The sequence below is a fragment of the Ctenopharyngodon idella genome, chromosome 3 (genome assembly GCF_019924925.1).
Source record: "Ctenopharyngodon idella isolate HZGC_01 chromosome 3, HZGC01, whole genome shotgun sequence".
Lineage (NCBI taxonomy): Eukaryota > Metazoa > Chordata > Actinopteri > Cypriniformes > Xenocyprididae > Ctenopharyngodon > Ctenopharyngodon idella.
Genome location: NC_067222.1, coordinates 53,632,906 through 53,704,994, shown reverse-complemented (window position 1 = coordinate 53,704,994; position 72,089 = coordinate 53,632,906). Strand labels below are relative to the sequence as shown.

The window sequence follows — 72,089 nt, the reverse complement described above, 5'->3', positions numbered from 1 at the left end:
TTAGGACAAAATTACGTCCTTTGTCATTATAATTCGTAGTTTATGCAAAATAATAATAAAAATAAAATAAATAAATAAGCAATAAATAAACAAAAAAACAACAACAATGGAGTAGCCTAATCTTAAAACTTGCATAAATCATACATTTCGCCTTCTTGAGCTATAAGGGTGACAGGAGGAGGTGAAACGGCTTCACCAAAACCAGAATGGCTGAACGAGATTACAGAGATGATTCGTGGGCTGGCGTTGCCTCCTCCCAGGCCGCAGACACAGGCCCGACTTTGCTGGGGGTGTGGTCAGCCGGGGCATTTGGTTAGGGAATGCCCTGTGCTAGCTAAGAATTCGGGAAACAGGAAGGGGGCGCAGTAGGCGGGACGCTGCAGACCCCCAAGCCCATGTCCCGCTCAGCGTCAGTGCAAGCAGATAGGCCTACCATAAACAACGGGACGAATGAACTTGGAGTGGTGGTAGTGGGAAGAACAGCCATACCAGATTTTTGTCATATTCCCAGTTGTATTGAGGGAGTTGAGTGCACCGCCGTAGTAGACACAGGGTCTACAGTGACTGTGGTTTGTCCTGAGGTGGTGCCAGAGGGAACACAGCTAGAGGACACGGCAGTTCAGCTCCGCACGGTGACCGGGGGGCTGGCACCAATGAAAGGTAAGGGGCTGTTGACACTAAATGTGGGGGGGCGTGAACGTGCAGCTTCCTGTGTGGATAGCTAATGTGCAGGACAGTTGTATCCTGGGTTTGGACTTTTTTTGGACTTCAAATTTAGAGACTTTGTCCTCAGGGTCAAGGACTTCAGTAAGAGGGGGGTAGTGTAACATGTTCTAAATGTTATTGTGTTGCAGATGACAAGGAGTTTAATGTTTATGTTGCATTCTATTCATTTTTGTGTTGGGAACTGTTATCATTAACTGCATTACCTGTTATTGGATGTTCGGGTTAAATATGCGAAGAGGCTCCACCACTGGTGTGTGTGTGAGGGAAAGCGGAGAGAAGGGGGCAGAAGAGTGCCTCGGTGTTTCAAGTGTGGTTCTCTGTTCAAGTCGGGGTGTGTACGGCGTGAGTTGTGGCCTACAACAGCCCAACTAAACACCCCTTTTCAATAGCACATCTCGTTATTGCCTGAGAACGCTACAGTATTTACACTAATGGAAAATTCTTGTCTGTGAAAGAGAACAAATAAAAGAAATTATCTTTCTCTATCAGTGCAAGTGAAAGTTGTGAAGTTAGCTTATATATTTGATAATATAGCAATAGAGACTCAAACATACAAGGTCACATGTAGTCATATTTAAATGTAGTATATTTACACCTTATTTATATTACATACGATATATATTAATATTCATTGAAACTAAACGCTTAATAACAACTGTTAAACTAAACATGCGTGTGTGTAATGGATTAATAAAAAATATAGATCATATAATTATACAAATCATATATAAAGGTTAGCAGTGGAGCGTAAGTTACCATGGCGATGAACACCGCTAAAAGTCAAGTTACTTTCATGGTACCTAAAACCCAGGATTGGCACAAACTAATCTGAAACTTACCTGGCTAGCCAGCTAATCCAGCTTCATGGTACAGGCCCCTGGTCTCTGCGCTGACCATGTATCTGAACAAGAGATGACCAGGCCTGGACTATTTATGTTGTTTTTTTTTTTTTTTAATGCAGCAGTTGTCTGTGACTGCCGACTTTACTTCTCTTTTGTGTTTGTTTGTTTATTTATTAAAGTGTGTTGAATGTTCGCCAGTTCCCGCCTCCTCTTTTCTCCTGGGTTTCCGCACCAATGTAACACGATTTGTTGATAAGGGAAGGAGGAGATGGGTACCGGTGAACATTCAACAAATTTAATCATATTCAATCATAATCAATATGACCCCAATCTACTTTTCCTCAGTTAAAAAAAAAATGGTTCCCTTCATCTCAGTGGAAAAACATTTTGTGACTTTTTCTACATTATCTGTATACACACACAAACACACACACACACACACACACACAAAACTGGGCTTGATTCGGTTGTTCACTTTCGAAGGGAACTTCAACTCTGCGTTGACCACTTTGGGGAACGTCAATCGTGAACGATGTCCGAAAGCTAAGTATCAAACCACTCCAATAGCATTACAAATGTTTCAAGAGAGTGTGTTCATCCGTGTCCCAGGGTTTTCAACACTTGATATACACATTTCTGGGTGTTTTCTGTCTGGAGAGGAGCGCGCATAGGCAGTGCTTGAGGGCGCTGTCTGTGTGTTTTTCTATTATTTACTGTGAGCATCTCCCTATCGGGACACTCCATTCTCGTTTGGCACTCTTCTCAAGGGAAGAGGTGTCCGCATCTGTGCCTGGAACGGCCAATCAGAGCACGGGTTACTACATACGTCAATAACTTTCAGTTCTGGTTGAGCTGATCGCACGAAGTACCCCACCTAGGTCTCATCAGAATACGGACTGAATTTAACTTTGCTTGGTTGAGGATGATATGTGTTCAAGTTGTGCATTAATGACAACATGTAAGTTCATTCAGGATTGTCCTTTGCTGAATGTGTTGTATGTGGAGTAATTCATAAGATATTGTGAGTTCGTTCGTGAAGATCAGTGACACTAAACCCAGCATCTTGCCGAAGCCCTTTATTTCACTTGTATAATTACTACACTTGGATTCAGTGTATTAATAGCATTACTGATTGATATTTCCAGTGTGTAGATTTCAATGTTTATATTTTCGCTCTGTTGTTATTCTTAGTTAATTAGTTTAATTAATTATCGGATTGTGTGATGATGCAGTAAATAATTCCATTTATGAGTGCCACGCGCCATCTAATGGTGAAAAGTGGTATTACTGCAGAGAATTTCATGTTTACAATGAATAGCTAATAGTATAAACTTCAATCTATTGTATAGATTGAAGTTGTTGATGTTACTAATTGTGTTTATTGTTAATTGTTTCAGACCACACCTATGCCTACTCCTGTACAGTAACCTCACATATCATTATTGTGAAGATAATGCCAAACAATGCCCTGTGGTCTGGCTGTGCTGTTCATTGTGCTGATCATTACTGAACTAATTAAAGACTGTTGATTCATATTCATGCCTCCTGTGTTCTGACCGACACACCAGGGCGAACACAGCTACCCCAAACCAGTGTAATACAGTCATAAGTAAACTCCATTACAAAATTTGGTCCTTCGAGCCGGAGTATTGTGTTTACACTGGACAAGAATGGATGAATACCAGTCTCAAGGCGCACATCCTAAACGTTTAGTCCGCCATCCAGCCTACTTAGAAGATTTCGAAGTCCAGTATCCAAGTCAACCTGGGGCTTCTATGACAGCACAGCAGCCACATGGGCGAGAAGACTACCGGCATAGTCACAGAAGGATGGCTCACCAGCAGGATTTTATTTCAGATGAGGGATCTGGTAGGAGAACACCTGATTCGTTAGAAGCAAGGAGCCCACAAACAGAGCCCTGGTATCTCATCAAATATCAGTGGAGTGAGAGAGATGAGTATTCTCCACATTCTTTACCTCGGGAATCCAGGGAAAGATTGCACGACCTTGAAAGAGAAAATAGACAGCTTCGGCAATCACAGCAATCAATGAAGGAGGAAATAAGACAGCTAGTAGAAATCCAGAACAGTATGCAAGAGATGCTGATGGGAAATCAGCCAAGTCAAGTTCATCCATTTCCTGTGCTACAGCCTTTAGCTCTATCACCTCCAATATCATTGCCTAGAACCATCTACAGAGAGCCAGAGGGACCTGTTCCTCAACCAGCCCCTCGAGTGCATCCAGTACCAGCTCCACGTGCACTTCCTACCCTACAACGTAGAGAACATGTTGATGCTACAGATATTGAAGCTCACGGTTCTGCGTTATCAGCCCAAAGTTACTACCCTGACAGCTTTGCTACTCATGTTCCTTCATCTACTCCTTTGAGGCCGGCTGTTTCCTCCCGTTACCAACCTCCTAGATCACCAGCCAACCCCAGAGAGTGGCAGACAAGCGTAAACAGACAGGAGACAACCTACAGGGGCCCTCAGCCAACCATACCTGACTTCATCCATCGAGATCCAAGTGAATTTACCCATCTAAAGCTAGCCTTGAGCAATTTGTTGCCAGAAGATGCAACTGAGCTGTTTAAATATCGGGTACTAATTGATCATCTGAAGTTAGTGGAAGCACGCCTGTTAGCAGACTCATTCCTGAACTCACCTACCCCCTATACAGACACTATGGAGGCGTTAACTGACAGATACGGGCGTCCTCATCAACTGGCACTGAACAAGATAGCAGCTGTTATGGACTCCCCAGATATCCAGCCTGGTGATACAAGAAGCTTTGAATCCTTTGCGCTCCAAGTCCAAGCACTGGTAGGTCTCCTTAAGACTCTGGGCACAGAGGGAGAAGTTGAACTACGCTGTGGTTCCCATGTAGCACGACTCCTCACTAAATTACCTCCTGACCTACGCGCAGCCTTTAGAAGGAGCATAAGCAATGAACCTGGTGCTGTGTACACACTAATTGATTTAGCGAAATGGCTGAAGTTTGAGTCGTGGTGCCAAGACCATGAGAGCTTTGGTTGCAACAAAACTCAGCGAGTCAGATACAAAATGGACTCCAGCAGAGACCCCAGATTTAAACACAGACTGGCCACAATCCTTCACAGTGCAGATCAGCTGACTTCAGCTCAGACGGTATGACAACCGGCAAAGAAATTTGAGAAGAGCAATGCTTTCTGTCCGTATTGCAATGACAGAGATCATTATCTGAGCCAGTGCTCCTCATTCCAAGCCCTTACTAAAGACCAAATCATAGATTGGATAAAGACAAACAACACATGCTGGAGGTGTGCACGCTCTCATAGATCTGCACAGTGTACCCTAAGGAAGCCCTGCCACATCTGCAACGGCAAGCACTTACAGATCCTTCATGATGTCAATACTAAGACAGCAAATGAGGGCACATGTCTGGTGAGTGCTACCACTAAACCAATCTATCTGGACAGACCTCCAAGTTCTAAACGAGTCCTTTTGAAGGTAGTTAGAGTCGTCTTGCATCATAATGGTCAGAGTTTGGACACGTATGCAGTGCTTGATGATGGCTCTGAACGCACAATCCTCCTGTCATCAGCAGCCCAACAGCTAGGATTCACTGGTAAGACAGAGGAATTGGCTTTGAGAACAATCAGACATGACCTTACTGCACTTAAAAGTACAGCAGTGTCTTTCAAAATCTCAACACCCTCCCAACCGCACAAGAGGTATCGCATCCAGAAGGCATTCACAGCTGAACCCCTAAGTCTGGCAGAGTACTCTTATCCTGTAACAACTTTGCAACAGAAATACAGCCATTTGAAGGGACTCCCTCTCCAGCCCATCCATAAGGCTTGTCCACTGCTGTTGATCGGAGCAGACCATCTCCATCTAATTACCCCTATAGAGCCAGTCCACCTTGGCCCACCAGGGGGCCCGGCAGCTGTTAAGACACGATTGGGATGGGCTCTGCAAGGCCCGGCTCGAGTGTTGGAGGTAATGCTTAACACTCAACAGTGTTTACACGCCACCTTTAGTCCCTCACAGTCTGAGCTGTTCCGAAACGTGGAAAGGCTCTGGCAGGCAGATGTCATTCCTATCAAGTCAGAGAGAGAGGTCACATGGTCAAAGCAAGACCAGGAAGCTATGCATCTTCTTCAAACTCAAACCACAAGAGTTATAGTTGACGGAGTGAATCGATATGCCACCCCCTTACTGTGCAAGAAGGACATGCCGCTTTTTCAGGCCTTCAAAGTTGCAGTGCTGCCTAATTTAAGAAACACTGAAAGGAGCCTTGAGAGAGATCCCAATAAAGCTGCTGCCTACAAAGAAGAAATAAATAAGCTTGAAATCACTGGATATGCTGTGAAACTTTCTCCTGGAGAAGTCAGCAAAGAGGGTGAGTCGTGGTTCCTACCCCTTCACCTTGTTCAGCATAATGGCAAGAACCGTGTAGTCTTTAACTGTTCTTTCCAGTTTCAAAGCCAAGTTCTGAATGACTACCTTCTGCCAGGTCCAGCCTTAGGTCCATCCTTACTAGGGGTCCATCTGCACTTCCGTGAGCATACGGTTGCAGTGAGTGGTGACATCAAGGGGATGTTTCACCAGGTCCGCCTTCTACCTAAGGATAAACAGCTCCTTCGCTTTGTGTGGCGTGACCTGGACAAGAACCGACCTCCAGACCTATTCAAGTGGTAGGTATTGCCCTTTGGTACAACATGTAGCCCATGTTGTGCCATTTATGCGGTGCAGCGGCATGTTTTGGACCACACAGAACCTGGTGATGAGATGAGATCCACAGTGGAGAGGAACTTCTATGTGGATAATTGCCTGCGGAGTCTTCCATCACCTCAAGAAGCTAAACAGTTAGTGGATAAGCTGTGTGAACTTCTTGCCACTGGAGGTTTCCAACTTCGTCAGTGGGCAAGTAATGTGCCCAGTGTAATTGAGCACCTGACATGTGAAGCCCGATCTGACAGCACTAAGCTGTGGTTGTCCCAAGACCGACATGACCCCCTGGAATCCACCCTAGGATTAAGATGGTACTGTCAGTCAGATACATTCGGTTACAAACCCCGTCAAGTAAAACCAGAACAATATACTGTGCGCTACATCTATAGAGTACTGGCAACCCAGTATGATCCCCTCGGCTTCATCCTTCCATTTACCACTTGAGCTAAACTGTTAGTTCAAAGACTGTGGGATAAACAGCGGGAATGGGATGACCCCAATTTGCCTGAGGATCTCCTGAAATCCTGGAAAAACTGGGAAGAAGAACTCCCTCACTTGGCCAATATCACCCTGCCTCGTTGTCTTGTGACATCAGATACAGACCAGTCCAATGTTACCAGACAGATCCATACCTTCTGTGACGCTTCTGAGCAGGCGTATGGGTCTGTAGCCTATCTACGCACAGAAGATCACCAAGGCCAAATACAGCTCACCTTTATTATAGCGAAATCCAGAGTTGCCCCTAAGCGACGACAGACCATTCCCAGACTGGAATTGTGTGCAGCATTGAATGGTTCTCAATTGGCCAAACTCCTTGAAACTGAGCTCACTTTAGAAATCAGTAAGGTGGTCATGTGGACAGACTCCAGAACTGTCCTCGCATGGATTAATTCTGAATCCTGTAGATTCAAAGTGTTCGTTGGGATGAGAATAGCGGAGATCCAAGAACTGACTGCTGGATGTACTTGGAGGTACGTAGACTCTCACAGCAACCCAGCTGATGACCTCACTCGAGGTAGAACACTTGAGTAGCTTCAGAATGCTTTTAGCCTCCTGAACTGTGCGTGTAAATCACGAATCGGCAAGTCCGGGACCAATTGCCCCATTGGCACCTTTGTTACCCCAGTAAAGAAAAACAGAACATATTCTCACTAGCTCCAGGGACTTCAAAGAGTCACCCTGGTGGGGCTAAGGGTCATGCGGTCACAGACACTGGCCACATCCCCAATACACACACACATACAGACACTCACAAACACGCATGGAGATTGTGAATGTACATTTATCCTCCAAATATGACTGTGCCAAAGTGTACCCGTTGCTGTATTTAAAGGTGCATGTATTTATCCCTAGTATATAAGCTTAGCTATGACTGTAGTTGTATTAGTTTTCTTCTAAACGATAAAACTCAAGTATAAACTGTATCTCCCCTTTTATGTCTTTGCTGTCTGACAAGTTTGGTCTCATTGTAAAGCTTTCGTTATGCTCTAATTGAAAATGTATGTCACATGACTGTAAAATGCATTCTTCTATTTTTAATGGTACTTTGAAGAAAATGTACTCAGATCTGACACTTCATAAACCATGCAAATTAGGTCATAAATGGAGACAAAGAAAAAGTTTGCCCGCCAAAATCGCACCCTCATCATTGGCTGATGTACCCAAGGAGGCGTTCTGGTCTGCTGTCCTTAAAACACAATGACACGCGTCTCTCGATTGTCCCTCGCCATTTCACGCACGTCTCTCCCGGACGTCTCGGCGATCGCGCTTCCATCACTGGCTCTCAAAGGGTTTAACTGTTCGTAAGTTGCCATTCCTTTGATCACCTCTGTTTTCTTGACTTTACTTTCGCTTTCTATATATGTGTATTATTTGTGTATGTTTAGTAGTATAGTCTCTGTATCCGTAGTTTCATATATTAAATACATTATATTCATGCTCGATTGTTTTTTTGCTCATTCAACAAACCCAGGTCACTTTAACGTTTCGATCCAGTATCCTTGCTTTACGCATTGATGCTAGAATAGGAAGTCTTTCTTGTGGCCAGAGAAAAACCTTCCTTTTTATAATCGGCTATGAGGAGCTAACGGTTTGCTGGACAAACTAATAGTTTCTCTAAATTATTATCAAACCAGAACTAATCATATATGTAACTGATTATAATTCGTTGTAATTAATTCACAATATATGTATAATTCCCTCTTGGGTCAGTATATGTATTATAATTAATCATAAAGCTTTATGATTTATTATATTCATATATTTCACCCATAAATTAATTAAATACCTGTACAAAATTGCTACACAGAAGTTACCGCTCCTAACATTCCTGAACCTGCTAACTATTCTTACTGGAGTGAGCTGATCGAAGCAACAGTCCAAATACACAAATGTGGCAAACAACCATCAGCAGCAGATTACCAGGCTGCAGAAATGCTCATCTTCCAAAACTCACAAATTGATAGCTTCCCTGAGGAGTACAAACTATTCAAAGCAAAAAGACCCATACCATCAAAAAGTCGGCTGTTAACCTTGTCACCAGAATATGATGAGTCCTCCCAGGTCATTCGAGTTGGTGGTCGCCTGCGTAGTGCAGAAGGAGTGGAAACATCAGCAATCCACCCCATAGTGCTGGATCCTCATCACACAGTTACTAAGCTATTAACAAAAGACTACGACAACAAGCTCTGCCGCCCAGGACCAGAAAGAATATTTGCAGAAATAAGGAGGAACTTCTGGGTATTAAGAGGACGGGAAGCTATTCGTAGGCAGCAACATTTGTGTAAAGAATGTAAGAAGCGGAAGGCCAAACCAGTCATCCCAAAAATGGCAGATCTGCCACCAGCCAGATTAAGACTTCAGAAGCCACCTTTTTATAGCACTGTCATGGACTGCTTCGGGCCATTTCAAATCAAAATTGGCAGACGATGTGAGAAGAGATGGGGGATAATTTTTAAGTGCCTTACTACACGATGTGTTCACCTTGACCTACTTACCTCCATGGATACTGATTCTTTCCTGATGGCCCTAAGGAGGTTCATAGCCCGTCGTGGTAAGCCTTGTGAGTTGTTCTCAGACAAGGGCACAAACTTTCATGGTGGAGAGAGGGAACTACAAGAGGCCTTTGCATCTCTCAGCCCTCAACTTCAACAACATCTGGCTAGGCAGAAAATATCCTTCCATTTCAACCCACCAAACGCTCCACACTTTGGTGGTGCCTGGGAGCGTGAGATTCGTTCTGTCAAAAACGCCCTTCGTATCACCATCGGCTCACAAACAGTAACTGAAGAGGTTCTCTTGACTGTACTCATCGAAGTGGAAGGGATCCTTAACAGTAAACCACTGGGGTATACTTCTTCTAACATAGTGGACTTTGACCCAGTTACGCCCAATTACCTACTCATGGGGTGTCCTGATAGTTCACTACCTCCTGTTGTATATCATGCTACAGAGCTCATGGAGCGGCGGAGATGGATGCAAAGCCAGGTGCTAACAGATCAATTCTGGTTAAGCTTTATTCATTGCTACTTGCCAACACTTCAAGTTCGTCACAAATGGCATACAGATGTGAGTGACATTTCCCCAGGAACTGTTGCCATGCTTGTTGATCCACAACTTCCACGTGCCATGTGGCTAGTGGGTAAAGTAGTTAAGACCTTTCCTGGAACAGACGGTCACATTCGAGCAGTAGAGATCCAGGTCAAGAATAAAACATATACCCGACCAGTTGCTAGACTAATCCCACTTCATTCCCTTGAACAAACCGAAGAATCAGATACTCCTAACTGACTGTTCCGTTAAAGGAGCAAATATGTTCAACATATTTGGGGGCGGCAATGTTGGAAAGGAACGGCCAATCAGAGCACGGGTTACTGCGTGTGTCAGTAACTTTCAGTTCTGGTTTAGCTGATCGCACGAAGTACCCCACCTAGGTCTCGTCAGATTATGGACTGAATTTAACTTTGCTTGGTTGAGGATGATATGTGTTCAAGTTGTGCGTTAATGACAACATGTAAGTTCATTCACGATTGTCCTTTGCTGAATGTGTTGTATGAGGAGTAATTCATAAGATATTGTGAGTTCGTTCGTGAAGATCAGTGACGCTAAACCCAGCATCTTGCCGAAGCCCTTTATTTCACTTGTATAATTACTACACTTGGATTCAGTGTATTAATAGCATTACTGATTGATATTTCCAGTGTGTAGATTTCAATGTTTATATTTTCGCTCTGTTGTTATTCTCAGTTAATTCGTTTAATTAATTATCGGATTGTGTGATGACGCAGTAAATAATTCCATTTATGAGCTCCATGCGCCATCTAACGGTGAAAAGTGGTATTACTGCAGAGAATTTCATGTTTACAATAAATAGCTAATAGTATAAATGCCAGTTATTATATAGATTGAAGTTGTTGATGTTACTAATTGTGTTTATTGTTAATTGTTTCAGACCACACCTATGCCTACTCCTGTACAGTAACCTCACATATCATTATTGTGAAGATAATGCCAAACAATGCCCTGTGGTCTGGCTTTGCTGTTCATTGTGCTGATCATTACTGAACTAATTAAAGACTGTTCATTCAAATTCATGCCTCCTGTGTTCTGACCGACACACCAGGGCGAACACAGCTACCCCAAACCAGTATAATACAGTCATAAGTAAATTCCATTACAATATATATATATATATATATATATATATATATATATATATATATATATATTTTATAAACATATATCACGCTCAGATGCTTCTTATCGGCAGACTGATGGCTGGGCCCATAATGATTATTTTTCTGTCAGCCCGCTTTTCCAGTTTGATAATGAGAGGATCTTTTAGGCTTAAAAGAACCCTAGATTCTATCCTTTCATGTAGAAAAAAAAGGTAAGGAAGGTAAGCTGGGTCTATATTTTATGTTTTAAAATAGGACCTTGTTTTTCCTGTATAGTTTTTCTGAGCATGTAGTTAGTCAGGAGGCTGGTCCATCTCGAGCTGAGGCTCAGAGACAAGGCCAGAGGTCCAGTATGGCCGCTCGGGCGCCTCCTCCTTTTCGGAGCAAGGTGCAGAGATGGCTGGACTCGAGAAGGAAGAAGCAGGTTTTGAAGGAGGTGATCGATCACATACGCCAGTAGCGTCTGTAATCGATTCCCTCTCGTGCGAGTGCGACTTTACATCTGCCCTCGCCCCTTCTTACTCTGCCTCCTGGGTTTTGGTTTCATTTTACATACTCAGGTGCTTCTTTAACAGTCAGGCTGACGGCTGGGCCTTGGATAATATTTTTCTAAGGGCCCGCCTTCTGGCTTGATAGTGTAAGAGGCTCTTTTAGGCTTTAAAGAACCTTAGATTCCATCCCTCCTTAAAGAAAATGGAAGGAGGAGTCTTTGGTCTTCGGGCCGCAGGAAAGTGAGCTGGGTCTATATTTATATTTCTAAATATGTTGACCTTGTGTTCCTGTATAGTTTTTCCTGAGTATGTAATCGGAAAAAATAAGAGGGTTTTTTGGGCAAACTTTTGGGCAAACTTATGCGGTGCATGCTAGGCCCCACTTTCTAGAATTTTAATCATGCTGTGATTTTGTTCCCCTGAGCCCCTTGAATTTCATTCAAGTTTGATCTACGGTGCTAGCTTTTTAGCTTCCATCCTCTAGGGCTCAGTACAGATCTATAAGTTCTGTTTGGTGAGAACATTTATCCTTTTTAACAGATGGCATGTATTTACAAAGCATTCGTTTGCTTTGGGTTCTAAGCTTTGCCCTACATATATGTGAGCTTTACTCTAGTGCTGCCACAGGTTAGCACCTGTTCTCATAATAGTAGGCTGTTGTTAGCCTCTATTTAAGGACGTGGTGTTTTTTGTACTCCCCGGCTAGGGTTTATGTGTTTCACTGAGTGCGTCACCTGTTGGATTGCACACTCAGGTTGAGTGTAGAGAGTCATACTTTTAGTTTGATCTCTGTTAACTCCCACTATGTGATCATTGCCATATCAGCTATATTACAACTGTAGAAGTTGTTGGCTCTTTGTTGTTTAGCCTCCTTCTAGTTGCAGCTCAGGTTGTAGGCCTTGTAGGCCTCCCTTAGACCATGTTAGCATTTCATTGTACCCTGTAATTATGTGAGTTATGGTACATTGCCTGCTGGAATGTGTAGACTTAGCTCAGGTTGTGTTAAGCTAGTTACCCACAACTGTTTGTTGGGTCTAGAGCTGGTCCCCTTTGAGCTTGGTTCCCTTTTAAGACCACTAGCTGGCGCTACGTGTTGCTAAAAGTAGTAGGCCCCGCCAGGCCTCCTTTTTCAGTTTACATCTTGGCACAGTTTGTGTTGGTCTTGTATGACTCGTATCGCCATTGGCCACGCCCACCTCTGTAAGAGTAGGCCCTAGGTCAGGCCTCTCGTAGAGTACTGTGGTGGAGTGTGTACTCCTCTTGTTTAAGAGTTAAGGTGGTTTTACCGGATACTTGTCCTGCTGGCTGGTTCGGTCATGAAACTACCACTGGCTGATGCCATGTGCTTGTGGAGTCGAAGGCCCCACCAGGGCCTCCTTTCAGTTTGCATGTTGGCACAGTTTTGTGTTGGTTTCTATGTGACTCATCACCATGGATGGGTAGCGATTGCCACTAGCTGACGCCACGTGTTTACAAGTCGTAGGCCTTATAGGCCTCCTGTGTATCATGCTGGAGTTCGGTTGTGTACTCCTCTCACTTTGAGTGTAAAAGGTGCTTTTACTGAGTACGGTTTCTGAGTGGCTTGCCTCTCAGGGTGAGCTCTTGTGTTAAACCGCTCTGTTGTTCGGTTTTTATGCATTTATTTCCTTGAGCATGGTCTCTCCTTTAGCTGTAGTTGAGCTAAGTAGTTACCTCGTTAGGAACTTGGTTCTATTTTGCTCCTAGAACTTTAGTGGCCTCTAGCTGGCGCCGCGTGTGACAGGTAGACCCTCTGGGCCTCCTTTGGGAACATGCTGGCATGTGTTATATATACAGTGGGTACGGAAAGTATTCAGACCCCCTTAAATTTTGCACTCTTTGTTATATTGCAGCCATTTGCTAAAATCATTTAAGTTCATTTTTTTCCTCATTAATGTACACACAGCACCCCATATTGACAGAAAAACACAGAATTGTTGACATTTTTGCAGATTTATTAAAAAAGAAAAACTGAAATATCACATGGTCCTAAGTATTCAGACCCTTTGCTCAGTATTTAGTAGAAGCACCCTTTTGATCTAATACAGCCATGAGTCTTTTTGGGAAAGATGCAACAAGTTTTTCACACCTGGATTTGGGGATCCTCTGCCATTCCTCCTTGCAGATCCTCTCCAGTTCTGTCAGGTTGGATGGTAAACATTGGTGGACAGCCATTTTTAGGTCTCTCCAGAGATGCTCAATTGGGTTTAAGTCAGGGCTCTGGCTGGGCCATTCAAGAACAGTCACGGAGTTGTTGTGAAGCCACTCCTTCGTTATTTTAGCTGTGTGCTTAGGGTCATTGTCTTGTTGGAAGGTAAACCTTCGGCCCAGTCTGAGGTCCTGAGCACTCTGGAGAAGGTTTTCGTCCAGGATATCCCTGTACTTGGCCGCATTCATCTTTCCCTCGATTGCAACCAGTCGTCCTGTCCCTGCAGCTGAAAAAGACCCCCACAGCATGATGCTGCCACCACCATGCTTCACTGTTTCGACTGTATTGGACAGGTGATGAGCAGTGCCTGGTTTTCTCCACACATACCGCTTAGAATTAAGGCCAAAAAGTTCTATCTTGGTCTCATCAGACCAGGGAATCTTATTTCTCACCATCTTAGCAAACTCCATGCGGGCTTTCATGTGTCTTGCACTGAGGAGAGGCTTCCGTCGGGCCACTTTGCCATAAAGCCCCAACTGGTGGAGGGCTGCAGTGATGGTTGACTTTCTACAACTTTCTCCCATCTCCCGACTGCATCTCTGGAGTTCAGCCACAGTGATCTTTGGGTTCTTCTTTACCTCTCTCACCAAGGCTCTTCTCCCCCGATAGCTCAGTTTGGCCGGACGGCCAGCTCTAGGAAGGGTTCTGGTCGTCCCAAACGTCTTCCATTTAAGGATTACAGAGGCCACTGTGCTCTTAGGAACCTTAAGTGCAGCAGAAATTTTTTTGTAACCTTGGCCAGATCTGTGCCTTGCCACAATTCTGTCTCTGAGCTCTTCAGGCAGTTCCTTTGACCTCATGATTCTCATTTGCTCTGACATGCACTGTGAGCTGTAAGGTCTTATATAGACAGGTGTGTGGCTTTCCTAATCAAGTCCAATCAGTATAATCAAACACAGCTGGACTCAAATGAAGGTGTAGAACCATCTCAAGGATGATCAGAAGAAATGGACAGCACCTAAGTTAAATATATGAGTGTCACAGCAAAGGGTCTGAATACTTAGGACCATGTGATATTTCAGTTTTTCTTTTTTAATAAATCTGCAAAAATGTCAACAATTCTGTGTTTTTCTGTCAATATGGGGTGCTGTGTGTACATTAATGAGGAAAAAAAAAGAACTTAAATGATTTTAGCAAATGGCTGCAATATAACAAAGAGTGCAAAATTTAAGGGGGTCTGAATACTTCCCGTACCCACTGTATATTTCTTTACTAAGAGTAAAGGGAAATAATATGCTGCTGGTTGGCCAGTGCCCCAGGTGTCTTATTAACCTCCTTTGCAGTTTGGTCATTTGTCCCGCCTGGAGCTTGATAACACTGCCACGAGCTGATGCCACATGTCTGGCTGAGGTTATAGAACCCGCGGGGCCTTCCTTAGCGCGTGATGGCGTATGTTGTACTCCTCTTGCTTTAAAGAGTAAAAGGTTCTTTTACCGAGTGCACTGCTCGTTGGATTGTGTTGGATGGACTGTTATGTGGGCACTCACAGTTACTAAAGTCATATGGTCGTTCTTGCTCCCAGCAAGTTAGATTTCAGGTGTGCGGCCTTGTAGGCTGCCCTTGGAATACCTCTATGTGATTGAGTATTCTGGTGCGATATATAGTTCTTTATGCAGAACTTTAGTCATGTTGTAGGCCCCTTTCCGGCCTCCATGACTATGTGCCTACAGTATGGTCTATCTGTTAGGTGAGCTTTTGGGTTGTTTGTGTAATTGTGCTTAGCTCCCTAAGCTGATCATTGGTTGTAGACTTCTATGAAGTCTCCCGTTGAGATCAGCCCCAGGCTGGTTTGTGCTCCCCTGTATCAGGGTTCCCTAGCGCATATAGTCAGGCGCTGAGTAGATCCTAGGATGAGCGGCTTATACTCCCCTCAATATGAGGGTTTATAGCACTCAGCTGGGTTTGAGTTGTTTACTGCTCTTTTCGCAGTCACTCTTACTTGCTCTCTTCTCTGAAGAATGCGTTATTGAGATTCTGTATACAGACAGGGTTGGCCAAGACTAAGTTTCTCCTTTGTCAGACCAGGTCGGCCACCCTGGTGGCATTGGGGGTGACTTTGTTCCCCTCTAGTGACTGGCCAGGGCTCCTTTCGGTTTCCTGGCCACATTCCCTTTAAGGGACCACTTTTCCGCGGAAATGTTGTTCCCAGAAGTTCTGAGCAGCCTTGGAAGGCTTTCTGCGGAAGGCCTCTTTTAGGCTCAGCTTGGGCTGTTGGCCGTAGGGAATGCTGTCACTGACAGCCTTGCGTGACCCGAGGGTGAGTTGCTTATGGCATTTCTTTCGAAACTGCCGGACGTTTGTCTAGCCATTTTTGGCATGCACTCTCCTCGAGCATGGCGGCGTGGGTATATCGTTCCCCAAAGCGGTAAACGCAGAGCTGAAGTTCCCTTCGAAAGGAAACGTCTCAGGTTACGTATGTAACCATAGTTCCCAGAGAACAGGGAACGATAATCTGCGTTGCCATGCCATGCCTCGGGCTGCCTGCTGAACAGTCCCTCAAGACGATAAGGTACTGACTGATTCTCTAGGCACTCCTTATATACTTCCGGGTCGCTCTATGATGACGTCATAGGCTGTCGCCGGCCAAATGCTATTGGAGTGGTTCTTCACACAGTGAAGTACCAGAGCACAAAAGCAATGTGGAATGAACATGACAACTCACACACACACACACAGAGGTGTGTGTCATGAGTTAGGTTTGTTTTTCTCTCTCTCTCTCAAATTCAAATTCGCTTTATTGGCATGACTTACACAATATTGCCAAAGCAGTGGCCATTACATAAGCAATAAACAAATAATGATTATATAATGCATTGTAGTGATTTTTACTCCATTCACCGGTGACGTAGTGATTTTTGATCACGTGTCACTTAAGGTGTGGTTATGAGTGTATGAGATGACCCCTCCCCCCTTTTGTAATACGGGGCACCAGTTAAGAATACTATCTTAACAATTTAAGAACACTCCAAAAGAGCTGTTCAATAATTCAGAATTAACATAAACTGGAGGGAGTCGGTCAACTGATTTATCTGAAGGATTTGCGAGAGTCTGACCAACTAGTAGAGCCTTTGATCATCAACACAAGGAAGACACAGTTATAATAAAATCAATGAAATTTATTAACAATAGACATGCAAGAGTAAATACCACAACGATTAATAATGAAATAATGAATATGCGCTTCTAAAAGATAGTAAAATAATAATCAAAGGAGAATACTGAATTAAATCAAAGAAACAAATAAATGAAGTGAACACAGAATGGATAAATGCAATGCTGTTGAACTGAATGTAGGATGGAAGAGAATCGTATGGGAATGCTTCTTATGGAAACCACCTAATGGCTCTGGTAAAATGGCGATAAATAATTGTTTATTTATCATTCAACAAATAATATCCCTATTATTTGTAACAAGCTGACCTCAAGTAACTGTTATCTAAACAGGTTAGAAAAACACATGCTGCATGTATAAACTAATGCCAAGGTCTCTAGAAAGAGGTTTGGTAAGTTTATATTTACGTTCCACACAGTCGGGTGATCAATCTGGTAGCAGAGACGTCTTCCACTGATGATGCAGGCTGCGTGCAGTGGGAGGGCACGGAGTTGCGATCCAGTAGTCGTGCCACACTGGGCTGGAGGATGCTGAACTTCGGTTGCGCCAAGAGGGTCCTTTAGGATGGACTGGGCAGCTGGGTCAGATGAATCTTCACAGGTTCCTTTGCAGGCTGGCTGCGTCGTTGAGGAGCCGTGTGGTACAGGCAATGTCTGCCAATGCAGAGGTCCTTTACGGACTGGGCTGCGCTGCTGTAGGAGCCGTAAGGGTCAGATGAAGTCCCTCAAAGCTGGGGCCCTTTTTGCAGCTAGAGTGCAGTTGGAAGCAGTGTAAAAGGTTTTGCTCGCGAAAACTTCACATTAACCATCTTGTAGTCTCTTTCCTCGTCAGGTCAGAAACTCAGGACGTGGGGTGTCTGTTAATGTCTCCTTCCCCGTCGAGCTGGAAATGCAGAACAAGGGTGTGTCTACCCGGGGGACATATTTATCCCTTTCTAATGAGGAGGAGATTGAAATGTGGCGCCTTGCCGATCCTGGAGTGTGATTGGCCACTGTTATCTGAAGCAACCCCGGTGTTGCCCACCCTAGTGTGGAACTCATTTGCATAGCATAAAGTACAGTGTCTTTACCATTTACCCATGCATTATTTCTTTACCAAACTTCTTTCAAATGATTAAAGGCATCGTAGGGAACAGATAGACACCAAACACAATATGAAATGGTTAAATCATCGTCCATGCATTTGTTTATCTGTTAACAGGACTGTCCCATGACCTGTTGTTTTAACAGTGAGTAACCATTAACATAAACTGTGCTTTGCATGAAGATGGAGTGGATGTGATGCAGTTTCGATCAAACTAAGGCCTCCAAACATAGGTATGAATGGATTTAGATAGATCTCTGTGGCCTCTCTTTATTTCAGTCACTGCTGCTCCATCCAGGGGGTCCTGAAGGAATTTATATGGCAGTCCTTGCTTAAATCTTAGGAATGAATCTTCTTACACACCAGCAGTTAGAGAGGGGCCCTGTCGTAAACTGGTCCCTGGAATGCTATCTTAACTGTTGTTCACAACAGCATAAATAAAATAATAAACACAATATATATATATATATATATATACACACACACACACATATATATATATTTTCTCCCAGAATATGATTTATTTTATCTGTATTTGAATATTCCATAAAATTTGGTTCTAGTAGTTGGAATTTAGTGAAATAGTCTGATCGAATGTTGAGATAGTGATCACAGTGCAGCAGAAAGTGTTCCTCTGTCTCCACCTCTCTCTGAGAGCACAGTGATCACAGTCTCTGCTCTCGCGGCTGCCATCTCTGCCTGTGCCGTCCTCTCCCTACAGCTAGGCTATGATCACTCAGCCTGTATCTGGTTAGGGTCTTTCTCACTTTCTCACTTTTTGTTCTTTAACACAGCTCAGGCAGCTGTGACCTGCTGCCTGCCTGTTCCTGTCGGGACTTGTTCCGAGCTGCTGTGTGTCTCAACGGGCTGTCCGCTCGCTACTACCTGTCTGCTGCGAGTTCAGGTTCACTGTCTGTGACAAGAGAAGTTTTTCCTGTGTTTCGCAAGCCTTTTCCTCAGTTCTCCAGATCTGCGTCCACCAACTACTTTCTGAGTTTGTTATCAAACAGAATAAACCTTATTTCCTGTACCTTGTGTTTGAGTTCTCTGTCTGAACCCTGACAGTGTGACTGCAATAGAGAGCATTTTTATAGAAATTGGCAGATAAGAACAATAATTCCAACATAAATCTGAAAATTTTGACACATAAATGAAGGCCTGGTACTAGAGCACAAAAGTGATGTGAAACAAACATCATCACTCACACAACTCCTGTTCCTCAAGTATATTATTTTATACATTTGGATTATTGAAGTCTTGTCTTTTAGTGGCAACTTATGCGCATTATTGCAAATGTATGTGGCATTATGCAATAACAAGAGGCACTTCAAAAGACCTCAAACAACAACAAAAATTTTTATAATGTTTTTATAATGTTTAAATATATATTCACAAAATAAAAAACTTTGTCAGACAAGAAGTGCCTGTCTGCTCGAAGTGTAACCAGGTGTGAAGTGTAACATTGTTAACTTAATCAACTTACTCCGTGTAATGGTGAAGGGATAGATCAAGCAGGCCAATTGATGGAAGGTTTGCGAAGAAATACACAGGATACAAATGAGTAATGCGTTATTAACACTCTAGTTACTACTATTAACTAACAAGAAACTCTGATTAATGAATTAGTAAGTAATAGTGCTCAGATGAAGGTAGTAGTTCACAATCAGTAACTACTGTTTTGTTTCATACCTCCCAGAGAACTACTAAGAACTACTATATACAGGTTTTTAGTTAATGTGAATAATGCATAATATATAATTAATTCTAAGGTAAAGGTCATGGTAACCCACTAGTAATGACTGAAGTATTACCAAATCCTTCAAAAGGAATTACTAATTATTTGAATCAGTATTCTAAAGTGAAAAACATGATAACTCTCTAGTAACTACTGAAGTCATTGTAAACTTTTGATGTTTTTGTAAAGTATTGGATAGTAATAACTCAAGAGTTACTACATCCTTCTAAAGGAACTACTACTTATTTGGATCAGTATTGTAAAGTGAAGATCATGGTAACCCACTAGTAATTACTTAAGTGTTACCAAATACATCAGAAGCAATTACTGTACAAAACTGTACAAAAACATCAAAAGTTTACAATGACTTCAGTAGTTACTAGAGCGTTATCATGTTTTTCACTTTAGAATACTGATCCAAATAATTAGTGAGTCCTTCTGAAGGATTTGGTAATACTCTAGTCATTACTAGTGGGTTACCATGACCTTTACCTTAGAATTAACTATACATTATGCATCATTCACGTTAATTGTGAACCTGTATATAGTAGTTCTGAGTAGTTCTCTAGGAGGTATGAAGAAACAGTAGTTACTGATTAACTAATAGTGAACTACTACCTTCAACTGAGCGCTATTACTCACTAATTCATTAACCAGAGTTTATTGTTAGTTAATAGTAGTTACTAGAGTGTTAAAAATGCATTATTCATTTGTTCCTGTGTAGTTAATCATAAATGAAGGATCAGTATTCTAAAGTGTTACCGTTTACTTTAATACACTTAAATTTAAGGTATTTGGTATTTTTGTCCAACCCTGGGTACAGGCCCCTGGTAATTTATTTGTTATGATCCAAATTCACTGGATGAAGATCCATCTGTGTTAAGACATGAACAGATTATGAGTCAGTGGAGTACGATGGTATTTAAAGGTGTTTACTTGAGTTAACAAACACATTTTCATGAGCTTGTTTCTCCTGTTCTGTCTGGAGATGTTTATCTGGAGACATTTGCTTCCTTGAGAATGAATCATTCTTATTGGTAGAAATGTAGCTCCAGCTTCATATCTGTGCTGCTGATAATTCCTCAACTTTTTTTGTCAAAGTTCAAAGTTATAACGTGGTTAACAGGAATGCAGACATTGTTTGCTTTCAGAGAAAATGAAAGCATTTTGATTGAAACCCATGACAAGAATAGTTCTGTTCTGAAAAGAAATGCTTTGTTGTTAACAATAATATAGCATGATTAACAGGGCTCCTACAAAAACGGAATAGAACAAAACACATGATTAGTGTGACATTGACTTTCAAGCTAAATATTATTTAAAGAATGCATTGTAAACTTAAATGACCTATGCCCTTCTATCAGTAAAGGATAGATACAAATTTCTTTTAAATTCTATTTTGCATGCATGTATACTTTTGTGATGACAATTAGTTGTGTAGTTTCCTTACATGAGACTGGTGTCATGATTGATCATGAGCGTCACCTGGGGCCCGTGATGGAACTACCATGATGGTAGTTGAACAACCTCAGGGTTATAAGATTAGTTTCGAGTTGACAAAACCAAACTCCACTCCAATCCGGCTTTGTTGGTACCATGATGCTGATCACCAACTTTCTGTGTCACCTCAGGCTTTGATCCTGAGTTTGTGGAGCGCGTGCACATGAATCCGTGACATCGGTGGCAAACAGCCAATCACATGCCTTGCAACAGAGATAAACTGATTCACTTCTCGCGAGAGAGCCAGCACAATTCAAAACTCTTTTGCTGAAAATTAAGAATTTAAACGTAGTGTGACATGTTCTAAATGTTATTGTGTTGCAGATGACAAGGAGTTTAATGTTTATGTTTTAGTCTATTCATTTTTGTGTTGGGAACTGTTATCATTAACTGCATTACCTGTTATTAAATGTTCGGGTAAAATATGCGAAGAGGCTCCACCACTGGTGTGTGTGTGAGGGAAAGCGGTGCCTCCCTGTTCCAAGTGCGGTTCTCTGTTCAAGTCGGGGTGTGTACGGCGTGGGTTGTGGCCTACAACAGCCCAACTAAACACCCCTTTTCAATAGCACACCTCGTTATTGCCTGAGAACGCTACAGTATTTACACTAATGGAAAATTCTTGTCTGTGAAAGAGGGCAAATAAAAGAAATTATCTTTCTCTCTCAGTGCAAGTGAAAGTTGTGAAGTTAGTTTATATAGTTGATAATATAGCAATAGAGACTCAAACATACAAGGTCACTTGTAGTCATATTTAAATGTAGTATATTTACACCTTATTTATATTACATACGATATATATTAATATTCATTGAAACTAAACGCTTAATAACAACTGTTAAACTAAACATGCGTGTGTGTAATGGATTAATGAAAAATATAGATCACATAATTATACAAATTATATATAAAGGTTAGCAGTGGAGCGTAAGTTACCATGGCGATGAACACCGCTAAAAGGCAAGTTACTTTCATGGTACCTAAAACCCAGGATTGGCGCAAACTAATCTGAAACTTACCTGGCTAGCCAGCTAATCCAGCTTCATGGTACAGGCCCCTAGTCTCTGCGCTGACCATGTATCTGAACAAGAGATGACCAGGCCTGGACTATTTATGTTGTTTTGTTTTTTTGAATGCAGCAGTTGTCTGTGATGGGCTGCTGACTTTACTTTTCACTGAGTGCATCACCTGTTGGATTGCACACTCAGGTTGAGTGTAGAGAGTCATACTTTTAGTTTGATCTCTGTTAGCTCCCACTATGTGATCATTGCCATATCAGCTATATTACAAATAACTGTAGAAGTTGTTGGCTCTTTGTTGTTTAGCCTCCTTCTAGTTGCAGCTTGTGTTTACGGGCACTGTTGGTGTATGGACATGAGTTTTGCTCATGTACGTTAGCACTGCCACAGGTTTATGCTCGTGTCTGTTTGAGGTTGTAGGCCTTGTAGGCCTCCCTTAGACCATGTTAGCATTTCATTGTACCCTGTAATTATGTGAGTTATGGTACATTGCCTGCTGGAATGTGTAGACTTAGCTCAGGTTGTGTTAAGCTAGTTACCCACAACTGTTTGTTGGGTCTAGAGCTGGTCCCCTTTGAGCTTGGTTCCCTTTTAAGACCACTAGCTGGCGCTACGTGTTGCTAAAAGTAGTAGGCCCCGCCAGGCCTCCTTTTTCAGTTTACATCTTGGCACAGTTTGTGTTGGTCTTGTATGACTCGTATCGCCATTGGCCACGCCCACCTCTGTAAGAGTAGGCCCTAGGTCAGGCCTCTCATAGAGTACTGTGGCGGAGTGTGTACTCCTCTTGTTTAAGAGTTAAGGTGGTTTTACCGGGTACTTGTCCTGCTGGCTGGTTCGGTCATGAAACTACCACTGGCTGATGCCATGTGCTTGTGGAGTCGAAGGCCCCACCAGGGCCTCCTTTCAGTTTGCATGTTGGCACAGTTTTGTGTTGGTTTCTATGTGACTCATCACCATGGATGGGTAGCGATTGCCACTAGCTGACGCCACGTGTTTACAAGTCGTAGGCCTTATAGGCCTCCTGTGTATCATGCTGGAGTTCGGTTGTGTACTCCTCTCACTTTGAGTGTAAAAGGTGCTTTTACTGAGTACGGTTTCTGAGTGGCTTGCCTCTCAGGCTGAACTCTTGTGTTAAACCGCTCTGTTGTTCGGTTTTTATGCATTTACTTCCTTGAGCATGGTCTCCTTTAGCTCTAGTTGAGCTAAGTAGTTACCTCGTTAGGAACTTGGTTCTATTTTGCTCCTAGAACTTTAGTGGCCACTAGCTGGCGCTGCGTGTGACAGGTAGACCCTCTGGGCCTCCTTTGGGAACATGCTGGCATGTGTTATATATATATTTCTTTACTAAGAGTAAAGGGAAATAATATGCTGCTGGTTGGCCAGTGCCCCAGGTGTCTTATTAACCTCCTTTGCAGTTTGGTCATTTGTCCCGCCTGGAGCTTGATAACACTGCCACGAGCTGATGCCACATGTCTGGCTGAGGTTATAGAACCCGCGGGGCCTTCCTTAGCGCGTGATGGCGTATGTTGTACTCCTCTTGCTTTAAAGAGTAAAAGGTTCTTTTACCGAGTGCACTGCTCGTTGGATTGTGTTGGATGGACTGTTATGTGGGCACTCACAGTTACTAAAGTCATATGGTCGTTCTTGCTCCCAGCAAGTTAGATTTCAGGTGTGCGGCCTTGTAGGCTGCCCTTGGAATACCTCTATGTGATTGAGTATTCTGGTGCGATATATAGTTCTTTATGCAGAACTTTAGTCATGTTGTAGGCCCCTTTCCGGCCTCCATGACTATGTGCCTACAGTATGGTCTATCTGTTAGGAGAGCTTTTGGGTTGTTTGTGTAATTGTGCTTAGCTCCCTAAGCTGATCATTGGTTGTAGACTTCTATGAAGTCTCCCATTGAGATCAGCCCCAGGCTGGTTTGTGCTCCCCTGTATCAGGGTTCCCTAGCGCATATAGTCAGGCGCTGAGTAGATCCTAGGATGAGCGGCTTATACTCCCCTCAATACGAGGGTTTATAGCACTCAGCTGGGTTTGAGTTGTTTACTGCTCTTTTCGCAGTCGCTCTTACTTGCTCTCTTCTCTGAAGAATGCGTTATTGAGATTCTGTATACAGACAGGGTTGGCCAAGACTAAGTTTCTCCTTTGTCAGACCAGGTCGGCCATCCTGGTGGCATTGGGGGTGACTTTGTTCCCCTCTAGTGACTGGCCAGGGCTCCTTTCGGTTTCCTGGCCACATTCCCTTTAAGGGACCACTTTTCCGCGGAAATGTTGTTCCCAGAAGTTCTGAGCAGCCTTGGAAGGCTTTCTGCGGAAGGCCTCTTTTAGGCTCAGCTTGGGCTGTTGGCCGTAGGGAATGCTGTCACTGACAGCCTTGCGTGACCCGAGGGTGAGTTGCTTATGGCATTTCTTTCGAAACTGCCGGACGTTTGTCTAGCCATTTTTGGCATGCACTCTCCTCGAGCATGGCGGCGTGGGTATATCGTTCCCCAAAGCGGTAAACGCAGAGCTGAAGTTCCCTTCGAAAGGAAACGTCTCAGGTTACGTATGTAACCATAGTTCCCCGAGAACAGGGAACGATAATCTGCGTTGCCATGCCATGCCTCGGGCTGCCTGCTGAACAGTCCCTCAAGACGATAAGGTACTGACTGATTCTCTAGGCACTCCTTATATACTTCCGGGTCGCTCTATGATGACGTCATAGGCTGTCGCCGGCCAAATGCTATTGGAGTGGTTCTTCACACAGTGAAGTACCAGAGCACAAAAGCAATGTGGAATGAACATGACAACTCACACACACACACACAGAGGTGTGTGTCATGAGTTAGGTTTGTTTTTCTCTCTCTCTCTCAAATTCAAATTCGCTTTATTGGCATGACTTACACAATATTGCCAAAGCAGTGGCCATTACATAAGCAATAAACAAATTACTCCATTCACCGGTGACGTAGTGATTTTTGATCACGTGTCACTTAAGGTGTGGTTATGAGTGTATGAGATGACCCCTCCCCCCTTTTGTAATACGGGGCACCAGTTAAGAATACTATCTTAACAATTTAAGAACACTCCAAAAGAGCTGTTCAATAATTCAGAATTAACATAAACTGGAGGGAGTCGGTCAACTGATTTATCTGAAGGATTTGCGAGAGTCTGACCAACTAGTAGAGCCTTTGATCATCAACACAAGGAAGACACAGTTATAATAAAATCAATGAAATTTATTAACAATAGACATGCAAGAGTAAATACCACAACGATTAATAATGAAATAATGAATATGCGCTTCTAAAAGATAGTAAAATAATAATCAAAGGAGAATACTGAATTAAATCAAAGAAACAAATAAATGAAGTGAACACAGAATGGATAAATGCAATGCTGTTGAACTGAATGTAGGATGGAAGAGAATCGTATGGGAATGCTTCTTATGGAAACCACCTAATGGCTCTGGTAAAATGGCGATAAATAATTGTTTATTTATCATTCAACAAATAATATCCCTATTATTTGTAACAAGCTGACCTCAAGTAACTGTTATCTAAACAGGTTAGAAAAACACATGCTGCATGTATAAACTAATGCCAAGGTCTCTAGAAAGAGGTTTGGTAAGTTTATATTTACGTTCCACACAGTCGGGTGATCAATCTGGTAGCAGAGACGTCTTCCACTGATGATGCAGGCTGCGTGCAGTGGGAGGGCACGGAGTTGCGATCCAGTAGTCGTGCCACACTGGGCTGGAGGATGCTGAACTTCGGTTGCGCCAAGAGGGTCCTTTAGGATGGACTGGGCAGCTGGGTCAGATGAATCTTCACAGGTTCCTTTGCAGGCTGGCTGCGTCGCTGAGGAGCCGTGTGGTACAGGCAATGTCTGCCAATGCAGAGGTCCTTTACGGACTGGGCTGCGCTGCTGTAGGAGCCGTAAGGGTCAGATGAAGTCCCTCAAAGCTGGGGCCCTTTTTGCAGCTAGAGTGCAGTTGGAAGCAGTGTAAAAGGTTTTGCTCGCGAAAACTTCACATTAACCATCTTGTAGTCTCTTTCCTCGTCAGGTCAGAAACTCAGGACGTGGGGTGTCTGTTAATGTCTCCTTCCCCGTCGAGCTGGAAACGCAGAACAAGGGTGTGTCTACCCGGGGGACATATTTATCCCTTTCTAATGAGGAGGAGATTGAAATGTGGCGCCTTGCCGATCCTGGAGTGTGATTGGCCACTGTTATCTGAAGCAACCCCGGTGTTGCCCACCCTAGTGTGGAACTCATTTGCATAGCATAAAGTACAGTGTCTTTACCATTTACCCATGCATTATTTCTTTACCAAACTTCTTTCAAATGATTAAAGGCATCGTAGGGAACAGATAGACACCAAACACAATATGAAATGGTTAAATCATCGTCCATGCATTTGTTTATCTGTTAACAGGATTGTCCCATGACCTGTTGTTTTAACAGTGAGTAACCATTAACATAAACTGTGCTTTGCATGAAGATGGAGTGGATGTGATGCAGTTTCGATCAATCTAAGGCCTCCAAACATAGGTATGAATGGATTTAGATAGATCTCTGTGGCCTCTCTTTATTTCAGTCACTGCTGCTCCATCCAGGGGGTCCTGAAGGAATTTATATGGCAGTCCTTGCCTAAATCTTAGGAATGAATCTTCTTACACACCAGCAGTTAGAGAGGGGCCCTGTCGTAAACTGGTCCCTGGAATGCCATCTTAACTGTTGTTCACAACAGCATAAATAAAATAATAAACACAATATATATATATATATATACTTTCTCCCAGAATATGATTTATTTTATCTGTATTTGAATATTCCATAAAATTTGGTTCTAGTAGTTGGAATTTAGTGAAATAGTCTGATCGAATGTTGAGATAGTGATCACAGTGCAGCAGAAAGTGTTCCTCTGTCTCCACCTCTCTCTGAGAGCACAGTGATCACAGTCTCTGCTCTCGCGGCTGCCATCTCTGCCTGTGCCGTCCTCTCCCTACAGCTAGGCTATGATCACTCAGCCTGTATCTGGTTAGGGTCTTTCTCACTTTATGTTCTTTAACACAGCTCAGGCAGCTGTGACCTGCTGCCTGCCTGTTCCTGTCGGGACTCGTTCCGAGCTGCTGTGTGTCTCAACTGGGGCTGTCCGCTCGCTACTACCTGTCTGCTGCGAGTTCAGGTTCACTGTCTGTGACAAGAGAAGTTTTTCCTGTGTTTCGCAAGCCTTTTCCTCAGTTCTCCAGATCTGCGTCCACCAACTACTTTCTGAGTTTGTTATCAAACAGAATAAACCTTATTTCCTGTACCTTGTGTTTGAGTTCTCTGTCTGAACCCTGACAGTGTGACTGCAATAGAGAGCATTTTTATAGAAATTGGCAGATAAGATCAATAATTCCAACATAAATCTGAAAATTTTGACACATAAATGAAGGCCTGGTACTAGAGCACAAAAGTGATGTGAAACAAACATCATCACTCACACAACTCCTGTTCCTCAAGTATATTATTTTATACATTTGGATTATTGAAGTCTTGTCTTTTAGTGGCAACTTATGCGCATTATTGCAAATGTATGTGGCATTATGCAATAACAAGAGGCACTTCAAAAGACCTCAAACAACAACAAAAAATTTTATAATGTTTTTATAATGTTTAAATATATATTCACAAAATAAAAACTTTGTCAGACAAGAAGAGCCTGTCTGCTCGAAGTGTAACCAGGTGTGAAGTGTAACATTGTTAACTTAATCAACTTACTCCGTGTAATGGTGAAGGGATAGATCAAGCAGGCCAATTGATGGAAGGTTTGCGAAGAAATTTCATGCAATACACAGGATACAAATGAGTAATGCGTTATTAACACTCTAGTTACTACTATTAACTAACAAGAAACTCTGATTAATGAATTAGTAAGTAATAGTGCTCAGATGAAGGTAGTAGTTTACTATTAGCTAATCAGTAACTACTGTTTTGTTTCATACCTCCCAGAGAACTACTAAGAACTACTATATACAGGTTCATAATTAACATGAATGATGCATAATGTATAATTAATTCTAAAGTAAAGGTCATGGTAACCCACTAGTAATGACTAGAGTATTACCAAATCCTTCAGAAGGAATTACTAATTATTTGGATCAGTATTCTAAAGTGAAAAACATGATAACTCTCTAGTAACTACTGAAGTCATTGTAAACTTTTGATGTTTTTGTAAAGTATTGGATAGTAATAACTCAAGAGTTACTACATCCTTCTAAAGGAACTACTACTTATTTGGATCAGTATTGTAAAGTGAAGATCATGGTAACCCACTAGTAATTACTTAAGTGTTACCAAATACATCAGAAGCAATTACTGTACAAAACTGTACAAAAACATCAAAAGTTTACAATGACTTCAGTAGTTACTAGAGCGTTATCATGTTTTTCACTTTAGAATACTGATCCAAATAATTAGTGATTCCTTCTGAAGGATTTGGTAATACTCTAGTCATTACTAGTGGGTTACCATGACCTTTACTTTAGAATTAACTATACATTATGCATCATTCACGTTAATTATGAACCTGTATATAGTAGTTCTGAGTAGTTCTCTAGGAGGTATGAAGAAACAGTAGTTACTGATTAGCTAATAGTGAACTACTACCTTCAACTGAGCGCTATTACTCACTAATTCATTAACCAGAGTTTATTGTTAGTTAATAGTAGTTACTAGAGTGTTAAAAATGCATTATTCATTTGTTCCTGTGTAGTTAATCATAAATGAAGGATCAGTATTCTAAAGTGTTACCGTTTATTTTAATACACTTAAATTTAAGGTATTTGGTATTTTTGTCCAACCCTGGGTACAGGCCCCTGGTAATTTATTTGTTATGATCCAAATTCACTGGATGAAGATCCATCTGTGTTAAGACATGAACAGATTATGAGTCAGTGGAGTACGATGGTATTTAAAGGTGTTTACTTGAGTTAACAAACACATTTTCATGAGCTTGTTTCTCCTGTTCTGTCTGGAGATGTTTATCTGGAGACATTTGCTTCCTTGAGAATGAATCATTCTTATTGGTGCTGCTGACATTGTTTGCTTTCAGAGAAAATGAAAGCATTTTGATTGAAACCCATGACAATAGTCATGAATGAATAGTTCTGTTCTGAAAAGAAATGCTTTGTTGTTAACAATAATATAGCATGATTAACAGGGCTCCTACAAAAACGGAATAGAACAAAACACATGATTAGTGTGACATTGACTTTCAAGCTAAATATTATTTAAAGAATGCATTGTAAACTTAAATGACCTATGCCCTTCTATCAGTAAAGGATAGATACAAATTTCTTTTAAATTCTATTTTGCATGCATGTATACTTTTGTGATGACAATTAGTTGTGTAGTTTCCTTACATGAGACTGGTGTCATGATTGATCATGAGCGTCACCTGGGGCCCGTGATGGAACTACCATGATGGTAGTTGAACAACCTCAGGGTTATAAGATTAGTTTCGAGTTGACAAAACCAAACTCCACTCCAATCCGGCTTTGTTGGTACCATGATGCTGATCACCAACTTTCTGTGTCACCTCAGGCTTTGATCCTGAGTTTGTGGAGCGCGTGCACATGAATCCGTGACATCGGTGGCAAACAGCCAATCACATGCCTTGCAACAGAGATAAACTGATTCACTTCTCGCGAGAGAGCCAGCACAATTCAAAACTCTTTTGCTGAAAATTAAGAATTTAAACGTAGTGTGACATGTTCTAAATGTTATTGTGTTGCAGATGACAAGGAGTTTAATGTTTATGTTTTAGTCTATTCATTTTTGTGTTGGGAACTGTTATCATTAACTGCATTACCTGTTATTAAATGTTCGGGTAAAATATGCGAAGAGGCTCCACCACTGGTGTGTGTGTGAGGGAAAGCGGTGCCTCCCTGTTCCAAGTGCGGTTCTCTGTTCAAGTCGGGGTGTGTACGGCGTGGGTTGTGGCCTACAACAGCCCAACTAAACACCCCTTTTCAATAGCACACCTCGTTATTGCCTGAGAACGCTACAGTATTTACACTAATGGAAAATTCTTGTCTGTGAAAGAGGGCAAATAAAAGAAATTATCTTTCTCTCTCAGTGCAAGTGAAAGTTGTGAAGTTAGTTTATATAGTTGATAATATAGCAATAGAGACTCAAACATACAAGGTCACTTGTAGTCATATTTAAATGTAGTATATTTACACCTTATTTATATTACATACGATATATATTAATATTCATTGAAACTAAATGCTTAATAAAAACTGTTAAACTAAACATGCGTGTGTGTAATGGATTAATGAAAAATATAGATCATATAATTATACAAATCATATATAAAGGTTAGCAGTGGAGCGTAAGTTACCATGGCGATGAACACAGCTAAAAGGCAAGTTACTTTCATGGTACCTAAAACCCAGGATTGGCGCAAACTAATCTGAAACTTACCTGGCTAGCCAGCTAATCCAGCTTCATGGTACGGGCCCCTGGTCTCTGCGCTGACCATGTATCTGAACAAGAGATGACCAGGCCTGGACTATTTATGTTGTTTTGTTTTTTTGAATGCAGCAGTTGTCTGTGATGGGCTGCTGACTTTACTTCTCTTTTGTGTTCGTTTGTTATTAAAGTGTGTTGAATGTTCGCCAGTTCCCGCCTCCTCTTTTCTCCTGGGTTTCCGCACCAATGTAACATGATTTGTTGATAAGGGAAGGAGGAGATGGGTACCGGTGAACATTCAACAAATTTAATCATATTCAATCATAATCAATATGACCCCAATCTACTTTTCCTCAGTTAAAAAAAAAGAAAAAAAAGGTTCCCTTCATCTCAGTGGAAAAACATTTTGTGACTTTTTCTACATTATCTGTATACACACACAAACACACACACACACATACTGGTTTTTGTGGTATAGAAGGACTTTGATGCTCAAACCAGTAGGATTGTGGTTTAGGGGGACACACCTTTCCCGATGCCCTACAGTGATGATAAAACTATCAAAAATTTTGTTTTGATCTGCAGATCACAAATCTGGCTTTAAAGTTTGTCTACACACAACAGAACGGAAAATATGACAACATGATATTTCAGTGGTATACAAGGACATTCCCGCCCATCCAAAAATGTTCCCGCCTATGACATAATTGTGATTTTTGGGTACGACCTGATTTATGAGGACACCTATTTTACAATACACAAAACATGTCATTTCTCTGGATTACAGGGACCAGTGTGTTTTACAGGTACATGACCATATACAACACACAAACCTGACGATATGGTGTATTAGCAAGACTGAGGTGATTAAAGAGTACCGGATCTTAAACACAACACACAACTGACATACTCCAACATTACAGGGACCAATGTGTTTAATGGTACATGACCACACACACAACACACAAACCTGACGACATGGTGTATTAGCAAGACTGAGGTGATTAAAGAGTACCGGATCCTCAATACAATACACAACTGATATACTCCAACATTACAGGGACCAATGTGTTTAATGGTACATGACCACACACAACACACAAACCTGACGACATGGTGTATTAGCAAGACTGAGGTGATTAAAGAGTACCGGATCCTCAATACAATACACAACTGATATACTCCAACATTACAGGGACCAATGTGTTTAATGGTACATGACCACACACAACACACAAACCTGACGACATGGTGTATTAGCAAGACTGAGGTGATTAAAGAGTACCGGATCTTAAACAACACACAACTGACATACTCCAACATTACAGGGACCAATGTGTTTAATGGTACATGACCACACACAACACACAAACCTGACGACATGGTGTATTAGCAAGACTGAGGTGATTAAAGAGTACCGGATCCTCAATACAATACACAACTGACATACTCCAACATTACAGGGACCAATGCGTTTAATGGTACATGACCACACACACAACACACAAACCTGACGATATGGCGTATTAGCAAGACTGAGGTGATTAAAGAGTACCTGATCTTAAACAATACACAACTGCATTAACAACATTACAAGGAAGAGGTTTAAGAAGAACTTTAATTAGAAATGATAATAACAGACATTTAGGTTTTTTTTTCTTTCTTCAGCTTTAACCATACAAGTATGGTTTTGAATATGTCATTAAACAGGCAGCGTGATGAACTCATTGAACAATCAATGAATGCTACAATGTATAGAGAAACTTTATAAGGGAATGTTTACCCCCACCCTCATGTTGTTTTAAACCTACCCGTTTCACTTTTTATTTTCAGTGGAACACATATGGAGATGTTAAGCAGAATATTAGGCCAGCCTCAGCTTTGACACTCTTCACATTCACTGTATAGAAAAAAAACAGTGCAATGAATGTCAATGGTGTCAAGGCTGAGGCTGGCCTAACATTCTGCTAAACATCTCCATATGTGTTCCACTGAAAATAGAAAGTCAAACAGTTAGGTTTAAAACAACATGAGGGTGAAGAAATGAAGACAGAATTGTCATTTTTTGACAAACTTTCCCTTTAAAGAACAGATAAACTTCTAGATTTTCTATAGAGAAGTCTTAGTATGAACTCTTACCGTACATCAATTTTTACTCTACAGAATGAAAATAACAAAACCAACAACCAAAGTAAAAATCTTAATAGTACGGTATCAAAAGTGACACATGATGTAACATCACTTATTTTGAGCTTTTCTTTTCACGCTAATTCCTCGATTTCTTACAAAATCTCTAATGTTTTGTGCACTGCGCTTTCCCAAAACCGGCTCCTCGGCGGTCTTACACTGCTTGCATTCAGTCAGTGTGGCCAGTTTTCCTTTGGTTATGTGTGCCTTAAAATGTTTCATTACAGCTGTAACTTCAGCATTTGACCAGTACACTTTTTGTCCTTTCCGTGGGTTTTCTGCCTCACTCTTATTCTCTGTACAGAAGAATACATACTTCAGTAAGCTCTAACTATATGAGACCTCATGTACTTACAATGATGGTCGTATTCTAATTTAAACCTCAGGTACCTTGAGAAACTTCAGTGACTTTCTCAATGGGCATCTTCTGAACATCTGCAAGAAATCAGTTATATATTGATCAGGAAACTCAGATGTAACTCAAACCTCCTTGCATAATCTAAAAATTAAGTCATGCATAAAAAATAAGGCATGCATCTAAAAATTAGAACTGTTTATACACCTGATATCTAAAAATAATATTTTAAACAGCATATTCAAAATATTATTCTGGAGATGAAATGTTATCAAACTGTTAAATATCTTCTTTTAAAACTTAGGTTCATCTGTCATTTATCAGTTTTTGGCCAACATGAAAGTGATCAACTTATTGGTATCGGCCAGAAATTGACGCATCCCTAATGGACAATTTTCACATTTCCAGGGTTCTCAGAAACATAAGTCATCATAGTTGAGTAAACTTTTATAGTGATATATGAGACCCAACAGCCAATATGCTAAAATTATTGACTACAGGGGGACTTTAAACATGAGAAATTTTAAATTTTAGTAAATTAGCAATTTTGATAACTGTGGGAATGAAAAGGGTCCTTTAGAACTAAATATGTATGCACAACATAAAATTGTATATATGCATTTTATTCATGGTAACAATCTAATACAATTATGGATTAAAATAATAAACATGTTCATAAAGATAAACTTAGTTAGTTGACATACCAGCATTACTGGAGACGCCAGCAGCTCCAGCAGGAGCATCATCCTCAGAATCGCTTTCATCAGGATCACTGGCATCAGAATCCGTCATACTGATCTCATCTTAAAAGTAAAAAAAAAATATTTATAACACAAGAACAACTTACTCCTGTTTAACCCATATTCAGAAGTCATTTATGAAACATTCCAAATTAGACTACACCCTACAGCATACTGCAGGATGAATGGCGCATCAAATAATTTCTCGTAACTCTTTATAATCAGTTTCCTTAAACCTCCCCATGAGTGTAAAAGATCCACTGTACTGCCTTCACTAGGATGAACATACCTTCGATCTCAATGTCATCAAGCGATTTGCCTTGAAGATTAGGAAGACATCCCTTTTCCATGGCTAAGAGTAATTTTGAAATTTTAGCCAGCTGAGTAGTGGCTTCTGGCAGCCTGTAATAGTCGCGATGGACGCGGATATCATGTCCTAAGAAATCAGCGACCTGATCTAATTCATTGTTTTTCAGGTTTAGGATTTGGGAGAGAGTAGCCACGTGTTTACGCAGATGAGTTGATCTTAGAAACTCTGGATTCTGAGCTCCACATTCACTTGCGTAGGCCCTGAGAGAGTCCTGGCCTCTGTAGTGACTTTGGCAGTTTGGTCTAGCGAACAGAAATTCATTTGTGTCCAGCACTCCACATTCACTTCTCTTGCTGACCAGCAGCAGCAGAGCATCAACCACATCCGGTGTGAGAAGAATGGCAACTTTTCTTCCCCTTTTCCCCCTGATCTCAACTCGGCTAAAATGGCGGCAGAGTTTCTGCTCAAACCTGCTCAGGCCCAAGGCAACATCATCATGAAGAGAAGTGCTGTCCCTTTCTTTGAAGGCTTTGAGCGGCATTTTCGAGACCTCTCCTGCGCGTCTACGATTGAACACAATGATTTTGGTGAGTGCCGCTTTGGCTAGTTCTGCATAGCTTTGAGGTGATTCAGTCTCTTTTAATTTCTGAAATGCATCATGTGCAGTCTTCTCAAGGAACCGATGCAGGCACTGTACATCTTGAGTAAAAGGCAGCGTTGAAGGCTTGTTGAATTTCGCCTCATTCAGTGTGACCAAAGCAGTGTGCGAGATCATCTCAGACCACTTTGAGGAATAGAGCTTTTTAAAGGTCTCTGTTGACGTGATGAGTTCTTTGTCCTCAGACATCAGTGCTCGGCAGTGAATGATTTCACAGATCTTATTCAGCGAATGCCCCAGTTTCAGTGCAAGGCTGGGGCATTGGTAGTAGTGACTCTCGTCATCATAGCCAGACACCCTCTGGACCGCTCGAATGAGTCTATGAAAATTGGCAGGTTTCACAGCTTCTTCAAGACTGTATATAGAAAACTCTCTACGCAACGTCAACAACAATCTTCCAATTTCACGCAGTTTTTGTCGAATGTACTCAAACTTGGTAGGGTCATGCCCATGTTTGTTAAAGAAAGACTGTGCAAGCTGAAGAATACTCAGGTCATTTTTGACAACAGCAGAGATGTCATCCTGCTTCATCACACTTAAGAGCTTCCAAACTCCTTGCATGATCTGCTGACTGAATGAAGACTCTGCCATAGTTGCAAGACCCAAAACCCTGGTTCTCCCTTGGTTTTCACTGTCAGACACTGGTTTTGAGGGACATTTTCTCAAATGACGCCATAGATCTGTCCGTACGAACATCCCTTTGCAGTACATGCAATGCACAAACTGTTTGGAATCACACTGTCTTTTTGGTGCCCGTTTTATTTTAAGAGCCCCCTCTCCACACTGTAAAACATCTGTGTTATGCTGATAGTTGCCCTTGTTCCTGAGTTTCTGCAGCATTGCTTTACGTTCTTTCGAGTGCACAGGGAGTGACAAAGCCTGCCCAACTTCAACTTCATCCATGTGGGTTTTCAAATGGCGCGCTAACTTGGACTGAGGTTTCCCGCAGATGTAACAGTAGTTCTTACTATTTAAAGAACAAGAAATTTTTGCTGATTGCACACACTGATCTGCTTCAGCCATGCTGCTTTCCCTCCCTTCCTCTCTCAATGCTGCCGCCCTATTTGCATTCAAAATCTTCTCACTACTCTCCTCTCCGTTGTGTGATCGGGGTGACTGCATAACCACATTTCTGGGAAGGTGGCATTCACCAGAACCGCCTGGTTCACTGTCTGTCTCGACATCAGTCAACTGCTCCTCATGACAAAGCAAGTCAGACTTTTCATACACACAAGCTGCTTCCCTGGCCTTTAAGGTTTGTTTTCCTTTGCCCTGAGATAAATTCAGGGGGGTTACGTCTGATCTCAGAGGTTCACTAAACTTAGAGGATGCAGCTCCCTGTATATCTAAGAGGTGTTTAGCCTGATCATATCTTGCTGGTCTTGTTGTCAGTTCATCTGAACTGTCTGACTGATTGTCTGACTCAGACTGTGGTATGTATTCCTCATTTGACAGCGAATCTTCCTCTGAACTTACTTCCTATTGTTGAGATATTTATGATTAATTTAATTAACAAGAAAAGTATGGTAATTCATAAAACTAAAGAAGAAAAAAAAAAACAGAATCAAACATTCTCTTACCCATGAGGACTGTTTTCTATGAGAGAAATCAGCCATTAACATGAGATTCTATGCCTAAAATTACACAAACAATATTACCCCCTGTTCTTATTAATGGTTTTACACATCTGGGGCAATATTCACAAAGATTTTATCTTACCACTACGACTTCTAAATAGCAGTAAATGTTAAGAGTTTTCTCATAAAAGCTGCTGAGACAAACTTTTACTAAGCAACAGACATAAGTCTTAAGCTAAGAGTAAGGGCGGGGTTGACCTCCTTGCTATGGATGTCAACATGCTTACTAACTATGCTCACAGTGATTGGGTGATGGGGGAGGAGCGATTTAATCACAGAAATATTGTAGAATGAGCCATCATGTTGCCATGTACAAATAAAGGCTAAGTGTCACTAATTAAACTGGTATATGTTCAGCTAATTGTCAGCCGCTTACACGTCTGCGTCTCAACATAATGCAGAATTCAAGCGACAAATTATGTTTTATAAACAAAATTTTGGAGGAGCTCATTCAAACGGTCTATCTAATCAGCTCGAGAGGAGGTATACACAGACGAAAGCCGCCTCACCTAGTTACCTCGACAGTTTTCTGCATCCCTCCGCCACCCCATTCCTCACTCTTGGCTGGGGATACGAGAGATCTCTGGGTTTAGGCTAAATAAATTCCAAGCTCGGAGTTCTCGATCCCATTGGACAGCATGCCAAATATGCAAGCTAATTTTTTTTTTTTTACTCTATTCAATCATTTGTGAACTTGTGAAAACAACTGCCACAGATAAATCGGACATTATTTAATTTATTACAGATTTATTTTTGCCATTTTATCATAGATTCAAATCTATAGATCAAAATATGTATTGTATTTATGAAGAAAAAGTTCAGCAGCCAAGGCTCTATCACTATCGCCTCAATAGTGTACAGTGTCTTTGGGTGGATTGCTGAGGCGGATTGGCAGCAACGGCCATTAGGATTGTTTGTGATTTGGTCTTAGTGACTTAGAAGTCCTCTGGATTACTCCTAACGTTTCACAGATTTAGGAGCTAGTTTTAGCGCTAAAATGATTTGTGAAGTTAGGAGCTACTTTTAGCCTTAAAGGGATAGTTCACCCCAAAATGAAAATTTGATGTTTATCTGCTTACCTCCAGGGCATCCAAGATGTAGCTGACTTTGTTTCTTCAGTAGAACACAAATGATGATTTTTAACTCCAACCGTTGTGGTCTGTCAGTCATATAATGCATGGCAATTCCATCTATAAGAGTAAAAAAAAAAAAAAAAAAAAAACATGCACAGACAAATCCAAATTAAACCCTGTGGCTTGTGACGACACATTGATGTCCTAAGACACGAAACGATCAGTTTGTGTGAGAAACCGAACAGTATTTATATCATTTTTTACCTCTAATACACCACTATGTCCAACTGCCTTGAGCATCCGGTGTGTGAGGTCTGAATGCACTGATGCCGGAAGTGATCGCTCACACTCATTGAAGTATACGCGCGAGAGATCACTTCCGTCATCAGAGCGCGTTTTCAGACCTCACACACCAGATGCTCAAGGCAGTTGGACATAGTGGTGTTTTAGAGGTCAAAAATGTTCGGTTTCTCACATAAAACGATCGTTTTGTGTCTTAGGACATCAATGTGTCGTCACGAGCTGCAGGGTTTAATTTGGATTTGTCTGTCCATGTTTTATTTACTCTTATAGACGAAGTTCCCATTGCCATGCATTATATGACTGACAGAACGTAACGGTTGGAGGTAAAAATCATCATTTGTGTTCTACTGAAGAAACAAAGTCACCTACATCTTGGATGCCCTGGGGGTAAGCAGATAAACATCAAATTTTCATTTTTGGGTGAACTATCCCTTTAAAATGTTGTGTGAATACGGCCCATGGCCATAAACAATAATCTGATTATGATGTACTTCAACAGTTATACAATTTATATTTGTGAATTAGCTGAATTCACAGCATAACTAAACAAATTGTGAAGATTTGTCATGCTGCAAAAACAGAACAGACATCATACTAACATTTACACCTCAGTCCAAACCACTTTAGTGCCGCAACAGGTCCCACACATTCAGCACATTTGTCCATGCTTGATATCGCTGAAGTAACCACATCGTGCTTGCAGACCTATGAAGAATAACAACAAAAACAGTGATTGTTTATCATTCAATATCATATGTTATTGTATTGTTTTATATATTTAAACATTTTTGGTCGTATCTTTTAAAAAAAAAAAAAAAAAAAAAAGCCCACTTACAATCATTAAAGAACATTTGTGTCACAGAGCTTAAAGGTTACCAGTTGATATATTGTAACACAAATCTTTATTTAAACCTTGTTTAATCTTACTAAAAACTAGGGTTGGGTATCAAAAAAACGGTTCCATATTTCCAAGAACCAGGGATTTGATAAAACACTTCGGTGCATTTCGGTTCCATTTAATGTTTCCGGCATTTGTAATTTAATGTGATTTCAAACCATTTAGGCGCAAGATGGGAAAGAACTTGCGCATTGTTTTCGTGCAGCGCACACACCTGACGAAACAGGATCACAAGTTGATTGCGTGAACAAAGTGTGCTTTTCAATTTAAAACTTGGAGAGCAACAGACTTTATATTTGCTTAATTAAATCACAGCCTTCTGCAATTTTGCAATTTGCTAAGCGCACTAACACATATTGTACTTTGAATTTTGTTCGTTTGACAGATGCTTTGCCAAAGCAATGGTACAGAACACAAGGTCAAAGACAATTTATGTTATCGTGAAAAGTGTAAAAATATTTTTGGTTCATTCGGTCACAAACTGAGGCAGGACAGATTAGACTGTCGGGCAGCCAGAGTAAATGTATCTTACTACACTAGCATTTTCTAAAATTATGCAATGCACTTTTTATTACCTTCTCCACATTCTTATCAACACAGACTTGATCCTCCAATGATAATAGGTCGTTCTCAGTGGCATCCTGAAAGCAAGAGGAAAACGTTAATTCAGTTAAAAAGGTGGAGAGACAGATTGGACTGTGTCGGGCAGCCAGAGTAAATGTAATTAATGGGAAATGCTGTAAATAGTTTAACTGAAACATGCAAATACCTCACAGATAACTTCAGTGGGGGCACAAAAGCTCTTCTCATTTACCAAGTGCTCTTTGATAGGTGACATCTGAAAACATGAAAAATCAAGGACGATGTGGAGAAGATTTCTTACAACACTAGCATTTACTAATATGATGCAATGCTCTTCTTACTACCTTCTGAACACAGACTTGATCCTCTATTGGTAATTGGTCCTTCTCAGTGTTATCCGGAAAGCAAGGGGGAAAAAAATATTTTAAGTGTATTCAGTTCAAATGGTGATGGGGCAGATTGGACTGTGTCAGGCAGCCAGAGTAAATATGATTTATTGGGAAACACTGTGTAAATAGTTTAAAACATGCAAATACCTCATTAACTCCTTCAGTGGGGGCACAAAAGCTCTTCTCCTCATTTACCAAGTGCTCTTTGACAGGTGACATCTGAAAACATCATGAAAAATGAAGGACGATGTGGATTTCTTAGTACACTAGCATTTTCAAAAATTATGCAATGCTCTTCTCACTACCTTCTCCACAACACCCTCAGCATATACTTGATCCTCCAATGATAATTGGTCCTTCCCAGTGGTATCCTAAAAGCAAGAAGAAAAAAATATTTTAAAGTTTATTCAGTTTATTCAAACGGTGGTGGGACAGATTGGACTGTGTCGGGCAGCCAGAGTAAATGTAATTAATGGGAAATGCTGTAAATAGTTTAACTGAAACATGCAAATACCTCACAGATAACTTCAGTGGGTGCACAAGAGCTCTTCTCCTCATTTACCAAGTGCTCTTTGACAGGTGACATCTGAAAACATCATGAAAAATCAAGTACGATGTGGAGAAGATTTCTTACTACACTAGCCTTTTCTAAAATTATGCAATCATCTTCTGATTACCTTCTCTGCAACCTTCTCAGCACATCCTTGATCCTCCATTGGTAATTGTTCCTTCTCAGGCATCACCTGCAATCATAGGAAAGAAAGAAAATATAAAACATTCTACTACAGACAAAGGATTCAGAGATTATCCAAATGAATCAGCACTGATACTTGACTCCATTAACACTGACTGATCACTGTCAACTGAAAACATGTAATTAAATCAATTTCACGTTATCAATGAAATACTTGAGCAAAAGAAGGATAAAAATACCAGAACAAATTCAGATATGATGGCACATTTTAAACCACAGTAAGCAAAGTAATTAATGGGTTACAGTAGTGACTTGCACATTTAAAACAGGGTGACACAAGTTTACAATCATGCATTAATTAAAACCCTTTAAATATATTTGGTCATAACATTTGAGTTCCAAAAAGAAGAAGCAATACCTTCTGTACACCACTGAATTCTGACTGGGACAGAGTATTCATTTCGATAGTGGAGGAATCAACCTCATTGAGAGTCTACAAAACACAAAATTAGACATAAAACACTGGTCTAAATAAGTTAACAGCCTAGATCTCATTAACATCCTTGCTATATTTGCTCATTTTGTTACAGCACAGCTCTCACTTACCTTGTCTAGTCCAACAGTAAGAGCAGCACAATCTTCACTGCTTGAGGACAACTGGGTCTTACGGGTTACCTGAAAATTAGAAATAAAGTTTACATACAGAATCACTTCACCTAAGAGTTATAAACCTTCATTATATATGAAATACATCATAGGAACAAAGTACAGTCAGCCAGTAATTAATTCAAAATAAACATGAACAGGATAATCAGGGTCCCTTAATAAAATATGTGCACATGAAATATTGATTTGAGATAATATACAAGATTACAAAGTAGTTCCATTTCAAATCAATATTTACATTTTTAAATGTTACTTAAGGTAATGGTCATGGCTTTTATGAATCACATTACATGCATGTTCATTACAGTATGTCAGGTTGTGTGTAGTTTACACCTGTTTTATGAGGACAACGTTTTATGAGGACATCATGAGAACATCATCTTAATGTTTGACTTGACTGAAGAATCTCAGTGTGTTGTTAGTTGGACAAAACCCTTGTTTACAAGGACGCTAGTAACTATGGAGACACTGGTAACTAGTTACATTTGGACGGCACCCTGATATCAAGAATTTGTATGTACGAGAGTGTTAGTGGTTACAAGACATTGCGCCTATGATAGTCGTACAATAAGTGACTCCCTTTTTGCTTGTGCAGTCATAATTCAGTGACATATCTGTGGCAAACAATCTGTTTCTAAGGCTATGTTCAGACTGCAGGTAATGTGGTTCAAACCCCAATTTTTTTTTTTTTTTTTGCTCACGTGTGACTCATATCTGTTTTTCTCATGACAGTGTGAACAGCACAAACAAAACAAAGAAATCTGATCTTTTCAATTCCGATTTGTGCCATTTCCATATGTGGTACTATAGCTAATACAGATTGGATGTTTTGCAATGTGACCGCAGTCTGAACAGTCGTATTGAAATTCATGCGACTTTTACATCACTCAACATTCATAATTCTACGCTGATGGAGTCAATTTAAAGATTTTACATATCCAATGTTATCACGCAAGTTGTGACAGGTAGTCAGTAGAAGGGCAGTGATTTGTCAGAAGCTGTCACTGTAATGCTTACAAGCAAAACATGAGGGCTTGTATCATAATAGTTTCACAACACTGCTCTCTCATTCGTGTCTTTATTTTTCATTTTGCCTGCGCATAATTTCGCTGGGTTCCACAGCAGATCACACTATAAATAAATGCATAATCACTTACTTTAATGTTCTCCATGTTTGCTTCCGTATGACAATTGTTTTTACCTACCTCTATTATGATTAAATATAATTGTGCTTGTTAGATTAAAAGTTAAGTTTTCGGTACTGGTATTGGCCACAAGGCGTTGTGAATTATTGGTTATCAGTATTGATTCTAATAAACAAGGGTTTTGTCCAACTAACAACACACTGAGATTCTTTGGTCAAGTCATACATGAAGAACACCTTCTTTGGATGTCCTGATAAAACAGTGTCCTCATAAAACAGGTGTAAACTACACACAACCTGACATAATGTAATGAACATGCATGTAATGTGATACATAAAAGCCATGAAAATTACCTTGGGTAACATTTAACCTTTAATATTTTAACCTTTAAAACAAATAAAAGTTGTTACTGTAAAGGTTTACATACCATGCATCGCCAAGGCCACTCAGAATCACCATAATCATAAGTGATCTCTTCACCAGGATTGATGCTTCTTGTGGCAAATAAGCATAGGTGAGGTTTTCCATCCACACGTATTGTCTTCATCTTGCTGTTTGGGTTAATATGGTCATCGTTTACAAGTCGCCCGAGGGAACCATCATCTCGGGCAGCATCAACACTAAACAAATGACAGTTAAACATTCAATAATGGATTCCTACTTATTCCTGTTTTACACCATGCCAGTCTCTATGGCTATACTAATGGTGAGAAACTGGTTCAGTTATTCAAAAATCAAACTAAAGATGTTTAAGATGCATTTAAAAAAAAACAACAACAATAATACAAAAATAAATAAATAAATAAACTTAAAACTAAATTTGGACTTAAAATAAAACTATTTCCTTAAAGGGTTACAAGTATTACAGTCCAGTAAAATATCCTGTTAGACGTTAAAAGAATATCAGTACTGAAAACCTAGGACCATCAAATATCATATTCATTGTGATGTAATGGCCATTACCAAGCTTTGATAATACATAACTGATAATTATACCAAAACATGCACTAAACTGTGCCGCAAATAATCATTGAATTGTCCAGTACACTTATACATTTTGAATCATGTAATGTAAATAAACACACATCAAAACCTTGTACATACCAGAGTTTTCCATTGTAGCGAAATTCAAACATGAAAACTTTGAGGGCATTGTGATATATTCTTTGCCTCCGCTCACATTCTTCTTTGCTTATGAGGTCTCCTCTGTATTCAAGCAGGAACTCTCCCTTATCAAACTCGATACAACTAAACACACCTCTCCCTAAACAACAACAGAGAAGTAAAATCATCACTGCAAATTACTTCTAAATAACTTTCTTTAAAAGTATACCAATGCACATAAATTGAAGTGAAAATAATGCCTCACTGTCTAGAGCTTCTCCACTGACTGGCAAACCATTCTCTTTAACCATCATGAGAATTCCAGACTGAGAATGGTTTGTAGTCTAGGCTCAAGTGGAAATATAACGAACTGTTCCTTACCATTCTTAAAACTGTTCAGCTCAAATGTGGAAATAAGGTTTAGGGGACCTTAAAGGGTTAGTTCACCCAAAAATGAAAGTTGTCCCATGATTTACTCAAACTCAAGCCATCCTAGGCGTATATGACTATCTTCTTTCAGACAAACACAATCAGAGATATATTTAAAAATGTCCTTAGTCCTCCAAGGTTTAAAAAAAAATGCAGCCTTTCACAAACATTACAAATTTATCAATTTATTATCAAATTTATTATCTGATTATCATTTATATCAATCCTAATATTACATATTGGTGCATCCCAGTGTCCCTGTAATCATTAGCGTCCTTGTAAACAAGGGTTTTGTCCAGCTAACAACACACTGAGATTCTTCAGTCAAGTCAAACATTAAGAACATGTTCTCATGATGTCCTCATAAAACGTTGTCCTCATAAAACAGGTGTAAACTACACACAACCTGACATGCTGTAATGAACACGCATGATGCGTGATGCATAAAAGCCATGAACAGTACCTTATAGGGCTGCACAATATAGCATCAGTATCATGATGTGAGTATCCGATGTCAAGTAAGTCATAAGGATTATAGTTGATTTGTGATCCGTACAGACCAGGCCCCATGGTTCGAAACACACATGATTCTTGGATTAATTACAACGTTTAACTATCATACAGTTAGAGTTTTTCATTTGCATGTGTCTTTAAGTCCTGCCAGTTTAAACAATCAAGCAATTTTAAACCATTCAAGCGCTAAATTCTGAACTTGTGCTCTTTTTTCTGTGTTCACACAGATGCACGCGAACACAATTCCATTCTCATTCCCATCTATTTGTGCTTGAACAGATGCATACACACAAAATTTTGGTCTCAGTGAGTATCCTCGTAAACACGGTCACATATGTCTTTAGTGAAGGTCAATAACACAGAGAGAAAATGTATGTGTAAATCTTATCTTAAATACAAAGAAATAATCATTTTTAGCTTTAACAATGATTATGTTTAATTTATAGGGGTTATGCGCAATCTAACTTCCGCATTCTGTAAAACAGATCAGATCGCTTCCGGTTTAGGTCTTTTGTATGTGCTTCATGAAAAAATTCCGTTTTATTCCAGATAACTTAAAAGGAGCGAGCAAAGATGAGCATAACTGATGTCCCCCACTTATGCAAATTGATATTTAAAAGCTTTTTTCATTTTTCTTCTTAACACTAACGTTTAGATATTTAATAGAATGAAACACCTATAACAATGTGAACTAGGTAGTTTCGCTGATTACCTTAAAAGTCCACAGATATGCCGTCAGTTCACACTGCTGTTAACACTTTCTCTGATACGCGGATGCAATGAGACCAGTTTTCCGGTTTGGTCATGTGATGTTCGACATATACCATATACTGTAAAGACTATGTAGTGTTATTTTACAGTTGATTATTCAATTTCTGTGCTTTCATACTGCTATATATATATATATATATATATATATATCTCAAATTAAAAATATTGTATTGTCATTTTTTCCCAAAATTGTGCAGCCCTATTACTTTGAGTAACATTTAACCTTTAATACTACCTTTAATAATAAAGTACCTGATACAGCTTTGATAAACAGTTTCACTTTAACATTAAAACACTGAACTCACCTTTAAAATCATTGATAAATCTGCCCTCGAGCCCATCTTTGTCTTTATTCTGAACTGAAAATTGTATGGCCTCCTCCAGTGGCTTGGGCTTTCTCCTTCGCCGTTTCACTTCAGCCATGATCTGATGTGTCTGCTCTGCTGTTACAGAAAAAAAATAACATTTCAATTTTCATATTATTTATTTATATATATATATATATTTATTTATATATATATATATGTATATATATATATTATACATACATACATAAGACTGACAGCTCAAAAGATTAGTATAGAACATGTTTTGTCACAGCCAGGAGTAATTAGAGCACATCTTTGATCTCTTTAGTTCCTAATGGCTTTAAACTAAGCAGAACTGTAGTAATATTTACAGTAGCAGGTCAAGACACTATACTATATGAAACCCCTCCCCCTCAGACTGTAGTCATGATGACAATGCGTTATAATGATGGCTAAACTATTTTATGCAATCTGCAAAGTAGCAGTTACAATCAAAAAACAGTTAAAACTGACAAGCATCGCTGATTCCCTCCTGACAGTCTGTAAACAGAATCACAATCACTGTAAATCCGCTAACGCCGTTAGCATCGCGCGCTAGCTGCTTTCTAACTGTAAAACGAGCTGCGAAAAGCTTACAAAACTACTATAAACAACCCAAACGGACCCACAAGCTATTAGAGAAGCGATTAAACAGCCGTTTAACTTACCATTCAAATAATAGTTGCTTTCATCAGGTCCACAGGTGGTTTCTCACGTGCAGGGTTTCTGTCTGGTCCAAACAGGAAATGAATGTGACGCTTGACTACACCTCTGATTACCATACGGATAAACGTATGCGTGAACATATAAATAAGATTTAAAAATATATAAATATTACAAATCTGTAATATAAGCTCGCGAGTTAATGTGTAGGCATATTTACATTAATCACAAATATGCTAACGAGCTGTCGGTATAAGTCATGAAAAAACAGCTTTAAAGTTATTTTCATACTAAATTATATGGCATTTAAGGAATATGTTTAATTGAGGATCACTATTCATTCATATTTCACTAACAATTGATAAATTACAAGCAATAATACTTAAATAATCAGTATTTTCTACTACTCGCTTGTTATACATACCTAAGATCCATCGGAATGAAGCTCCGCCCACCGGCGCCATCTTGTTTAACTCGCTTGTTGTTCATTGCGTATGCAGCGAAATTAGGCTCCGCCCATCGGCGCCATCTTGTTTTCGTGATTTCCCGCCTACCGGTACCGATCTGACCAATCACAGGCCTCAAAACTTACACTTGCGTGAAAAATGCAAATTTTCGATGACGCAGGTGCAGTACCAGGACCCGGCTACAGGGGCGCACTCTCTTACACAGAGGATACACAGTGTATGGTATAAAATCAGGTTTTTGTGGTATATAAGGACATGCCGCGAAAATTGGAGAGGGTGCTTCTGGGACTTAGAAAAAGGCATCTACACTGCCGGAATTACAAGGACATGGCCTCTGTCCTCATAAACCCAAATGTCCCCGTAATGCTGGTGCATATTCAGGTCAAAAGTCCTCGTAAACCACAAAAACCAACACACACACACACACACACACACACACAAAACTGGGCTTGATTCGGTTGTTCACTTTCGAAGGGAACTTCAACTCTCCGTTGACCGCTTTGGGGAACGTCACTCGTGAACCGATGTCCGAAAGCTAAGTATCAAACCACTCCAATAGCATTACAACCGTTTCAAGAGAGTGTGTTCATCCGTGTCCCAGGGTTTTGACACTTGATATACACATTTCTGGGTGTTTCCTGTCTGGAGAGGAGCGCGCATAGGCAGTGCTTGAGGGCGCTGTCTGTGTGTTTTTCTGTTATTTACTGTGAGCGTCTCCTTATCAGGACGCTCCGTTCTCGTTCGGCACTCTTCTCAAGGGAAGAGGTGTCCGCATCTGTGTCTGGTGATTCTGGCCCCATTTGTGCTGAGGCAAAACGGTGGCTGCAATCATGGGGCTTGCAGGTGAGCTCGTTGGGAAATTTGAGAGAGTTGTATTCTCTCTCAGCTCCCCCGGGCTGATGAGGATGAGTTGTTGGATGACGATGTCTCCCGTGTTTGACATCATCGCGTCTGGCAGTGAGCACTCCTCTGGCTGCTGTGTATGCGGAGCTGCTGGTGTTTTTGGGACACGCTTCTGGCAGGCTGCAGTTCCCATAACCTTTTCCATTCCTTCCTGATCTCCATGTCTGAGATCGGGAGGGCATGGAAAAACCCCTAGCCATTCCGATTTGTATCCGAGCACAGACAGACATTAAAGATCCAGCAGTATATTTAACCGTGGGCATGGGGTACTTTTTATCCACTGGGGTACTTTTAACCCACTAGTAATTACTTAAGTGTTACCAAATACATCAGAAGGAATTACTGTACAAAACTGTACAAAAACATCAAAAGTTTACAATGACTTCAGTAGTTACTAGAGAGTTATCATGTTTTTCACTTTAGAATACTGATCCAAATAATTAGTGATTCCTTCTGAAGGATTTGGTAATACTCTAGTCATTACTAGTGGGTTACCATGACCTTTACCTTAGAATTAACTATACATTATGCATCATTCACGTTAATTATGAACCTGTATATAGTAGTTCTTAGTAGTTAACCGTGGGCATGGGGTACTTTTTATCCATGTGTGTGTGGCGTGGAGCGGTACAGGTTAACACACACAAGCCCAAGTTCATCTACTTGTAGAAAATTCGACTACGCCACCTGGGAGGGTTTCACCCAGGGAATAGAAATAAACACCAAAGTTTGTTTTTAGGTCACACAGGTTCGATTCTCTTACAAAAAAATTTAGCCAGGAAATGTGGGCATCATATCAAAAGTACAAAATTTATTCACAACTTGAATTCAAGATAGAAAAATCACTTAAAATAGCTTCAATGATATGGTGCCATTCATGGCAGCTCTCTCTCCAGTGACAACTCAAAACAAATACACAAAACCAATTACATAAGACAAAAACTGCACACAAAAATCAAACTCAATTTATACCAACCCTGATAGCACACGTACATCTCGGAGACGTCTATTTGAGGTGTGTGTTTACGTCTGGAAGATGTATTTTTTAGAGTGTTTGCTCATCTGCAATACGTCTATTGGACGTTTCCTGTCAGATGTCAAATAGACGTTTAGAAGATGTCTTTAAGATGTTTATGATTTAGAATGTATGTAAAACTGACATCTAAAAGATGTCTATCAGATGTTTGTAAACAGCAGATGTTTTCCAGATGAAGTGATCTTTAACAGACATCTTGCAGATGTATGTGTGCTATCTGGGAAATTACAAAAACAAACTTAACAAAAAGAAAATATCCTCACTGTTAAAAGATCCAATGACAGACAAGGTTACAAACAACAAAAAGAAACAACCAAAGAAAAGATGTTAAACAAAACCAATTTAGACAACTTCCAAATAAACAACACAAAATATATACTTAATTACAGGGCTGAGCTTACCCACCAGAGTGATCACCAGCGCTTGTTATCCAAAAGCACACTTCCACACACACCCCACCGTGAACTCAGATCACACACTCGTACACTTCAGAAGTGTCACACGGCAAACGTTGAAGCAGCAGCACCACCACAAAAGATCTTTTTCCTGTGGGACCCCAGCTCCTGAAAGAAACCAAAAACAAAATAAATAAATCTCATAAACAGAAATAAATGAAAATCAAAGTAAGCCACACTTCCACCGTAAACCGATGGACAACAGTCACCACAACACAGCACAATTAACAATATACAAATATTCAAAAGAAAATATAAACACAACAACAGTGCTTTGTTAAAACCCTGAGGAAAACAGGACTCGTAAGGAGCGGCCACGTCGTCCTTAGGCCAGCTCCAATAACCGCACGATCCTCCACCCCAAAGTAAACCAGTAAATGTAAATTAGAACAATCACAGAAACCAGACGGCAGCAGCAAAAGTCCCCTTAAATAATGGTAATCCGATATTGTTCGTACAGCGCGCAGCGGAGAAAGAACCGAGCCGCAACAATAATCGCCCAGGACGATAGGGAGAATCCTATATCAAATATAAATAATACAAACACATACACAGGGTTACTACTAATTGCGCATCACACGCTGAAAATCTCCCCCAGCAAACCCAAACTTACCAAATGCGGATAGATGAATTTTTTTTTATCAGTTCACCGCTCAGGATACGCAGCCTTCAAATAACCCGCTGTTAAACTGAAGTACAGGGACTGCACATTACTCAAACCACCCGCCCCTCCGTAAAGCTAGACATTGTTTGCAATAAAACAACTTTCTCATACCTGAAAGGAGGGCAGTAATTAAATCCAATACAGCAGGGGTTCTCAACCTTTTGCAAGCTGGGCCCCCCCCAAAGCTGGTTCATTGCAGATAGATAGATAGCCCTAGGCTATTATTTTTAGGCCCACATTATTATTATTATTATTATTATTATTATTATTATTATTATCATCATCATCAGTAGCGGTAGGTAGGCCTATTATCATTACTAGGCTATTGTTATAATTGGCAGTAGCACCAGACTTCTAATGTGAGCTTGCAGGCATTACTATTATTATTATTATTATTATTATGAGTAGTAGTAGGCCTATCATCATTACTAGGCTATTGCTATATAATTATATGAGGTTACATGCTTTATTGTTGTTGTTATTATTATTATTATTATTATTATTATCATCAGTAGGCCTATTATCATTACTAGGCTATTGTTATAATTGGGAATTGGCACCAGACCTCTGATATTAATTTATGCTTTATTATTGTTATTATTACTAGGCCTAATAGTAGGCATCATCTGCATTTTTTACAGAAGCTTGCAGGTAGCCTATATTCTGACTAGTTTATTCGTTCATATATAAGGTCCTTGCACCAGTCAGGGTGCAAGGACCTTAAACTTTCGAGGCTTGCGCAGCTTCTCGAGGAGAAATCAAACAAATGAGCGCCGTTTTCTAAAGTCTATGAGCGCAGCACACACAAATAAACTAAACTGACATACTGCAGTTAAATTTCAAAATGTGGTGTTTTTATATTTATAACATTTGAATACAGTTCAGCAACATACATCACACGACCTGACGACCAAGAGAGCTGACAATTGACCATCACTTAATTTACCATCACCTCGCGATTGAAAATGTGACACTATGACAGTTCAACAAACAAGTTAATAATATTAAGTCACTTACATTTTAGACGAAATAATGACTGTTTTGGTCTATTTTAGCAGCGAAAATAGATCCGATGAATCCAAACAAAGATCACAACATAGCGCATCTCACAGCAACACTCAATCGTGTTTTGAAGGATTCAGTGTTTTGAACAAATCGTTTGAGTCAAAGATTCAATGACCCATTCACAAACATCTGTCTCATTCTTGATGAATTGGCCGTTTGAACGAATCGTGAATGAACGACTCAATGACTCGGTTAATAAAACCGCTTATCACCTGCATTTGCGCTCACTATCGACAAACCAATCAAATTTGTTCAAAACTCTTTTTTTTTTTTAAATCAGTCCAAACACATTTTAATTTTATTCAGGAGTTATGTATATACAAAACTATAACTTTTTATGACAGTAGTTTAGTGATAAAACATTTTTTTCAAATTTTTTTTTTTTCCAGGTTTTTTTTCCTCCCATCCTGTAGCTTACTCGCGCCCCCCCGGGAGAGTGCCCCACCGGTTGAGAACCACTGCAATACAGCATCCGATGGGAACACATACAAACCGATGAAAAAGACAGGCTGAGGTACAACAAACTAGCCATTAGTGCAACGAGCAGTAATAAAAAGACATTAGCACAAAACTACGTGCTAACCGCACATACCTGTAACCACTGTAGCAACAGAAAAAGGGGAGGATCCGGACGTGACACATCCCAGGCTGAAACTAACCAGCCTTGAAATAGTGCACACTCGCTGCTAATTGGTGATCACAAGTGTCAATCACCACCCTTACCTCATTCATATGGTCACATGTGCACCAAACCCATCTGGTGGGTTTGCTGCCAAAAAGCTCTTTTTTTAGTTTCATCTGACCATAGAAGCCGGTTCCTTTTGAAGTTCCAGTCTTGTCTGACAACTGAATATGCTGGAGGTTGTTTCTGGATGAGCGAGGAGGATTTTTCTTGAAACCCCCCCCCCCCCCAAACAACTTGTCGTGATGTAGATGCTGTTTGATAATTTTCTTTAGGCTTTCTGAGACTCAAGACTCAACTAATCTCTGCAATTCTCCAGCTGTGATCCTTGGAGAGTCTTTGTCCACTCAAACTCTCCTCCTCACCGTGAATTAGGACGATTTAGACACAGGTCCTCTTCCAGGCAGATTTGTAACATCTTTAGTTGATTGGAACTTCTTAATTATTGCCCTGATGGTGGAAATGGGGATTTTCAATGCTTTAGCTATTTTCTTACAGCCACTTTCTATTTTGTGAAGCTCAACAATCTTTTGCTGCACATCAGAACTGTATTCTTTGGTTTTACTCATTGTGGTGAATAATTAAGGGAATTTGGCCTTTGTGTTTCCTCATGTTTTTACTCCTGTGGAACAGGAAGTCATGGCTGGACAATTTCATGTTCATGATCACCCTGGTGTGCTAAAAAAATGTAAATATGAATGGGAATATACTTCAGAGATATTTTACTCATAAGAAATTCTAGGGGTGCCAATAATTGTGGTCAACATGTTTTGGAGAAAAACATTTATTTCATAAAGTGATTTTTCCCCCACTTCCAATTCTTTTCCTTCAATGAAAGGTTAGTGTTATGTTCCACATATGTTTTGTATTTTGTTTTTTGTTTGTTTCCTCCCTCTCTTTTGTTATCTGTCCATCGAGTTGTTTAGGTTGATCTTATTGGACCGGAAAACCAGCAATCATCGTGGTGATGTCATGACGTTCTGACGTCATGACCAGCGTTCTGCCAATCTGTGGGTTGCTGATCGTTTAAAGGGCTTTGGCGGCGTTCCACCTGCAGTGAGCGTTTGGGCTTCGGACCTCACTCACCTTTGTTGAGCCAGAAGCAGTCAGCCAACCTACGTGTCTTTGAACTGTTCACTTAGTCTGTGGTTTACTGAGATGGTATTCTGTGAGTTGTTTGATGCAATCGTGTAATAGTTAATCTGATGGAGTTAGAGCGTGATACAAGTTTCACATGTTCATTGTATGTGCGTATTCGTATGCTGGTGTGAAGTCATTATCTGTTAACCACTTGATTCGGTCTTTATTGGCAAATAATGATCCCTTTGTTATGTACAGCCCTACTCGGTGTTAATCTCAACCTCCCTGACAACTGTAGTGAGTGACGGCTCAAACTGGTAGTTAGTAATTTATGTTAGTTAGTGTGTGGGTGTTCGCCTCCATTGTATTTTTGGTTATTTATGTAGTAAGTTTAGTTAAGGCGTCGTACACGCCGAAGTTTTGTGTTTCTATATCTTATTTTTGGTAGTTAGTTTAGGGGCGTGGGCGCTAGTTAATGGGGTTTTGTTTTGATTATTTCTTCTGTTTGGCGACACCTTCCTTTTTTCTTACTTTTGATTTCATGTTTCTCTTGTATCGTCCAATTTCCCACCCGTGTCAATAAACATCGGGTTGTTTCTGCAACCATTGTTGTCTGGTCTGCTCTCCCTCACACTGCAACAGCTGCATCTCACCTAAATGTTGCATTCATTCCACTTAACATCTGTAAGCTCGTAACAGTTAGATTTTTGCTAATTTTATGAATTAAAGATCAAAAGGATAAACAATGCAGATTTATTTTTTACAGTCATCTTTGATCATATTTACCAAGGGTGCCAATAATTCTGACCACAACTGTATGTATGTGTATATATATTATTATATAATATATATTATATATTTCAGAGCAAGGTGCAGAGATGGCTGGACTCGAGGAGGAAGAAGCAGGTTTTGAAGGAGGTGATCGATCACATACGCCAGTAGCGTCCGTAATCGATTCCCTCTCGTGCGAGTGCAACTTTACATCTGCCCTCGCCCCTTCTTACTCTGCCTCCTGGGTTTTGGTTTCATTTTACATACTCAGGTGCTTCTTTAACAGTCAGGCTGACGACTGGGCCTTTGATAATATTTTTCTAAGAGCCCGCCTTCTGGCTTGATAGTGTAAGAGGCTCTTTTAGGCTTTAAAGAACCTTAGATTCCATCCCTCCTTAAAGAAAATGGAAGGAGGAGTCTTTGGTCTTCGGGCCGCAGGAAAGTGAGCTGGGTCTATATTTATATTTCTAAATATGTTGACCTTGTGTTCCTGTATAGTTTTTCCTGAGTATGTAATCAGAAAAAATAAGAGGGTTTTTTGGGCAAACTTTTGGGCAAACTTATGCAGTGCATGCTAGGCCCCACTTTCTAGAATTTTAATCATGCTGTGATTTTGTTCCCCTGAGCCCCTTGAATTTCATTCAAGTTTGAGCTACGGTGCTAGCTTTTTAGCTTCCATCCTCTAGGGCTCAGTACAGATCTATAAGTTCTGTTTGGTGAGAACATTTATCCTTTTTAACGGATGGCATGTATTTACAAAGCATTTGTTTGCTTTGGGTTCTAAGCTTTGCCCTACATGTATGTGAGCCCCGGCTAGGGTTTATGTGTTTCACTGAGTGCGTCACCTGTTGGATTGCACACTCAGGTTGAGTGTAGAGTCATACTTTTAGTTTGGTCTCTGTTAGCTCCCACTATGTGATCATTGCCATATCAGCTATATTACAAATAACTGTAGAAGTTGTTGGCTCTTTGTTGTTTAGCCTCCTTCTAGTTGCAGCTTGTGTTTACGGGCACTGTTGGTGTATGGACATGAGTTTTGCTCATGTACGTTAGCACTGCCACAGGTTTATGCTCGTGTCTGTTTGAGGTTGTAGGCCTTGTAGGCCTCCCTTAGACCATGTTAGCATTTCATTGTAGCCTGTAATTATGCGAGTTATGGTACATTGCCTGCTGGAATGTGTAGACTTAGCTCAGGTTGTGTTAAGCTAGTTACCCACAACTGTTTGTTGGGTCTAGAGCTGGTCCCCTTTGAGCTTGGTTCCCTTTTAAGACCACTAGCTGGCGCTACGTGTTGCTAAAAGTAGTAGGCCCCGCCAGGCCTCCTTTTTCAGTTTACATGTTGGCACAGTTTGTGTTGGTCTTGTATGACTCGTATCGCCATTGGCCACGCCCACCTCTGTAAGAGTAGGCCCTAGGTCAGGCCTCTCATAGAGTACTGTGGCGGAGTGTGTACTCCTCTTGTTTAAGAGTTAAGGTGGTTTTACCGGGTACTTGTCCTGCTGGCTGGTTCGGTCATGAAACTACCACTGGCTGATGCCATGTGCTTGTGGAGTCGAAGGCCCCACCAGGGCCTCCTTTCAGTTTGCATGTTGGCACAGTTTTGTGTTGGTTTCTATGTGACTCATCACCATGGATGGGTAGCGATTGCCACTAGCTGACGCCACGTGTTTACAAGTCGTAGGCCTTATAGGCCTCCTGTGTATCATGCTGGAGTTTGGTTGTGTACTCCTCTCACTTTGAGTGTAAAAGGTGCTTTTACTGAGTACGGTTTCTGAGTGGCTTGCCTCTCAGGCTGAACTCTTGTGTTAAACCGCTCGGTTGTTCGGTTTTTTTGCATTTACTTCCTTGAGCATGGTCTCTCCTTTAGCTCTAGTTGAGCTAAGTAGTTGCCTCGTTAGGAACTTGGTTCTATTTTGCTCCTAGAACTTTAGTGGCCTCTAGCTGGCGCCGCGTGTGACAGGTAGACCCTCTGGGCCTCCTTTGGGAACATGCTGGCATGTGTTATATATATATTTCTTTACTAAGAGTAAAGGGAAATAATATGCTGCTGGTTGGCCAGTGCCCCAGGTGTCTTATTAACCTCCTTTGCAGTTTGGTCCTTTGTCCCGCCTGGAGCTTGATAACACTGCTAAATCAACTAAATCAAATTAGTTGTTTGCACTAATCAGACGAAATATTGGAAGCACTGATCATGTTAAGCTGTGATAACTCGAAATGTTACGCTTTTGTAAGGGAGGGAGGGGCCTATTGAAACAGGTGACTGACAGTGAGCAGAGCGCGCTGTAAATTTGCTGTTTCTGTCAGGTCACAGTTTATAACATTAGCCAGTTTGTTTCTGTATGTTCACAGTTTAGCTATAACGTTTGCTTTTCGTTGTTTTTTTTTTCCCAGTCTGTTCATATCAGCATGTGTGAATGGGGTACCTTCAACCACAGTATAATTTAGTTTTTAAATGTACTGCTCTGTATTTTTTTCTATTTTTGCAGGTGTTCATGGAGTTCAACAGGATTGTGGGAAAGAACCTAAAGCAGGAATTCTATGAAAGCATTAATCGACACAGTCTTCATCTAATTGATATCTTTCGATCTAAGAGAGGGAATATTGGACAGCTGTTGACACCGCTTTCACAACAAACCAGGGTTAGTCCATATCCATTATACACTTGCATTGTTGCAATGTTCTTTTTTTTATTTTTATACAGTAATGAAAACATGTCACAATAAGTGATGCTATATTGGTTGTCCAATACAATCAAAATTGTGCTTTGCTGGTTCAGCTTTCTTGTAGATCATTTCTTGTTATTCTAGCTATGTAACTTGGTTTTTCATTTTACTACCCAATAGATTCAAGAGCCAACTGATAATACGTCACTGCTCAGAGGGCTCCCGATTGTCCTTGGTGACAACCCCACAAACTTCTTCAAAGCATGCTTTGTAAGTAACTCATTTTCACAAAGGACATTGACAACATAATTCTTTTATTAATTGATAGTCATTGTGTTTGATAAAATGTGTGCATAGAGCTTTAAAGGTTAGTTCACCCAAAAATAAAATTTCTGTCATTAATTATTTACCCTCATGTCGTCCCAAACCCATAAGACCTTTGTTCCTCTTCAGAACACAAATTAAGATATTTTTGATGAAATCTGAGGGTTTCTGAACCACACGTTGGCAGCAACATCACTGCACCTTTTGAGGTCCAGAATGGTAGTAAAGACATCATGGAAATATTCCACATGACAGTGGTTCAACCTTAATGTTACGAAGAGACGAGAATACTTTTTATGCGCAAAAACAAAACAAAAATAATGAGTTTATTCAACAATTTTTTCTCTACCCTGTCAGTTTCCTATGCTGTTGATGTAGTAAACGCATTGCAGCACTTCCATGTTTACGTCAGAATGCCGGCTTGGTATTGACAAACGCTGTACACGTGATCAGCTTGATGCATGCATGTGATTCTAACACAGGAGCCGGCCAATACTGAGTCGGCGTTCTGACGTAGAACCTGGAAGCGCTGTGTTCACTATGTCAACTGCGCAGGAGACTGACATAGAAGAGAAGAGATTGTTGAATAAAGTCGCTATTTTTGTTTTGTTTGTGCACACAAAAAGTATTCTCGTCGCGTCATAACATTAAGGTTGAACCACTGGAGTCACGTGGACTATTTTAGTGCCTATTTTAGTGTCTTTCTGGACCTCAAAAGTTGCAATGACGTTGCTGCCAATGTGTGGATCAGAAACACTCGTATTTCATCAAAAATATCTTAATTTGTGTTCCGAAGATGAACAAAGGTCTTACAGGTTTGGAATGACATGAGGGTGAGTAATTAATGACAGGAATTAAATTTTTGGGTGAACTAACCCTTTAAATCACTGAAACTTAGTAGCAAATGGTCTTTCTAACCTCTTTCTATATTCATATTCTGCTACTATTTATCTATAGTCACATTCTGCAACCACTTCACACATTCCCTCATGTGTCTGTCTCATTACAAGACTATACTGTTTAACATTATTGATGGTTATGTATTAAAAAATGTCATGAATGTGCCCTGTTGTTAGGACTCCGACGGTGATCCCTCATTTTGCCACCTTGACTTTGGGATCTCCCTTGTTGAGCATGAAGGTGCTGTGCTCCCATCTTCTCTTCATCTCAATCCAGCTTCAATTAAGATCATCATTGAGGGAGAAGTTGTGATGGAAGGTATTAAAGACTTGCTAAAAGCTGTGTGCATTCTCTTTGGACTTGCATATGCACTGTATCTCAACTACCCCAAATCAATGAAGAACACATTCCAGTTCACCCAACAAGTACTTCTCATGTTGGGCCACAGTGAACTAAAACCGAGCTTACAAAAACAACTTACAATTTGATTTTCACAAAGGAATTGTGAGAAGTTACCATGACTAAACACTTTGTTCTCAAGAAGTGCGATGTGAATCTTTGAACAGATTCTTGTTCAGATTGTCCAGTCGCTGCAATAATTGCTCTAAAGTTTACAAGTGTTCTGTGTTAAAAATGTACTGTATGTTTAAAACGGCATGTTGTTGCTCTATTGATACGAGTTAAGTGGTCAACTCAAAAGCTGTCAACAGTTTGAGGGTGTGTGTGTGTGTGTGTGTGCGGGAGTGCGCGTGTGTGGTCTTTTTCTTTAATCTTTCATTTTCATTCAGTTTAATGCTTGTCTGCGTATTGTTGAATACTGTGTTCATTTTCCTCCTCTAAACAATTTACAATTGTTAAGCAAAAAGATTTGCTTATGCAAAATTTTTTTACTTGTCTTTTTGGTTGACAAGTTGAGTACATTGAAGTGTTTCCTTTTTTTCTTTTTTGTCAACAATAAAAAAAATTTTTTTTTAAATGTTCTTATTGTTTAATTTCTTCAAATTAATACAAAAAAATTAAATTTAAGTAGTATCATTTTTTAAATTATAAGACATTACTTAAATATAACATTTATTTCTACTTAAAATCATTTGTTTAACTTAATAGTTATTTTATAAAACGTATGCTCAAAAACATTAATAATGTGAACTAATGAATTACAGTAAAAACTACTAGTATAAACTTGATTTGCCTACTGCACAACTTAAGATTTTATGTTCATACAACTTAACCTGTTTAGTTTCATCTTGTGTAAAAACTAAAATGGATTAGTGCAACGGGTTTCCACGCAAATTTCTAGTAAAGTCAACTAATTCGGGTTAAGAGTGTAATTTTCATTTTTGGGTGAACTAACCCTTTAAAGTGTTACCAAAAGAAAGATTACCTTAAAGGAGAAATTACTTAAATGTTGCTGTGGCATCAATGAATGTATGTATAGTTGCTCCATAGTCCTCCCTAGCATCTCTGGATCAATGACATACAGTATTAGTAAATTACAACCATTTTTGATATATAGTGTATTGTGTAAATCTGTTTATCTATTTATGCTTACCAAAAAATCCAGTTCTTGGCAAGTTGTCAAGACCTTTCCATGCCCGTGATGGCTCGGGTGCTGAAAATAGTATGCAGAATCATATTGTTAATAATACTACTATCTGCTGTTATAGACAAATGACAACCAAGTTATAGTTCACAGTAAAAAAATAATAATAATAATAAAATAAAAATCTTTTTAGATAAATTCTTACTTGTTCTTGGTGAGGAGAGCAGGGCCTGTTGTATGGTGTTGATATTGCCTAAAAAAAAAAAAAGAGAGATTTTTGTATCTAACATCACTTTCACACAGTACTTGCATTATCTACTGCATCCATGCATCAGGAATTACAGCTACACTGATCTGAGGTCAATTCCACAAATGTAAACATTCTGAAAGTGTTACCTTTTTATTGTTACTTAATCTTTAATTGTATTAAATTTAAGAGATTCATTAATAGTCCCATTCAATTGTTTACAAGAAAATATTTAAAATAGTGTAAGCTTACCTTCATTGCTAGTTTTTATAGGAACACCCACCTGGAGGGTAAAACGAGGCCAAATTCAATATACACATTATTGATGATGCATACTATATATACAGGTGGGCAAGCAGAGGAGTCTAGAACATATATGCAACACACAGTTTGTCTTTAGGCACTGCATTTATATTCTAGGCTCATCTGCTTTCCCAGTTAGTGTGTGGCGTTCATATTCTGGGCTCATCTGCTCGACTGTATATAGTATGCATCATAAATAAGCTGTATAAAGAATTTTATCTTTTAATCTCACTGTTTTATTACTTTAAGGTACTTCAAGTGAATACTGTTTAGTGATTGAAATACTGCAGCAGGTGCTGTATATGGATGTGCATTTTACTCACATATTTTGTTTACCTTTTTTTGAGACGCGATGTAATATTTGTTGTTTGAAACAGATGGAAAATTGTCAGGCCTGTCCTGCAGTTCTGTGGGTGTTTTGCCCTCCAGGTCTCTGCTCCAGTCACCTGACTGAAAGCTATGAGTAAGAAAATAGCCTGTTGAGTAAAGAAATAAAAGAAAATCAATATAAGAATATTGCTTGATTTCAACCCTAGCAAAGATTTACATGCATAACATACACTACCGTTCGTAAGTTTGGGTCTGTAAGATTTTTTTTTATGTTTTTGAAGGAATTCACTTACTTTCCAAGGGTACATTCATTGTATTTTATCAAAAATACAATATAAACAGTAATATTTAAAAAATTATTACAACTTAAAATAACTAGTATTATAATTTGTAATTTATTTCTGTGATCAAAGCTTTACTTTCAGCATCATTACTCCAGTCTTCAGTGTCACATGATCCTTCAGAAATCATTCTAATATGATGATTTGCTGCTCAAAAAACATTTCTAATTACGTTAAACATTAAACATTAACAGTGGAGTCGCTGTTCATAAAGTGCTAAAATGTCAACCATTCATCACTCAAGTCATTTTTTTTTTTTTTTTTTGTCACTATGGGTTATAACTTTTGGCGTGATGTTGAAATATTTGTCATTTACCTGACCAGAAGACGTTTTAACGTTCTCATCTGCATACTTAAAAGAAATAGGTAGCATTACACTGGTAAATTTTACATTAGATCGCAAACACTCCGGAATTATCGACTATTCTGTTCTATTTCGTTCAGTTTGTAGACAGATAAATGTCACATTAGACACGGAAAGTGTATGCTGTGTTTGAATATTTGATATCTTATTTAGGGATAAAATAAAAGCAATACTCACATATCCTTCCTGGCTCGATGAAGAGACGGTTCAACGGTCGTGGAAATTTAAAATTCGCGCTCCAGAGGAATCGGAGCAGTGACGAGTACACGTCGTCCAGTGGTAGTCCAGACACCCGAGCGCAACCTTGAGCAATGGAGCTGAGCGGTGGTCAGATGTCAACATTGTGACAACGCTGTAACAACCTTCACAACGCAACGTAGTCATAGCAACCTTTTTGGCCACGTTGTTAAAACGTTGTTAGAAGGTTGGCTACGTTTGTGCCAACGTTCTGTGTTTGTTGGGAATGTAAAGGTAAATGTAGCCCAACTGACGTCAGGTTATGAATGCTAAAGTTAGTGAAGTGTAGGTCACTTAAGCTAGCCACAATTAAAGTCTAACTAACGTTATTATCTTCCAATAAACATTAACTAAAGCTGGTTACATAAAATATAACTATTGACTAGATTCATGAGAGGTCAGGTAATGCGTTCAAATGTCAAAAATGCAGTAATTTCATCAACTTACCAGCGAGCGAACTTCAGAGTCACTGAAAATGAATGGGGTTCAGTGCTGGAACTATCAGTGTTTGGAGCTATCGGCTGCTCCACGACGCGTTACTTCCGCATTCCAAAGTTCCTATGGAAGTCTATGGGAGTGTCGCAACCCTGTTTTTCAACGGCTCTGCTATACGTCATTACAGCGAGTGACTGGCTGCGTCCGAAATCGCCTACTCAATGATTCGGTACTTAATTTCATTAAGTACTTACTTAACGAGCGCTAAAAGAGTAGGTACTTAATAGCCAAATCTCGTTGAGTATGAATGAGATCCGAGAATAATCCGCCATGTTGACGTTATCATGTGACCTAAGACGTTATCACAAGCGCAACAATTTAAAAGATATGACCGACAGGTGCATTAACACCTGATTTCATCAGTAGCTGGACAACAATACAATACCTTGTACGTTTTCTGCAACATCTGCCAAAATGTTTGCAAAAATGATTGCATTTAAAATGACTGAACAAAGGAGACGTCGGGCAGCCGCTCGAACATCTCGCCTTTGGAGAAAAATGATTTTATACTCTAAAAGTGTAAGTATGAATTGTTAAAATTAACATTAGCCCAGAATGATTGCACTATAATGTTGATAAATGCTGACCAATACTTAATTAAATTACATTTTCTTACTGAAATTATATATTCGAGTAAAATAAGCAAAATGTAAATTTAATTGTCATGACATTTTATGCATGAATAGTACACACATGCAGCCAATGTGAATACATCAATTTTCAGTAAAAAAATGAATTAAATATATTCTATTAATTCATGCATTAACTGACAACAAGAGGATGAACATAAACAAAAATGAGTAAACAAATGAATAAAACAAATAAATACAAGTCAACAACACATGAAACAAATCTTTATTCAAATTTATTATTCTAACAAGCTATATCATATTTACAGGCGGACAACCCCACATCCTACTGCCATCTCAACAGAGCTGTGCCAATACTGCAGCTTTATTTCAATGAAGCAGCTGACCACCGTGCCCACCTTCGCCTGTCTTTGCCATCCATCATGTCCCTCATTGGTGCACTCAGGCTGGAATCTGACCATGGATGGGAGAGGGACATCGAGGTGCTTGTCTTCCTCTACTGGCTTGCCCATGCAGCATCCTACAGGGTGGTCTCACAGACCTTTGATATCCCCAAGTCCTCTGTGCATGACATTGTGCACAGAGTGAGCCAGGCAATCATGGGAATTTTGAGGAGGGTGATTTTCTTTCTGACCGGAGATGACCTGGAGGCAGTGGGAGCAGGATTTGCACAGATGCCTGGGTCACCAGCTTTCAGCAGAGCCGTTGGTGCTATAGACGGCTGTCAAGTCTGGATTAAACCTCCAGCAAATAACTCCCACTGCTACTACAACAGGAAGCTGTTTCATTCCATCTAGCTCCAGGCCATCACTGATCACCGGGGGAAATTCCTTGATGTCTTTGTGGGATATCCTGGGTCTGTGCATGATGCCAGGGTCCTGAGGAACAGCCCTGTCAACACTGGCAGCCTTTATCCACCACCAGGCAAATGCATCCTCGGGGATGGTGGCTATCCCTGCCTGAGTGCACCCATCTGCCTCATCACGCCTTACAGAGAGCCTGTACAGAACCCTGCGCAGGCTCGTTTCAACAACAAGCACTCCCGTGCCCGGAACATCGTCGAGAGAGCTTTTGGGATGCTGAAGACACGGTGGCGCAGTATTTTCTTCAAGGCCTTAGAAGTAAACCCTGCCTTCGTGCCTGAGGTGGTTGCATGCTGTGCTGTGCTTCACAATCTCGCTCTTCTCAATGGCGACATTGTTGAGGCAGAAAATGAGGAAGACCATGATGACAGGCCCCTGGAACCACACAACTTAGAAGCAAGAGTGGGAGAAGATGTGCGGGACAGTCTGGCTGCTGCGGTGTTTGCACCAAACATCCGTGTGCCTGCTCTCCATGAGCACGATTACCTATAAAATATTAAAAATGTACAATTCATGTCAGCATTCTGTTTGTTTACAGCTTCTTTTCATGTTAACAATTACATGCTAATTTTTGTTGTAACTTTATTACTTTTGTGTTGTAGTGGGCTCAACTACTGAACTGGTAAGCAGAAGGTTGCTGGTCGATCTCTGCAGCGTCTCCACCAGTGTGTCTTTATGCAAGCCACTTTACTCCAGGGTCACTGTCCCTGTAATAAATGCACTGTAAGTTGTTTTGGATAAAAGCACCTGCCAAATGCATAAATGTAAATAAATGTACTTGAAATTTGTAAAGCCTTATTTAAATTGTCTTGCATAAATGCTTAAAGATTAGTTCTTATTTTATTCAAGATACTACTATAATACAAAATGCATACATTTACTATTTGTATTAGCTGGGTTAAAAAAACAGAGCGATCAATAACATGAAGGCGAGTAAATACTGACTGAATTTGTATGTTTGGGTGCAATAACACTTCAGCCACTATTTTACTGTGTGTAGTTAATGCAAAACTCTTAGGTCATGGAGGGCCATTGAATGTTTCCAGTTGGTGATGAATGTTAGCACTATATCAAAGTTATAACTTATTATCTATAAGTCTATAATATATTGTGATTGCCTAGAAATGTTTGTTTTATATACCTAGTATTGTGCAAAAGTCGTAGGTCACCATTTGGTATTGTTTTAGCAATGGTATAATAAACATGTGGCAAGAATGCTTTGTACAAGTGTAAATTTACCAAATTACCTTTACACTTGAGCAACAGAAGGACCCTGGCTTTCTTAAACTTAAGTGGAAAAGGACTGGAAGCCCAAGAAAAGCCAAGAAAACTTCTGATTAGAAGTAATATGATAAGCTTCACAGAGTTTCTTGTTTGACATGTTTGTTACTGATGTTTGCCTCAACAAGCCATTTTGTACAGATTTTTTTTTTTTTAAATTAACATTTTTCATATTTTCAATTGTAATGTTCATATTTTCTGTTTTTATCTTAATAAAGAGAAGAAAATATGGATGGTCCTTAAAGCATTGGTAAAACAACAAAGCTGGTTGTGATTTTTGCACAGTACTGTATGCTTATATATATATATATATATATATATATATATATATATATATATACCTCTCCTTTCTTCTCTTGCTCTCACTTCCCGTTGCCATCTCTCTTCTCTATCACTTGCATCTCTTTCTTGTCGCTCTCGTTCTCTTCTGTCCTCCTTCTCCTCTATTTCTCTCCACCGTCTCTCCACCCTCTCAGCAGCTTCCCGCTCTCTCTCCGCTTCCCTCTCCTCCATCTGTCTAATTATATCTTGGAGGTCTTCTGGCCTTTTTCGTTTAGCCCTCGTTGGCTCTGGGCTCACTGAGGATGAAGAACTCGCAGCAACAACTGGGCCAGATGAGGCAGTAAGGGCAGGTGGAGTGATGGAGGGTCTGCCCCCAATTGCCTCATCCATGGCACTGAACCATTTCCAGGATCTGCTGTGGGTTCTCCATCCTCACACCGGTCTGTGGAGATTTCAGATCCTACAAAAATGCACAAACATAATACAAAAGCTGTCATTTTAACAGCACAATATCATTTGATTTCTGTATTAGAAGTAACTAAATGATCTTACTTTATATTTTTGTTTGAGGTTTTCCCATTTTTTTTTTTTTTTTTTTTTTTTTTTTACAAATGCTGCCGTCACGCTGCCTTGCAGGTCCTGCTCCACCACAAAAGATCTGCAGCTAATAACAGAAATCAAGAATCAGAAAAGCACTGTAAGGACTGTTTGAAATTACAATAACTGAAATAAACTACAAGTTACAATTTAAATGATGTGTGTGCTCATCTGTCCCTGTAACATCAGACAAGATTCATGTTATCTCTGTGATTTGTGTGCTCAATACTACATTTAAATTGAGGTAGTTGTTGATGTGTTGAGTAACTTTTTATCCAACACAAATGTTCCTCAATTTTTCAACAGAACTAATGGACAAATAAAATAGATGACTTATATTTAGTTACTTTATGGAAATTTATTTACATTACTTTCATTCATCTATTGCAAACTGTGCTGACAACAGTGAATTGTACTAAATTACACAATAGCATGTACATCACTCAGATATCTACTTCATATCTAGGACCTAATAGATATACTCGTATGAAATTTATATTGACGATTTTCCTACAAGATATTAAATAGACATTTAGTAATCGTATTTAAGATGTATATTACTGGAGCTCCCCTGTTAGCTAAAACGTGTTTAACAGCAAAATCACAATTATACTATACCATTTAGCGTCTTTACAGTTTCAACAATTTGCTCTACTGTAATTCAACAAATGTGAATTTAAAACAAGAAACTGTGTTTTTGATTTGTAATACTCACATTTGAAAACACCCGCGTCTAACTTTTCAGCCATCCTTCTTTTTCTTGCTTTACGGCGGATCGCAGACATTTAAGTGCATTATACCGTCACCTATCGCACAAAACGTATCCTCTTCTTCTTCTTCTTCTTTATGTTGCATCATCTCCCGTGGCCTCCTGGGATAGAAAAGTATCTATCGGATGAGCACTCAAAAATCTAGGCGGAAGCAGTAGGCCATCCGGGAACTTCTCGACTACTCATTAATGATTACTGAGGTTTCTGACATACTTATTCGCTCACCTACTGCTTTTCACCTACTAAATAGTAGAGAAGTAGGTGGTTTCGGACGCACTTTAAGTAGACGCACGTCCAAATCTCGCGAGAATTATTACGTCACCCAGGTAATTTTCGCCTACTCTATTTGCTTCAGACATACTTATTCGCTCGCCTACTGCTTTTCACCTACTAAATAGTAGAGAAGTAGGCGGTTTCAGACGCAGCCAGTCAAAAGATTTGTTTCTGAATGAATCAGCTGTTTGACTGAACCAATTGAATCTCAATGACTCACTCGTTAATAGTGAAGTGCTGCCACCAACTGGAAAATTTAATTTCACATTTAAAGTATATTTAAATGTTTTAAATCCCTACAAAAATCAATATTCAACATTGTTTAAAATAGGGGTGTGCACAAACCTGTAATTAATATTCGAAAAATAAAAATACTATTTGAATTTTACTATGTTGTTTTGCTGGCCGTAAATGCAGTGAATCCATGATAAAGCACTAAAACTCGCAGTTATAACTAAATGCACCGGGTGGCGCTGTGGAGCGTGTTTAACAAGTTTATTTTATTTGTTCGTCACATAATGTTGTCGTCTGCCTTGCAAAGTTTGGAATTACTTGAAAATGATCTTACAAAATGTAATTACTTTTGATCAAATGAATTAATGAAACAGAGTTATCATAATATCACCACCATAACGAGAAAGCACATGAAATCAAAACAACCGTAGAATGAGGAAAGACAGCTGTCCATCACTGCATTCACGACAGGTAAGCGCAGTTGTACCCCAAGTGAGATAACTTATCTGATAGCAAAATCATTTTGAGACATATGCTTCCTTTAAATTTCGTTGAGGGAGATACATTTACGAACAGAAAACAAAGTGCTGCTGTTAGAAACTTAGCTTAGCACACTGTTATGTATTATCGTTATCTTTGTGTCTCTGCAACGGCAGCGCGGCTCGTTTTCTCACCCGAGTATGTGGATATTATTGTTTTTCTCAACATGAACATGAAACAATATGAACACGATAACCATTTACTGAGTGTTTTATGTGTATTATGTACGTTTTGTGCAATAACTGGTGATATCTGCTTTATTAGTGTTTTTCCTGTTAACACTACTTGAGTTTAAATGCTTTGGTTCTTTATATATATTTTTTTTGTTTGCATGTATTATTTAGTTCTCAGAACTAAAAGAAAAGCTTAAGATATAATGTAAGCTTGTTTGGTATATTGCCTAATCGAAGCTTGTTCAGATGGTTACAAAATCTTGATGAATTAAAAAAAATAAAATTCTCATTTGACATCATTTAAATAAATGAATATTCGTTTTTTACAAGCCCAACTATACGAATACAATATTTTGGAAAAATGTTAAATTTAAAACTAGTTTAAAACATCAAAACATTACTTATGCATTTGTAACTGCAGATTGTTAATTTGTCACCTTTCAGCTATGTCTGTGTAAATGCATCTCAATGCCACTTCAAATGCAGCTTCTGTGTTGTAGTACCAAAGACTACAGAATAACACAAAACGTGTCACTCGTATTGTTTTGAATGGAAGAAAGTGCAACACGCAATATGGCGGAATAAGTCCCGCCTTCTAAATAAGAGCCAATCGCCGACCTGTAAAGTCAAGCGTCACAGCAGTGGCCGTTAGAAGCTCCGGTTTCTATAGAAACAGTCAGAAGCGCGCACATTAGCTTGATACAGCCTGAAAAATGCCGTTTTTTTGTCATGATTCGAGTGTTTAGAAACAAAATTTATTAGAAAGTTGTCAGATTTCATTGGCAAGCAGCTTTGGAGAATTTGATGTTTCCCCATTCAAAGAGATAGGAGCTGCACTTGGATGCCCGAGAGGCGTTTCAAAGATGGCCGCCTAGTGAAATGACTTGGTAGTACCCCTGAGTGCAGCCTGGACTAGCTCAACGGTTATTGGTTTATGATTAAGATGAGCTTATTGGTGTAGAGAATTATGACACTGTGAGCAGGCTTGGAATGCGGAAGTAGACATTCAGACGAATAAACTTTTAAAATAAATTAAAAAGCGAATATAAATTTTGTGTTTTTATGTTTGTTGCGTTTCCTCAACATTCCATGAAAACAGAAATACAAAGAGTGGTGGATTATGACAAACAGAATAGAAATAAATGGTCTAATTTACAATTACTCCCTCAATAGCTGTATTAGACACTACCTCGGCATTACTCGCTGGTTTTTTATAAGTGACATGGCAATATAATGCAAAGTATGGTTATGTAGATGTACCTTGATTTATATATTCACATTACCTATCAATATATATATATATATATATATATATATATATCTATCTATCAATAAATTTTATATATATATATATATATATATATATATATATATATATATATATGTGTGTGTGTGTGTGTGTGTAGCAAACTGTCACCAGTCTCTGAACGCCACCAATATAGTAAACATTCCCTTAACCCCTACAAAAATTAACCAGCTTTGCTACAAAACTATGGTTACTAATATGGTGTTTGTGTGGTTAACACATGGTAATCAATATGCCAACAAATATTTTTACAACAATAAAACCATGGTTACTTTTTGCAAGGAAGGAACTAGTAGAATGTGAACCCAAAAACACTCATCACTTTTTCTGTTATTTGTTATCTGAACTGCACTACTGAAAACCTCATTAATCCTGAATGTAGTTACCCGCTTCTATATAAAAAACTTAAAAACATAATACATTTAATCACCCCTTTAAACACTTTCTTTCTAAAATCATTGCCAATTGAAATATTACACAGAATTGTCACAACTAAATTAAGAATTCATTAATTAGATGGACTTCATGCCTGCTTAAAGCAATACATAGCAAATTATGTTAACATGAAATATGAGAAACCTTAAAGAACGATAACTGGTTTCAGTCATTTACATCAGTCTTTCATGCACGTGTTTGCCATAGCTTTTTTATTAGAACACTATACACTGCGAAGTTTAACTTTAAATGACATCAATTAATACATCAAAACCAGCTGATCTCAGTTCATTCTCTTTTTCCCTTCTATGAACTTAACACACCAATGGGAGCAAAATCCTGTGCAAACATCTGAGTAAAAGCCCAGAAGTTCAGCACGTGGGCCTCTTCTCCTATACTCTGGTGGGTATGACTTGAAAAGGGCTCTGCACTGCAAGCATTCCCTGATGCTGTACATCCGTCTGAACTCCTTCCGGTAGACGGGAGTGAAATTCTTCCACACACTTTGGCCACACCTTAAAGTGTAAAGACAAAATACAGGAAAGATAAATGATGAGTTTAACTGCCTCAGTTAATCTTACTGTCTAGCCAGGCAAAGTGTTCTTGAGTGACCACATCCCTAAACCATCTGCACACCAGAGAAAGTGTCAAATATGCAGAGTCACCCGTTGACAAAATAACTTCACTGAGGATTTCAGAAAGGATTTCCAGATGAAGCTGTTGAAATAAAAACATACATATGTTTATTTATACTTTTATATAAAAGTCATTAAACATTATATAAACACTGACTACAGACAACCTTGGTTTAGACAAACCTGATAGATTGTTGTCACAACTGCATACTCTGAATAAGAAAAAAAAAAAAAAAAGATATTATTTAATAATACTAATAATAAAATATTTATACAGTACTGTGCAGAAGTCTTAGGCATGTTAGTATTTTCACACTGAAAAAATGGTTTAAGCCAGTTATTTATATCTTTTGCTGTAGTGTGTCAGTAGGAAATTTCAGTTTACATTTCCAAACATTCATTTTGCCATTAATTATAATAATCCAGTGAGATTTTTGTATGTACAAGGAGCCTGTACATGGAGATCTTTTGCAATGAATATAAAAATAAATATTGAATATAAATATTTCTGTCTTATATGGTGAACAGAATCCACATTGGATCGCAAACAGAAAATGAGTTAAGCTGAAATGTTTTTTAATGTCTTTGATGCTGATGTTAACTGATAGCTATATATGAAATGGTCCGCGGTGCTGGCCAATATAGTACTTGACCATAATCCCTTCAATTTCATATCTGAACAATGTAGCTGTAATAACTAGGAAAAAAATACCTCTGCATGTACACAGATATGTAATTATTAGTTCTTGATGAATATATGTCAGCTCGTCATTGTCTGTTCTTTGTCTTATTCATGTTGTTCTGATCCCACTTCAACTGCTGTCCTTTGTCATTCTGAACTGACTATTTAAACTTAGGTGTTTGTCCCACCTCTTTGAGGAGTTCTGACCAATCAGGTATCGTCTTTTGTTTCAAAGGTGGCTTTTCTCCTCCCCTTAACTTTCCTGCTCTTGGCATAAAATTCAGAGAGTTTTATACAGATATCATTCAAGCCAAACTTTGAATTCTAAATAGAGATTTAAATTCATTCCAAACAAGGCACATTTTCAATCAACCATTCAAATAAGTCTAACAATTACATGAATTGTGAGTGATCTAAGCATAACTGGTCACAAGTATAATGTGTAGACATGATATACAATTATGCCATTGAACAATGTTTGACAACAAGTTAGTTTAGAATTGTTTTGGAACAATTTGAACAATTTTATTTGTAAAAACAGTCTCTGTGGGTTGTCACTCTGAAGAAACAGGCCTGCATTGTCTCTCTGTCTCTTTTGATCTCAAGATCAATTTTCTTGTGGCTCAAGTTGTGTTGTCTTTCCACCCATTTGGTCTTTCACAAAATTGCTTAAGTTTGACATCTCTTTTCTCAGCCAGAGAAAAGACGACCTCAAACACAACCTATCCTCAGCTCCAACCACCACTGCACTTTTTTCATATCTCCCTCATCTAACACACCTGGTACATCAGCTCATTAGTAGTGATTGCAAGATTTGAATTAAATGTTTCTAATAAGACAGACTTCCATAATGTGCAATCATGTGGGATCCACAGGACAGGTTTGAGAAGCACTGCACTTGTTTTAAGCAAACTACGCCTTCATGGCTTAAGATATTAAAGGCTTTCGTCAACTATAAAATGAAAATTACCCCAAGCTAACCTCCACACACACACAAAAAAGAAAAGATTACTGAGAAACGTCTTCCAAAAAAAAAAAAAAAATCCACCAACCATGTATACCACCTGTAAAATATCTTTTACAAAAACATTAAACACACACCACATGTTAATTGATTTCTTTTATTCCCTACAGGTCTCCAAACTAGCTGCGGTCTACAAAATAGATCATCCAGCAACACAGTCACTGTTAGAGACACTGATTGTGAAGTCCGAACCTGCTTCATTGCTGACTCAGCAGCTACTGAATTATCCCTCTGGGAAAAGCACATTGACTTTGTGCAAACTCACCTCTCCTACACCTTCACCAACCTGACAACTAGTACATACAGAGACAACACTACACTTACAATGACTCGGCAGACAAACATCACTCCTAGACAAGCCAATACCATTCATTCCACCAGATGCAACAACAACCCAACAGACACCACTACACAATCTGACTGCAGAATTAGAAGGTTCTATAATTCATTTAATGAAACTTTGCCCAAAATGCCACAGCCCACAAATGACTTCATTCTAAAAGACCCAATCCATAGATGCCACAGCTGCAAAATCCTGCGTAAAAGTACAGGCTACATTACTAAATGCAACGGCACACTCACTTTCCACATTGATGAGGAAGAAATCGGACTGTCAGTTACCAACTCAGCACTCAGCAAATTAATTTAAACAGCAGCATGACTTGACAAACTGTGACGGTACAGTACACAGATGAAAACCAAATTACAGTACTTTCCAAACCCAATTCTACTCAATCCCAAGACAGCGCAGAACACCACACCAGTGACGAAGAGCTGTGCCAGGATACAACTGAAAGCACACCTCTTTGTTCAACAAGCATTGAACACAACACTCCACAAACACTGAAGCTCAGGACAAGCTCACCAACACAGATGGTCAATTCCCAGAAAAAGTGGCAAAACAATCAAACATGCCACAAACTTGTGCAAAAAATCCAACCCCTTGCCTCGGCCCGCGTGGCAAAGTGTTGGATTAAGTGGGTTGAAAGGCCACTGAGTTGGGGCCTGTGCACTGTGAGGTGGGTGGAAGAAGAAGTTTGCTCTCTTTTTAAAAACGTATGGTTTTTATTTTTTTCGCCATGAGAACAGCATTTGGCGCAGGCTCAGCAACAGTGGGCCCAGGGCGCATAACAAACACTTTGTCCCCTACACCCAGAACGGAACGGGATAACGGGGGAACTAAGTGAAGCAACTTTGGGGGTGGTCCGGCCATAGTGGGACTTTGCCCCCTCCTCTTCCTTCCTGATGGATCAGGAAGACTTTGGAGGCGTTGGGTCCAGCGTAATCCTAGGCCGGGGTCCCTGACGTCTCGGAAAGAATGGGCGCTTAGAGGAGTGAGATCACTGATGTTGCTATTTAGGGGGCACTGCCTGGGTGGCAGAGGGCGCTGGTTTGGTCTGCTGCTGAGTCGGCGCAGGCTTGGGACGACTCGTGGCAGTAGCTGAGCTGGAGCGCTTGGGCAGGAAGTGTCGCATAGCTTGGGACGACTCTGAACCAGCCACCGA

At 39.8% G+C, this 72,089-nt stretch overlaps 1 protein-coding gene across 7 annotated transcripts; it reads right to left on the bottom strand.

Moving 5' to 3' along the window:
• Positions 1 to 32,520: 32,520 nt before the first annotated feature.
• Positions 32,521 to 46,488, bottom strand: LOC127508770 (uncharacterized). Of its 7 annotated transcripts, none has more exons than XM_051887136.1 (17): positions 46,454 to 46,488; positions 46,035 to 46,096; positions 45,325 to 45,462; positions 42,630 to 42,822; positions 40,998 to 41,066; positions 40,810 to 40,884; positions 40,375 to 40,440; positions 40,212 to 40,283; positions 40,003 to 40,068; positions 39,845 to 39,916; positions 39,653 to 39,691; positions 39,496 to 39,564; positions 39,302 to 39,367; positions 38,428 to 38,533; positions 33,812 to 33,910; positions 33,143 to 33,187; positions 32,521 to 33,048 (listed from the first exon to the last, which is right to left on the bottom strand). In XM_051887136.1, the coding sequence occupies exons 4-17, from the start codon at positions 42,747 to 42,749 to the stop codon at positions 32,804 to 32,806; spliced, it is 1,209 nt and encodes a 402-aa protein (XP_051743096.1). In that variant the 5' UTR covers positions 42,750 to 42,822; positions 45,325 to 45,462; positions 46,035 to 46,096; positions 46,454 to 46,488; the 3' UTR covers positions 32,521 to 32,803. The 7 variants fall into 7 exon arrangements, with proteins under 7 accessions (XP_051743096.1, XP_051743095.1, XP_051743097.1 ...); XM_051887135.1 differs by having other exon boundaries at positions 46,035 to 46,137; positions 46,454 to 46,479; XM_051887137.1 differs by lacking the exon at positions 46,454 to 46,488 and having other exon boundaries at positions 45,325 to 45,459; positions 46,035 to 46,135.
• Positions 46,489 to 72,089: the final 25,601 nt, after the last annotated feature.

Bases quoted from the DNA above. Each gene is read 5' to 3' on its own strand.
- LOC127508770 (XM_051887134.1), bottom strand. From the start codon at position 35,937: ATGCAGTCACCCCGATCACACAACGGAGAGGAGAGTAGTGAGAAGATT. The intron at 33,188-33,811 runs GTATGTCAACTA...GATTTCTTGCAG, and splicing joins TGGCGTCTCCAGTAATGCTG to ATGTTCAGAAGATGCCCATT. The intron at 33,049-33,142 runs GTACCTGAGGTT...TCTTCTGTACAG, and splicing joins AGTCACTGAAGTTTCTCAAG to AGAATAAGAGTGAGGCAGAA.